Source organism: Thalia democratica, chromosome 4 (genome assembly GCF_965202585.1).
Source record: "Thalia democratica chromosome 4, ktThaDemo2.hap1.1, whole genome shotgun sequence".
NCBI classification, from domain to species: Eukaryota; Metazoa; Chordata; class Thaliacea; order Salpida; family Salpidae; genus Thalia; species Thalia democratica.
In genome coordinates, this window is record NC_139168.1 from 22,783,570 (window position 1) to 22,855,658 (window position 72,089).

Genomic DNA, 72,089 nt, shown 5'->3' on the forward strand with positions numbered 1-72,089 from the left:
TTTAAGTTGCTACTTGACCTATTCGAAAAAGTAAAAATGTTTCAAAATGTTGATAGTAAAGACCAAATAGTTATACCGCGCATCAAAATTTTTTTGAACAAATTATAGCAGCATGCAAAAGTATAGACTAAGGTTGTTGGCATTAAACTTGAAAAATATCAAATTTTTTTCTTTATTTTATTATAACAAAATGACTCTGGTATAAAGTTTTTCTCCAGAGTCAGTTTTTTATAGATGCGTTTTATTAATTATTATAACGTAATGATAACTTTATAAATTAAGAAATACTTCCCATAAAAACATTACATTTAGGATACCTAAATCATTAGTCTTATAGTTTCCATTTAATGCATATTTATATTTAGCTGTTGTAATTTTAAAGAGTGCTAAGACCAAGAAAAAACATCTATAGATATCTCTTAAGACTTCAAACAGAGTTAGTAAAACTTAATATGACCTCAATAATAATATAACTAACTCATGATGTATTTGTAGTTTAAGATTTTTTTATTAAAAATAATATAGTTAATTCATCGAAAAATAATAAAAAACGTATCGTTTTCTTATTTTTTCGTAAATAACATGTTAAACTAAGTTCTAGTACCTATATGATTAAGTTAGCTTAATATAATAATGTCTTTATAATCTAGGTTTATAATAGTTTTAAACTTTTGAAATTAAAGCCTTATTGTTATTACAGCAAGTTTCCTTTCTAGTTGTAATCTTAATATACAAGAACTTTCTCCTTGATGTGAAAATGAAGCTAGGGCCGGACGAGTTGCATGGCTAAATTGTGATTAATTTAATAGCTTGCTATTGTTCACTTTAGTATAAATAAAAATATATGAATTATAAATTTTTATAGATGTAAATTTATTCATAAAATAAAAGGAAGTATTGAAATAAACCCATTATATGAAAATTTCTAAGGTGATAAAATATACAAAATTATGTGAAATTAAGAAAAACCAATAAGTTTACAAAAACACTATTTCCGTAGGATATTTATTGCAACTATATTGCATCAAGTTTTAATCGGTAAATATTTTAAACACAACCTAGAAAACTAATAAATATGTGAAATAATTGATTGTGCAGAAAAATTTTTTTAATGTCATTTAACATAAACCATTTTAATTTAAAAAATCTTTTTGTTTGTTTTTTGGTCTGCTTATTTTTTCATGCAATGAAAAAGTATATTATAGTAAATAAAAAGTTTTTGTGATTTTTTTATTTTAATTTTTGATTTTGTACTATCCATAAAGACTAGACACTAAATTTTAAGTTTTTAGGAAAGTTTATTACAGTAAATCAAATATTTCAACGTTTTATAATATTTTATATTTAGGATTACTCTTTTTTGTTTTAATTTTAAATTTAATTTTAAATTTAACTTTTAAATTTGTTTTAATTGATATTTTAGTTTTAAAAAACAAAAATTTTTTTTTTTTCTAATTTTTTTAAATTAAATATAATTATTGAAATTTTAAACTGAATAAAAATCGTAAAATATTAGTATTAAGTTTTTGTTATTTCACTTATAAGCTCTTTTTAACATTACTTTAACTTTTAGACAGCATAAAACTACGTACTGACACATGGTAATGTGAATTTAAAATTTTTTAATAATTTAGAGTTTAAAACTATTTACTATGAAAACGAAATAAAGCACTTATTTTTAAATAATAATATAAAAGACACTAATTTACAGGTTTTTGTTAAAGTTTATTAAAAAAAAAGAATATAAATAATAAACACATGCATATTATAGAAATATAAAAACACTATATGCCAATCTCAATTTAAAACAAAACTTTAAATTTGTAACTAACGTATTTTACAACATTATAAACTTCTTGACTTGTGATAAAAAAAGTTCTGTATCACACTTTTACTACTAAAAATGTTTTTATACTGTTGTTAAAGTGATACGTAACAGGCTTTTTTTTATATACTAGTACAACCTGTCATAAACCTTTAGTCCGAAGTACTCAATTAAAAATCTTTTGTAACCAAACATATTTAATTAGCTTTATCAAATAAATTTTAACATTGTAAAACTAAAAATATTATAATTATTTATTAGAACTGAGGTACTTTTAAACAAGAAAATCCTGAAATGTTTCCTGTTACATCAAATGATTCTTGTGACCATTTATTGCTATTAACATCGTACAAGAGAACATGGTTGGAACTAGTAGGAAACACAGCTATTTTGTTATTAATTGAAATGACTTGAAAAGATGTTGATAAACACTCTATAAAGCATTCTGGAGGTGTTTTGAGTAAAACAAATTTGTTACTAACAAAATCATACACTTCACAAGAGTCATCAAAAATAAATAGTTTGTTTTTTATTGCAACTGATTCGTGACAAAATTTTTCTTCAATCATGTTAGGCATATATGTCCATTTATTAGCTACATGATCATATGCCTCAACACTGTTTAATAATCTATCATTACATCCACCAGTAACTACTATTTTTCCTTGAAAAACTTCACATGATGAATTATACCTTTCTTCGTTCATTTCACCAATTTCTGTCCAACTACAATCTACTGGATTAAACTTAAAACAAGATTTTACAGCCCTTCGAAAATATCCTCCCAAAACATAAATATTACCCATAAAAGAACATACACAATATTCATTACGTTTATCAGGCATATCAGCTACAATCTCCCAAGAACTATCAATAGTTGAATACTTTTCAATAGATGTTATACAATTATTCAGATTATTACTACCACAAAATATAAAAATGTCATCTTTTACGGACGTTATTTCTGACCATTCTCTGCCTTGTTTAAGTTGCGGTAAGTTTTTAACACTAGTGAAATCGTTTGATTTAATACTATACACATCGCGAACAACAATATTTTCTTTCTCGCCTTGACATACTATGATATTAAACTTATCCTGATAACAATACCTACCAGTGACGTCGCGTGGTATTTTTTTTAGGTGGTGCAGAATTTAAAAAAAAATCAATTATTTTAATAAAAATATATTTTTACTGTCAAGTTTGAAAACAACTGAACTTTTGCTACACCTGAAGATAAGCTTTGCTTTTAAGGGCATAGGGGGGATAAAACATTTCTTTTACAATTTGATCTTATTATATGTAGTTTTTACTAAGCTACAAGATGCTTTTTACAGATTTTAAAAATTCAGTACATGTTTTAAGATATAGCCGGTCAAAGTCAAAGGCAACAAAAGGTTCATAATGGGAGGCACAAACTAAAACAGTGTTTAAAAAAATGTTTTAACCCCCCCCCCCCCCCCTCCTCCCCTTTATGCCCTTAACATCTACTTTAGAATTATTTTACTGAAATTACTTTATACAGTTTTAATTTAACTCCAAGTCATCTTTTATCAATATTAAAAATTCATAAAAATTTTTGAGATATGGTAATTCACAGTCAGAGGTACAAATGAATCCTTATTTTTATAATATAAACTTTAACAACAAATAAATCAAATCACTTAAATCATATCTTTTTTTTATAAGTTGGCCTCAAAATCTTTAGATGTTTCTTTTATAAAACAAAAAGAAATTGCTAAATTAGATATTTAAAACACCAAAAAAAAAGTTATAACAAAAGTTAATTTTTTTGTATATATAAAAATATGTATTGATACTTAAAAATTTAAAACTTCTCTTCAACAAAAGTATAAAATTTTATAAAAATTAGGATGAAAAAGTTTAATTAAAAATTGTTTTAAAAATGATGGAGAATATAGGTTTTCAGTAAAATTGTATTTTTTGCTGTTTTGGTTTGCTCCTTGTATAATAAATCATTGTACTCTCTGGCTTTGACTGGTTGTAACTAAAAGTTTAATTGGAAATTTCAAGTTTATTAAAGAGTAACTATTAGCTTTCTGAAAAAGTTAAAATAAGAACAACATGTAAAAAAGTGCCTATACACCCTCCCCCCTTACCCCTCACTAATTTGCACATTTTTTTTACAAACATTAAAATTTTTATAAACTTTTTTTCTAATTTTAATGTTTTTTGTTGGAGTTTTAAAATTCAATAGTTTTTTAAGGGTATCTTTTCTTTACATAATTTTAATTTGTTTTTCATTTTGATGACAGTATTTTTGTCAGGAGCTCAACTCTTTTAAGTTTAGTTGTGAGGCTGTTGAACTTTTCATGAATTTTAAAGATAACTTATAAATATGTAACCATGATAGAAGTAAAAATTTGGTTAGTTAGTTTTCATGTGGCCATAGGAGTAAAACACTTATTTTTTAATTTTAAATAAGCTTGTTATTTTCAGAGTAAAAATTAAAACTGCTTTAGTCAGCCTGAATATTTTTCTAATTTGGTCTGTTTTAATTTATCTTGGGTCATCTTGAATTTTTAACATTTCTAAGTTATCCTGATTATGAGGCAAGGCAACCATGTTTCAACAATTTTATCTAAATTTTTTGCTTTGTTTATGAAAAAATTAAACCAAAAGTCATATAAAGTAGAGGTAGACTAAATTTTCCTAAAATGTTAAACTACTCTAAGTAATCAAAGTTTCTAAATTAAGGCTATTTACTTTATTTAAATATGTGATTGTTTAAATAATACTATTTTTTATTTAATATAAATCTAAAATATTTTTCTGTAAGAGTGAACTAGAAGTTTATAATAAACTTCTAAATTCTTTTTTTCAGAACTTAAATTTTATTATTTATTTTATTAACTTTATGATAACAATAATCAGTTATAGTTAAGTTTATGTATGCAGATTAAAATAAAAAATCAAATTTTTAAGACTTTGGTGATTTAGAGTTTTTATCTTTTTTTCAAAATATGCAATTTATGACAAATCTTTTAATAGAGGTGATCTGTTAAATTTAAAAAATCATGTGGGTACATAAACTCAAGTTTAATCCTTTGCAGTAGCTTAGCTTTGTTTTTATTTTATGTGTACAATAGCTTGTAGATGATACTTAAGCAGTCCTGTTTTAGGGAATTTTCAACTTAGCTTACTTACCGCAAGATATTGATTTTGCGGTAATTCTTGAAGAAATTTTGCTTTTTTTAATTCATTTGCGGCAGTCAGCTAAGAGTTTGCGGCAGTGAAGTGGGCAAAATAGTCGTTTTCAAAACTGAAGTTTTAAAAGAGATTTCGTTCAAAAAAATAACGAAAACGTTATAGATACTTTTTTTTTCTTACAAAATTTCAAGGTGGTGCAGTTGCGGCAGTGCAACACCCCACGCGACGCCCCTGATACCTACTAACATCTTTCAAGTTTCTCGTGTGAAAGCCTTTACTTTTTTTATCAATTATTTTATTTATGAAAGCAAGATTGTCTATGAAACACGAAATATTTCCTGAAATAGACTTAAGAGCAGGAACTGATAATAACGATAGGCGAATCTTCAAAAAAAGATCTTTTGCGTAAATATTGCGTTGTTTGTCATTTTCTAGCCAGGAGACTACTGCGTTAAAAACTTCCATTTCTCAATCAATGTTTAATTGATTACTTGATATTATTATTAAAATACATTTTAAGACTAACTGTGAAAATGTTGAATCATCAACGATAATTTGGAAACAGCGTTCAATAAGTAGCAAAGATTGTTTTGAGACAAATAAATAATTCATCAACCGTGAAAAATTAAAAAGTACAGCAGCATTATTTATTTTAATTCTTTCCTCGATAAAGTTTTCAAATTCTTTTTCGAACTCATCACTCAGCAAAATTTTGTTTTTTTTTTAAGATGATATAATAGTTTCAGTATTTGTTTTCGTGTATCCTGCATAATAAATATAAATTTAACAACATTTTTAAACAAGAACTATTATAAATATATTACCAGGATTTCCAAACTTAGTTGATATCGACCTTAGGGTCGATTATTAATATCTTTGAGCGTTAATTAGTAAGAAGTTTATAAGTTTGACTTCTTTAATTTTTAAAAGAAAATTGATAATCATATAGTTGAGGGGTGGTGAGTTATATGCATTTAGAAAATAAGTTTAAGAAACCCTGTATTAGACATTGTTTAATTATAAAAAAACACGGAAAATGAATTTTTATATTAACAGTTATAAACACTTAATTTTAAATTTTATAACTTTGATACTAGAACATAATAATAAAAACAAAAAAAATATTTAAGTTAATTTAATTCACATCGTTTGATAGACAATACGCGTGTCTGATTCTGAATTAAAAAAAATAACATACTGCAGTTTAAGTGAGAATATTTGAATTTAAATAAATACATAATTTTAATTGAGTACAATAATCAAGCTATAACGGAACTGTTACAAAGTTAGCTTTGAATTCTGTGAACAAAAACATTTTTTTACACAATAAACAAACTAAACTCTGTATATGTCTATTTTTTGTAAGTAAAAATAAAGCAAAGAGCCATGCAAACAAGCCAGAACTGGTACAAACAAACTTGAATAATAAAATTAGGTAAGTAAACTTAAAATTAAAAGTGTATAAATAAATACTTAAACAGTTTAAACACATTTCAAAAGGCTAAAAAAAAGGAATATAATATCCATTAATAAACTAAGGGTTAGACTTAAGAAATTATAAGAACCTTACCTGGAATAGTTTTCTTCTTTGTTGGAAGCAAGCGTTTTTCCTTGATTAAATTCAAAGTTTTTTTTCTGCTTAGCTCTACAAAATCAAACACTGGAGTGTTTCTACATGACAATTTACTGTTGCTCTGTACCGGATAAGTAGTTTCATCTTTTCTTTTCCGTTTATTAGTGCTACAACAAAGTGTCGTATTTATTGAAACGTTTGTGTTCTCTAATACAAGTTTATTCATATTTTGTATAACTATATCTGCAAATTTATTTGAATTCTTAAATTTATTTATAAAAGTATTATCGTATATAACAGTATAAAAAAAAGGTAAATAATGTTTAAAATAACTTGATCCAAAAACTAATCTGACTTTAAGTAAAGATTTCAAAACTTTTACAAAAACAATGAAGACTAAGTCAGCCTTAGCTTAGAAAAATTAAAATAGTCCTAATTTTCTGTTAGTACTATTTTTTGACAAGGTAACACTGTTTGACACTTAAAGTTTAAATCAATATTAACTGGTTTATAGAAAAAGTAGTTGTAGACTGTTGTTCTAAAGTAAAACAAAATACCTTATTGTAAAAACCATGGATTTATTTAATGGTTAACAATCTTAAAAAGCAGGCTTGATGGTTTTAAATTAAGTCGTGTACAAAGCCATTGTTCTAGTAAATAGAAGTAAAAGATACAAAACATTATTTCAAAAAAATCGATGAAATATTTTGCAACTAATATTTAATAGATTTAACTTCTACAAGATTTACTATTCTTTTTAACAAAAATGGTACCACAATAATAATAATAAGAGTTAATATTTAAAGAAAACATTAATGTGTTGAGATACTTTTAATAGTTTGTAAAAGTGAAATAGTTTAATTAAACACATTTGAGAAAAAATATTCAATTTGACATTTAGCACAGATAAATAACATATAAAAAAATTAAAAAAAACAAGCCTGAAATCTAAATCATGTCTAAAAAGACCAGAAATTTTTCAAAAAATTCTAACTATCCATAATTTCAAAAAAATCTCAAAAACATTTAAACTAGTCAGAGTAGTCTTAAGTATTTTATTTACATTATAACGGTATAACTAACCACACAAAATGTTCAAAAATGTTTGTTGAATCATTTAGCTTGAGTACAATAAAATGATATGGACAAAATTATTTTGTATTTAAAAACAATTACTAATTAAGAAATAGAGTAATTTTTGTGATTTACAGAATAATAAAGTTTTAGATTTAGTTTAAAAATTTTACCTTTTAGGTAAGCTAATAATAATTTGTAAACACAGTAATTGGAAAAACAAAAATTATTTTAACAAGAATATCCAATAGTAACATAATTATAAAAAAAAACTAATCAAGTCAAAACAAAAAACTATTGAAAATCAAAAGAACTTAGAATTTAAAACAGAAAACATATTTTTTTTGATAAAAAATATAAGTTTAGAAAAAATAGTATAAAATTAAAAAAATAAATTATCCAACTAAACTGACTTAGATAAAAAACTTGTAGCATATTCTTTTAAATAGTCTAAAAGTATGTAAACAAGCTTTAATATGTGCCATTACAGTACAAATAGAAAATAAGCATATTTGAAGGGTTGCCACAGTTTTAGGCGAAAAGCCAGCATTGGTTATCAGAAACTAACCAGAGTTACATAAAGCTAAATTGAGTATGCCTTGTTAAAAAAAAACATTAGTATCAGGAAAAACTGAAAAATAGATGCTGTTAATGAAGCTTACACTTATAAAATACACAAAAAATATAAATGTATTTTCAAAATAACAATTAAAAAATATATAAAGTCATGAAAAGTACCATAAAATTTAAGAAAAGTATTTAAACTAGTCTGAGAGTTGCTAAAAAATCAAGCTTTTTTAAAAAGTGTAAACTAGCCTGAGTTGGTCAGAGTTTTTAAAAATTTTCAAAACATCCTTAATAGTTTAAGAATGGAAAAAAAATGTTAAGTTTTATACATTTATGTTTTAATAGTTATTTAAATCTACCAGTTACATTCAAATTAAAGAAAAAGAAAAGTTTATTAACTTAACACAAATTGAGTTCGTATTTTTATTTTAAATTGACCTTTAAATATTTTACTTTGCATTAAAAAAATTATAGATTATAAGTATCATACTGAAAAAGTGAGTAAAATTTAAAATTAAACATATAATGTGTAAAACAAAAAAGTTTATCAAAAAAATTATGACAGAATTTTAAGTTATATTAATTCTAATACCTGCACACTTTTCAGCTTAATTTCTATGTTTAAATATGTTTTAGTCCCATGGTAAAGTCATTTTAATTCTAAGGTATTTATTTTTTTTTTGTATTTAGTTACTTATTTTTAGTTAAATAAAATAAGTTCTAAGTTTAACTGTAAAATGAGTTAAAAAAAACTAAAATTTTAATTAAAGAATATACATTACTGGTAGCATTTATATATATATATATAAATATATATAAATTTGAGAAAATAAAGCAAATAGGTTTTTAGTAAATTTTTACTTAGTACTTTGAGTTTTAGACGATCTAAATTTTTAGTTAGACTTCAGTCTTGGTTTAAAAACAGAGAAAAGAGATGTCAAATTATTAATAAGGTATAGTTTTTAGATCAAAAGTAAAATTAAAGATAATATTATGTTACTAAGTAAGAAAGAATCTGCTCTTTTATTAACTAATATATCTGAATTAAAAGTTTTAAAAACTAGCAACACTTCTTTCAGAATACACTTATGTTTCCTACAACTATACAAATGCTGCTAATTTAAAAAATAACATTGCTTTTATTAGCAGCACTTAATTAAAAAAAAACACATTGACTTGACTCATTCAACGACTTGCTGTACTGATACAGATATATTTCTTTTTTAAGTTTTGTCTGTTCAACCGCGACATTTACGCAAATGTTCAATTTTTAAAACAACTTAATTGGTAACTGATGTTAAAGAAATAACCGAAACTTTAATTGCAAAATAAAATTCTTGAAAGAACAAATTCATTATTTCTCGTCTAGTAGTTGGGATCTCTTTTTTGTTTTCTTAAAACCAAAACATATAGTAATTCTATTTTGATAAAGACTATATTTTAATTGCATTAGATTGAAAACTGTAATTAGTTATAACAAAGGATATCAGTTTTATTGTTTAAGACATCTTGTTTTTTTTGTTTACTATCCAGTTAAGCTTTAATACATACATTATTTTCTTTTTAATTTATACTTTAAAACTTTAATATTAATTTAAACTAACTTTGCTAACTTGAATATATAATTAATTTAACATATACTAGTAAAAAATAATAACACAAGTTAAAACTAATTGCACATTTAAAACTTTAAAATTTATAATTTAAATATTGTTTATAACTCAGCTATCCAAAAGTCGGAATGAAACAGAAATTGTAAATCTTTAATAATAAACTAAAACGAAGAGAAAACAAGCTTCTTAAAACTCTCTTATTTTCTTGCTGTTGACATCGAAACAATTTTTATAACCAAAATGAGAGAATACTAGACTTTTTTTAATTCTAGTAAGGCAAATTTTGTATTTTCTTGAAGTTTAATGAACAAGTAAGAGCATTAAGGAAATCTTAAAATGAATGATTGGCTCAAATTATATTTAGAAAAATATTCTTGGTTAACTTAAGTAGCCTTAAAGTTAGCCTTAAAAATTTTTAGAAAAGTAGTTTAAAATGTATATTTAAGATACAAACTGCTATCTCGATAAGATCAACTTTAAAATTAAGCTAGTAGCCTTAATAATGTTAATAAATTAAACTTTTTTTAAAGTTTTGGGAAACATGAACTTTAATAAATTTCATTCAAATTAATGCAGAAAATAATACTGATTTTTGTTTCCATTAAATCATATAAATTAAAAACTAACAACACTTAAAACCTGTTATTCAATAAAGCACTATGAAATACTTGAATAACTTCAAAATTGAATCCTATAATATTCAAAAACTTAATAGCTGTTTTTTTAAAACTATTGTAAGCTAAAGATAAAAAAGTTACTTTAGTATAACTAAAACTCAATAAATTTTTAAGAAAAAAATTAGTTTAATTTATTAAAGATTATCAAGAAATATGAAGAGAGGTAAAAAATTAATTTAAATATCAAAAACAAAAAAAAAAAAAGATTAAACTAATGAAGTTTCACTGACTAAGTTTTAAAAAAATTTTTGACTAGTATTACAAATATGTATATATATATTATTAAAAAAATTGAGCATTTTTCAGAAAAGTTTATTTTTCAACTTACATTTTGTCATTTGAATGTGTAACAAATACTAAAATAAACATGTGATTTTTTTTTGCAAAATGAGAATTGTGAAATAAAAAAACGTTTGTTCGTCTACCTACATAACAAACAAATGAAAAAAAAAACGATTAAAAAAAAACACTAATCTTTTCATACTTCAACAACTTTATAAGTTAAGACTGCATAGTATTTCAGTGATTATAACTTCTTAAAAAGATAAAAAACATTTTATTGATTCAAAGCCTTTAAGACTCTTACAGTTTGAAAATTTTGTACAGTACTAATTAAACTTTGAACTGAAAAATAAGAAACAAATATTTAATAAATTTTAATGCTATCTTGACAAATAACATAAACTATTTTTATTTAGAAAACAAATCTATTAATCCTCAATAACATTCGATTTTTTTTAGATCCAAAATTCGCTTTGTTTTGTTGTTAAACAGTTAAAAAAATATTAAACTAATACTTTCTGTATTATTTTAGACTGTAATGCTTTAAATTGTTTTCATATTTAAACTGTTAGTGTAGATTATAAGTAGTTATAAGTTCTTTATATTTATTATTACATTGCTTAATTTTTAAATTTAAACTACTTTTTAAAAATAAAATACATAATAAGTATAAGAGTAATAAAACTTTAAATTCCTACTAAAATATTTAAATCTTTGTGAAGTCTAAAGTTTTATAGTTAATACAAATATAAACTATAAAATGGTTGTTTTCAGTCATTTTATGTAAGGTAGCATACATTTTATTTGTTTTATAATACAGTACTTTTTATACTTAGTTGTTTACAAAACACTTAAGCAAAAAAAAAAAGTTTTTACTAATTTTTTGGCTAGAGAATTTATTTTTAAAGTAAAAGTATAAATAAGTAATTAAATATAGTTTTAAATAATAAATAAAATTTTAAATAATTTTATACATAATGCAACTATATTGTCAACATCTTTTCATATATTTTAAAAAAATAACTATGAAATATACCAAATAGGTTTTGGTTTTAAATTTACTGATCTTAATTTATTTGTTTTAACTTTATCTCAAGAAGTTTATTCTTTTGAATCTAGAAAACATTGTTAATAACTATATAAATGAATAAGTTTAGATAAACAGTGTTAGTTTTTGATTTTAAACATTTAGTTGTATAAATTAATACATGTGCAAAAAATAGAGAGCAACTACTTTTTGAAATGGATTTAGAATATTTTACTAACATATACTTTTTTAATCAATTAATAATTAATCTTAAATTCTACTTTAAGTTCATTTTTATGTGATAATTTAGACACATTTATGAAGTTTTAGTTTAAATCATGACAGTTAACAAATCAGAAACATCAACATAATAGTTTTTTAAAGGGAACAAATGTGTTTATCTATAATGGAGCTCAAATTTAACAAAAAGACAACTTAAATACTTTTTATTTCAATTTACAACCTCTATTTTTGAATTACTAAGTTGAACCATCTTAAAAAATATATTTATAATATATTTTCTTATATTTCACTGTAAAATAAAAAGTTTACATAGTTATAGTTTTGAAAAATTATTTTTGACTTCAGAGTGGCTACATATTAAAACTAACTAAGAACTAATAAGCTCTGGTTACGAGAAAATTATTAAAGTTTATGAACACTGAATACGTAGACAAAAATTGTATATATACTTGAAAATCATAAAGAAAATTCATTACTAAGAATTTCATTCAGTAGAACAGTTGAAGTAGAAAAAAACTTTCTTTATCCACTGATCAAGTTAGGTAAATATTTTTTTTATATAACTTAGAAAAAGTAAAGTTTGAATTTCAACTGTTCTAGAGTTAACTCAATTAATTATATTTTTGTTTTAAAATTATTTAATTATAAAAAAAATATTATTGTTTTAATAAGCTAAAATCAAAACTATTTTAAGAAGAAGCTGAAAAATTTGTAGGAGTAATTTACAATATAATTAACCTTTCTAATAAGTTTAACACTCTGTTAACTCTAAGAAAAAAATATTTAATGATAATGATACCACTTTGTATAAGAAATTAAATTCTTCAAGTGGTTTTTTTTCTCCATGTGTGGAATTCGAACTTAGTTATATTTTTTTATACAGTTTTTATTTAGTGAGTTGAATATTTTCATAGTTGTAAAAAATCCTGAATTCTGGAAAAACCTGGAACTTGACAATTAAGCCTAGAAAAACCTTGAATTTGAAAAGTTTTGAAAAACCTGAAATGTTGAACAACAGTCACTAAAAGTCTTTTAAAAAACTAAAAGTTTAAGTAACTTTTACATTTTAAGTATGAAAATTTATATTTGACACAAAAAATCTATCATGTAATTTTTTTTTTGTAATCATCAAAAATATTTTCATAAAACACACATTTAAAATAAATTTATCAAGAAGAGTGAATATTTTATCAAAAAAAAAAAACTAAATTTAAAATTTAACTAAAACAACCAGAAAATAAAATCTTTATAACTAAACAAAAAACCTTAAAACTACAAAATTTTAAGCCTTTTTTTTATGTAAAACAGTAAAATAAAGATTAAAAAAATTGAAAAAATTAATAAAAAAAAAACACCTTTTTTTTTTGTTTTTTAACAAAATATGTTTTGTAATCAATAAACTATATTATGCTAAAAAACAAATGAAAATAGGTGGAATTTTTTTAATAATTTTTTTTTTATTTTCTTTCCTTATCTTTATTTTATTATTATACATAAAAAAATTGCTGAAAATTTAGTAGTTATAAGTTTTTATTTAGATATGAAGATTTTTTTTTTCCATGTTATTATAGTTAAATTTAAAACTGAATTAAATCAGCTAGTTCAATTACAATCTTAAAAAATTTTTATTAAACAAAACAAGACAAGAAAACTTGTACTATAAAATTCAATAAAAAATCAGAAAACCTAAAATAAAATTTTAAAGAGTAGTAGCCACCTTAAAATAAATTAGGAAGTTTTTAATAGACTTTGTATTTAAAATAAAACTTCATAAATAATTCAAGCTATTTCAAAATTTTAAGATGCATTTCAGACCAAGGGCTTTAATATTCACAATAAAAGTAATTGTAATAAACTTATTTACGGAGGAATAAAAGGCTTTAATGATAATTAGTAATTTGCAAATTTATACTTAACTTGAAAACAAAAAATAGTTGTAATTAAATAGTTTAATTTAAATTTTGAATGTTGCCACACTTGTCAAATCCTGTACAATACTAATAAAAAAATTCAATGAACCCATTTTGAGCTGTTTTAGTTTCCTATTTAAACTAAATTAAAAAACTAGTTCTTCTAGAATTATATTAATGTTATTTATTGGGCATGACTATAATATTTTAGGTTAGTAATTTATTGCTGATTGCAAAGTAAGTATTTTAAAACGCAAGCTTATTTTAGTTAAATTATACTGTTAGTAAGAAATTTCCATAAGTTTCTATAATAAAATAAGACAAGTAAGCTTGAACTTCAAAGCTTGGAGGAAATTTTAAAATACTAGTTGCTAGCTTGAAACCAGTTTAAAGTATTTCTTAAAAGCTTCTCATTTGAACTGTTACTTATTTACAAGTTAAAGTTATATTTAAGTAATTAAATAAATTTTTACCAAGGGCTTAGTAGATTTAGAAATTAACAACTAGAATGCTTTAAAAAAAAAATATTTTGTTTTTTTTTTAGAAAAAACGTCTGAAGTTGCAATTACTCAAGTGGTAATTTATTATTTATTTTGTACTGATTCAAAAACAAAAATTTCAAGTTGCAATAAACGAACTAAAACTTAATTTTGATTTTGCCACAGACTTATAAATCTGCACAAGACTGCCAAAAAAGTTTAATTAAAATATTTCTGCTTTAAAGCTGTCTTAGTTAGTTATTTTTATTTGTATCTAAAATAATACACTTTTTAAATAAATATTTTATTTAATGTTATCTAATTTTTCATAACTATAAAAATTTTAAAGTTGGTAATTTTTTGCTGATTAAAAAAATAAAGAATTTAAAACGCAGGCTTGTTTTTGGTTTCTGCCTCTAATTTTGAAATAGTTTTTGGTGTTTAAATACTTTTAAATGAGTAATAGGAATACTTGTCATAATTATAATTTAACTAATTGAAGCTATTTACTCAAGAGTTACTTTAAATCCGGGTTTCAAAAGCTTTTTTTCAAACAAACCTTTTAAAGAAATAAGAAAAACTATTGCAAAGTTTCAAATTAAGGCCTCATGGCCCCCCTTTGGCCTCTTTGCTACTCGTGTCGTGGCCTACAAAACTTCTGTAATGGCTCCCAAAGTGGCCACTTGGCCCACTTTGGATCAAAAGCTTGTAGCTCAGTATTCTTCTAATCAAAATAAAAAAAATTGAAAAAAAATCAATCTTTGGCCACTCAGGGTGTTACTTCATTTAATATAGCAGCTTTTATTAATATATAGTTTGCTAATTACTAATCATGCTCTTAAATAAAGTAACAAAGGAAAAACATCTCAGATTTACATATAACTTAAATTATTAAAACTCGAATTCCGACAATTCAAATTCTTTAAAAAATATTTAAAAAACTATATTTCAAAAAGTAGTATAAATTTGAAAAAAAAAATGTGTATGTAGATCTTATAAATATCTACAAGCCACTTTAAATTTTTTTAAAAATCTTAAATATTTTTCAAGATATTTTAAAATTACCAAAAATAACTATAATATTTACTTTAATAAAGTCATATCTAAAAAAATATTAATTTTTTCGCGAAAAGAAAAAAATTGCCTGTATATATTAATATGATTTACATATGAATTTTTTTTAGATAAATATACATCACTTATTTATTCTTAGTCGTTTCAATTTTTTATTAAGAATTTGAATTTTCCGAATTTGAATTGTCCAAATTTGAATAGTCGTGCACCCTTGTAACAGATATATATATTTGTTAAAAAGTTAGTTATTATCATTTATATATAACTCTTAGTTGTTACATTGAAAATTCTTTTTTGTATAATCTTAAGAAAATAAGTTTCTATTTTTAACTAAAATATTAAGTTTTTTTTTTACAATATATACTGATTGCTTAAAAAAAACTCATTATAAAAGTTATATAGTTTACATCATACACAACCTGTAAATATAATAAATAGTGAAATACGATACAATTATTGACATAAATATAGTATTAACATCACTTTGACAAACTTAAACTAAACTGTATCACTTGAAATTAATAACATGGTGTTAATTTAATCGAAAATACATTGAAAGCACAATCAATTAGTAGTACAAGTGAAACTTTAAGAAGTTTCAAAATATATTTTGTTAAATAACGTACCTATTACTTATCCTTAATAGCATCTTGTGAATAGTTTGTTATATTTTTTAAGACTTAGTTTAATATAACAAACTGAGCTGAAAAGCTTTAAATGTATTAAGTTTCTACTATTATTTTCTAAACAACCCTTTATCTTAAACTATAGTTTCCTTAGGGAAATATTTAAAGTATTTTATTTGATACACTATTTTTTAAATGATTAGAATTTCAATATAAATGCCAATTTTCAGAACATATTATACAAAAACAAAATGTCCAGAACATATCCAGAACAAATTTGCTGTCCTGATCATCCAGAAGCCGCTCTGATTGAAGATTATCGAGCTGGAGATATGGTATTTCCGTTTTTATTATTGTTTTTAAATTTATTGTCTTACTTTTATATACTATATCAAATATAGGTACTCTTTTTTATGTTACATAAAAAGTTAATGTTACAGGTGTCTTATTTTTATACAGCATGTTTTTATGGTATTCAAAAAAGTGGTTTTTATAAGTGTGTCTTTTTATTAATATTTTTTTATAATATGTATATCGTGTATTTTACAGGTTTGTCCTGAATGCGGTCTCGTTGTTGGCGACAGGACTGTTGACGTGGGTGTTGAGTGGAGAACGTTTTCCAAGGACGGTAAAAACGCTACCAAAAACAAGGTGGTATCAATTATTTGATTTATTTGGTGTTTGCCCGTTATGTTTTAGTTATAGAATTAGATATTTTAATTTAAAAATATATAACTATACGTTTCCAATATTTTTAAATCTTCAACATATTTGATTTTATTGAAACTAATTGTCAAAATTACATTGACATAAGTTAAGTTATAAAATATTTGAAATATGTAAGTTAACAGCAACTGGCTACATATACTTTTTGTTATTTAGTTGCGTTCACATAGCTCGTCAGTGATTAAAAACCACAAATCTTTGCAAAATTATGTTTTAAATCATACATGGGCTGTTAATTATTAGTTAAGCTGTCTTTAACTTGTAAGCTACTCATTTACTAGCTAATTTTATTACAGGACATGTCCCGTGTTGGAGATAGGGGAAATCCCCTTCTGGGAGGAAGCGATCTCTCCACAGTCATTGAAGTAACTCCTGGAGAGCCCGGTGCTTCAGGTTTTATTTTGTATTATAAATTTTCAAGAAGGTAGTAGTTATTTTTTTTTTTTGCTTATTTTAGTTTAACAGCTATTATAGTTGATTGTGCATTTTTATGGTATGTTTATATATAAAATGTTTTGCATGTTTGCAAGACTTTTTGAACTGCATTAAAAATGATCGTAAAATAAAACAAACTAAATAAATTGTATGTTAGTCAACTAAAATCTTTCTGTATAATAAAAATTTTGTTTAAAAGAGCCTCACCTAACATTGCGAATTTTAAAAGCTGTTGTTTAAACAAGAAACACTGACTAGTTTTAGTTTTTATAATGGTAATAAATCAAACTTATAAGTAAGTTATCATGTATTAATTATAATAAGCTGTAAATACTGCAGTCAGTTGAATTATACAACTTTACAAGTTAAGTGAAAATTTGAAATACCAGAAAACTACTTATAGCTTATACTATAATTCATTGTAAATGAATAATATTTTCTTTAAATATAATTTTTTATCCTCAAAAGATTGTTGTATATCTAAGTATCACTTTATTTTCTACAGGATTTTCTAAGAACAACAGAAGAACAGTGTCTAGTACTGACAGAGTGCTCATAAATGCGTTCAGAGAAATAGCGTCCATGTGCGACAGAATCAGTATTACTACTGAGATCAAGGTAGTTTGGCAATTTTTTTACATTTTTTTCAGGCCATTTGATAAATATAGATGTGGTAGAACATGGTTTGTGCAAATCTAACTTAACTTTGAGAAGGATATTACTACTGAGATCAAGGTTCAACACAACTTTTAGGTTTTATAATTCTTGTTTATTAGCAAAAATGCGATGTTAGCAAGAATTATGCATGTTAACACAGAATTGATTTTAAACTTTAAACTAGATTACACCGCATGTTTTTCAAAAGGAAGTAGGTCACTAAATAATGTTTGGTATAAAAAAGGCAAAATAATTTCAAAACTGTAATACACGCACTTCAATATTCATAGTAAGGGCAAACTTAAAACAGTATAATTCTAAACAAGCAGCTAGTGATACAAAATGAGAACAATGATACATGTGTGCTACAATGACAAATATTATTAATCTAGCAAGGGTTTACCAAACTTTTTTTCAAATGGCCCCATTTAATAAACTAAAATAAGCTATAGTTCCCTCCAACAGCAGTTTTCAAAAACTTCCAATAAAAATGCCTGAAAATTTAGCCCCCTGTAATTCTCTTTTTTTTTTCAAATTATCTAGCATAAATTTAAAAACGTTTAAGACTTTTTTTTTCGCTGGCTATAACCAAATTTAAAACTATGACCATATGGCCCCTTTGTGTCTTTTTGGCTGCTCATTGCCCCTAAATTTCTGTAATGGCCCATTTTAGAGAAACGGGTCAAATGTGCACAAAGGATCATTTTGCACGCCAGTAAAAAAATATAAAACACATTAAATAAAAACAAGAAAAAAAAAACTAATTTAAAGGTTACCGACTGAGGGTAAGGGCTAAGAGTAACAAGGATAGTCAAAATAATGATTAAAAATATAACTAATAATAAATATAATAAAACAAACGAGACACATAAAAAAATAAAATTTATTGACCATGGGTAAGGGATAGGGATAACAGAGATATAAAAAAAAAATTATACAAACAAAAAAAAATAATTTAATCCTTAAAAAAATGTCTTCGTGCAAAAGAGACCCTTTGTGCACATTTGACTTCTACTCCGCTTTCGGAAACCCTGATCTAAGCAAACTGTTACAATATAAAAGTGAAAATAATGTTATAGGATGCAGCAAACAAGCTGTTCAAGGAAGTTCACGAGTCAAAAACAATGAGAGGAAAGAGGAATGACTCCATAGCTGCTGCTTGCCTGTACATCGCATGCAGGCAGAAGAATGCACCACGCACTATCAAAGAGGTGATGCGTTAAATATTTAGTTTTGTTATTAAGCTTGCTGATGTATTGTAGTTTTGGATAAACCACACATTTATAAAAAGGTAATCTGTTGAATGTTTATTTAAATTTTTATAATATAAAAAATATGATAGTGCGTTGCAAAGTATTTCAGAGAAATCACTATTTGTTATATAAACTTAATGTATAAATCTGTGTTTGTAAAAAAAGTAATTCTAACAGTATAGCTATGAACACTAAATATACTTTAGTGGATTTTACCTTCTATTTGTCAGTTTTAAGGTGGTAATACAAAACTAGTTTTTATAATCTTTGTATTTGCTTTTTTACAGTACACAAAAACAAACAATCCGCTTTTAGTGCTATTAATTACAACTAATAAATTTTTAATGTTTAACGAACTAACAGATAGTAGCAATATCTCGGGTATCTAAGTAGGAAATCAGTAAAATGTTCAAACAGATTTGTCGGAACATAAAAACCCAAGTTACTTCTACAAATACCTTCGATTATGCAGTGAGTAAACTTATTTAATTAAGAAATAAAGTAATTATTCAAATTTAAACAGTACTGATCTAAAAACTTTATAACTTGAACTCCATTTATAAACAAAAAAATTTTAGAACGATTATTATATGAAAAAAATATTTTTTTTGTTAAGAACTACATTTGTGGCATAATGGGCAAATTTTAATTTCGAATGTTTTTTTTAAGTTTTTTATCATTCTGTCTGCAAGCAAATGTTATTAGAAACATTTATTCAGGACCGTTTCTGTGGCAAACTGGGATTGCCGTTTAAACTGAGGCATGTTGTGAAGACGGTGGCTGGTAACGCGACTGAAAAGAACTTGGTTCGTAACCGCACCCCTCTGTCGGTTCTTGCTGCTGCTATTTTCCTTGTGGCTCAAGCATCAGGACACAATAAGTCTCAACAAGGTTTGTAATTGTTAAGCTGGTTTCCATAAAACATATTGACTTAATTTTTCATCAGGCATGTTATATTGGCTTCATATTTTTTATGAAAACTAAGTTAGTTTGAAAGTGGTATTTAATACAGCTAGTACATTAGTATTTATGTAATAAAAAATTACAAAACCCATTGATTTAGTTATTCTTTACTTAATTGAAACTGTTCTTGTTTTAAAACTTTTATTGAAGAAACAGAGGCTTAAAATTTAATATTATAACTAAATTAGAATTGCCCTTTTTTACAGACTTTGATAATTAGTATTAGTCGTTTTAAGAATCTATTTTCTTCAAGTAAACTTTAAAAGTTTGAATGTTTTCTTAAGCCAATTTTATAAACTTACAAGCTTTAATAAAAACAAGGTTGTCTCTTATTACTGTCATTTTAGCTACTTAAGCATAGTTTGTTTATTCGTTTACAAAATTGTGATTTATTCAGGGTAGCCAATTTATCTGGAATCCTAGTAAAACCTGGAATTTGATAATGAAGCTATAAAAATTTTGAACTACCAGGAATTTAAAATATTTGGAAATAATACCTGAAAGAGCCTGGAATGTTCAACTAATGTTACTAAAAAAAGGGATAACTAAAAATTTTGAATTTTTTTTATGTTAAGTAATGAAATTTCAATACGACACAAAAAACCTATCATGTAAACAAAGTTTTAGATTTATATTAGCGTTACAGCATCTTTAAAGAAAATTTTTCATGTTTTTTTACTGTTTAACAATTATTTTTTACTTTAAACTTAGTTTAGATTTGAAATAGACCAAAAACAAGTACTTTAAAAAACCCGGAGAAAATTTGCTAAAAACCGGTAGTCGACCTCTTTATTTTTAATTCAACTGCAACATAAACTACTATATAAACTATAAGGACATTTAAAATAAAATTACTGAAATTTATATAACTTTAACCTTCTGATAGTCATTCCATCAAGTAATGGTCTTCAACTTTTAAAAGCTATGAACAATAGACCATAAAAAATATATATTATTCTGAAAGATCAGCATTTTTTGTTTTGAGTTTTATATCAATATTTAACGAGTTAATAACTGTAAATTTATATTATAAACATTTTTAATTTAAAGGGATAAAATAAACGTCTTTAAAAAAAAATTCAACATCCTTATATTATCATAGAACACCATGAACACCACTGCTTTAAGCAACTAGTTAACTGAGACTATTTAGGTTTAGCCTATAAGCTTGTAGTACTTTGTTTAATTATTTAGGACCAACATTAAGTAGATCATTAACCCCATTACCATTAATTTCAATTTTTTATCACTTATATATATAGTTTGTATATTTTATGCAGATGTTGGTGATATTGCCGGAGTTGCCGAATCTACAATCCGAGCAACCTACAGAGAAATCGTAGGACACATAAAGCAGCTGTTTCCTGCAGACTTTGCATTTGTTACTTCAATTGGAAAATTGATGCTGTTGTAAACGAATGAAAAATATCTCGTTTCTTTTACTTTGTAGTGCAATAACAAATTGAAGTGTAGTTTAATATGTATACTTAAATAAATTTGAACTACTTTACAAGTACTACGATAAAAACTTTATTTGAATAAACGTCTAAAGTCGTGTTATTCACGTTTTAATAAACGAAGTCGTAAAGTTTTATGTGTAATATGTTTCTTATTCTAATATTAAACCAAACGCAGTGAATAAACTAATTGTAGATATACAAAACTTGTAAAACCTTAAATAAAAAAATATCTAAGCAAATTGTAGTTTAATATTCTATTGATTTTATATGAATTTCTGAGTATAATTCAAACACTATGTTGGTATTTGAGATAAAAAGTAAATGGTTGCAGTTTAAAATCTTTTATTAACCCTTTATGTATGTGTCATCTACTTATGACTTTATTTTTGAATATAAAGATACTGCTCGATCAGTAAAACCAAGTAAAACTAAAGAATTTTTTGTTTTTTGCTTAGTGGACAGATCTAGCAATTGGATGTATTCAATGATCAGGTCATTACACTTCAGATTTGATGAGTTCAATTCAAGATTTTTTTTTACGATCGAAATATTTAAAAAACAATTTTAATTAACTTTGATTTAAAAAATGTTTGACGCTCAGAAGATAATGGATCCAAATTTTTCTAATAGTTATGAAAAAATAATTAAGCTATAATAAAACTTTAAAATTTAGAATGTTTAATAATAAAAAAAAATGCTATTTGACCTAATTGAAAAAGTAAATTCTATTTAAAACATTGATTTTAAAGATCAAATAGTTATACCTCGAGTCAAGTTCTTTTTAACAAATTATAGCAGAATGCAAAAGTATAGACTAAGGTTGTTTACATTAAACTCTAAAAATATTTCTTATTTCTTTTTATGGTTATAACAAAATGATTCAAGTATAAAGTGTTCTCTCCAGAGTCAGTTTTTAAGAGATGCGTTTTATTAAATACTTTTAGGTAATGATAACTTTACAAATTAAGAAACACTACCCATAAAAAACATCGCATTTGGGATACTTAAATCATTAGTCTTACAGTTTCTATTTCATGAAAGCTGTTGTGGACGTAATGTTAAATAGTGCTAAGACCAAGACAAAACATCTATAGATATCTCTTTAAGATTTCAAAAAGAGTTGGTAAAACTTTGTATGGCTTCATTAAAAACTTAACTAACTTATGATGTATTTGTAGTATGAGACTCTTTAACTAAAAGTAATAGAGTTAATTCATCGAAAAATAATTTGAAACGTATAGTTTTGCTTAATTTTTCGTAAATTTTATGTTAAACTAAGTTCTAGTACCTATATGATTAAGTTAGCTTAATGAAATAATGTTTTTATCATCTAGGTTTATTATAGTTTTAAACTTTTGAAATTAAATTAAAGCCTTACTGTTATTACAGCAAGTTTCCTTTCTAGTTGTAATCTTAATATACAAGAATTTTCTCCTTGATGCGAAAATGAAGCTAGGGCCGGACAAGTTGCATGATTTGTGATTAATTTAATAGCTTGTTATTGTTCACTTTAGTATAAATGAAAATATATGAATTATAAATTTTTAGAGATATGAGTTGAGATAAATATGCACGGTTCACCAACAGATGTAAATTAATTCATAAAATAAAAGGAAGTATTGAAATGAGCCCATTATATAAAAATTTCTAAGGTGATAAAATAAACAAAATTATGAGAAATTAAGAAAAACCAATAAGTTTACAAAAATACTATTTCTGTAGATTTATTGTTAATATATTGCATTAAATTCTAATTGGTAAATATTTTAAACACAACCTAGAAAACTAATTAATATGTGAAAAAATTTGATTGTGCAGAAATTTTTTTTTAATGTCATTTAACAGAAACCATTTTAGTTAAAAAAAACTTTTTGTTTGTTTTTTGATCTGCTTATTTTTTCATGCAATGGTAAAGTATATTATAGTAAAATAAAAAAAAATTGTGATTTTTTAATTTGATTTTTGATTTCGTACTATCCATAAAGACTAGACACTAAATTTTAAGTTTTTAGGAAAGTTTATTACAGTAAATCAAGTATTTCAACGTTTTATAATATTTTATATTTAGGATTACTCTTTTTTTGTTTTAATTTTAAATTTAACTTTTAAATTTGTTTTAATTGATATTTTAGTTTTAAAAAAGAAAAATATTTTTTTTCTAATTTTTTTTTAAATTAAAAATAATTAATGAAATTTAAAACAGAATAAAAATCGTAAAATTTTAGTTTTAAGTTATTGTTATTTCACTTATAAGCTCTTTTTAACATTACTTGTATACTTTTAGACAGCATAAACCTACGTACTGACACATGGTAATGTGAATTTAATTTTTTTTTTTAATTTATAGTTTAAAACTATTTACTATGAAAACGAAATAAAGCACTTATTTTTAAATAATAACAAAAAAGACACTAATTTACAGGTTTTACTTAAATTTTATTAAAAAAAGAATATAAATAATAAACACATGCATATTATAGAAATTTAAAAAAAAATATATGCCACACTCAATTTAAAGCAAAACTTTAAATTTATAAGTAACGTATTTTACAACATTATAAACTTCTTGACTTGTGATAAAAAAAGTTCTGTATCAAACTTTTACTACTAAAAATGTTTTTATACTGTTGTTAAAGTGATACGTAACAGGCTTTTTTTTATATACTAATACAACCTGTCATAAACCTTTAGTCCGAAGTACTTAATTAAAAATCTTTGTAACCAAACATATTTAATTAACTTTATCAAAAAAGTTTTAACATTGTTTAGCTAAAAATGATATAATTATTTATTAGAACTGAGGTACTTTTAAACAAGAAAATCCTGAAATGTTTCCTGTTACTTCAAATGATTCTTGCGAACATTTATTGCTATTAACATCGTACAAGAGAACAAGGTTGGAACTAGTAGGAAACACAGCTATTTTGTTATTAATTGAAATGACTTTAAAAGATGTTGATAAACACTCTATAAAGCATTCTGGAGGTGTTTTGAGTAAAACAAATTTGTTACTAACAAAATCATACACTTCACAAGAGTCATCAAAAATAAATAGTTTGTTTTTTATTGCAACTGATTCGTGACAAAATTTTTCTTCAATCATGTTAGGCATATATGTCCATTTATTAGCTACATGATCATATGCCTCAACACTGTTTAGTAATCTATCATTACATCCACCAGTAACTACTATTTTTCCTTGAAAAACTTCACATGATGAATTATACCTTTCTTCGTTCATTTCACCGATTTCTGTCCAACTACAATCTACTGGTTTAAACTTAAAACAAGATTTTACAACCCTTCGAAAATATCTTCCCAAAACATAAATATTACCCATAAAAGAACATACACAATATTCATTACGTTTATCAGGCATATCAGCTACAATCTCACAAGAACTATCAATAGTTGAATACTTTTCAATAGATGTTATACAATTATTAAGATTATTACTACCACAAAATATAAAAATGTCATCTTTTACGGACATTATTTCTGACCATTCTCTGCCTTGTTTAAGTTGTGGTAAGTTTTTAACACTAGTGAAATCGTTTGATTTAATACTGTACACATCACGAACAACAACATTTTCTTTCCCACCTCCACATACTATGATATTAAATTTATTCTGATTACAATACCTACTAACATCTTTCAGATTTCTCGTGTGAAAGCCTTTACTTTTTTTATCAATTATTTTATTTATGAAAGCAAGATTGTCTATGAAACACGAAATTTTTCCTGAAATAGACTTAAGAGCAGGAACTGATAATAACGATAGGCAAATCTTCAAAAAAAGATCTTTTGCGTAAATGTTGCGTTTTTCGTCATTTTCTAGCCAGGAGACTACTGCGTTAAAAACTTCCATTTCTGAATCAATGTTTAATCGACTACTTGATATTATATTTAAAATACATTTTAAGTCTAACTGTGAAAATGATGAATCATCAACGATAATTTGGAAACAGCGCTCAATAAATAACAAAGATTGTTTTGAGACAAATAAATAATTCATCAACCATGAAAAATTAAAAAGTACAGCAGCATAATTTATTTTAATTCTTTCCTCGATAAAATTTTCGAATTCTTTTTCGAACTCATCACTCAGCAAAATTTTGTTTTTTTTTAAAGATGATATAATAGTTTCAGTATTTGTTTTCGTGTATTCTGCATAATAAATATAAATTTAACAACATTTTTAAACAAGAACTATTGAAAATATACTACCAGGATTTCCAAACTTATAGGTTACAAAAAGAATATAATATCCATTAATACACTAAGGGTTAGACTTAAAAAATTATAAGAACCTTACCTGGAATAGTTTTCTTCTTTGTTGGAAGCAATCGTTTTTCCTTGATTAAATTCAAAGTTTTTTTTCTACTTAGCTCTACAAAATCAAAAACTGGAGTGTTTCTACATGACAATTCACTGTTGCTCTGTACCGGGTAAGTAGTTTCATCTTTTCTTTTCCGTTTATTAGTGCTACAACAAAGTTTCGTATTTATTGAAACGTTTGTGTTCTCTAATACAAGTTTATTCATATTTTGTATAACTATATCTGCAAATTTATTTAAGCTCTTAAATTTATTTATAAAAGTGTTATCGTATGTAACTGTATGAAAAAACGTAAATGATGTTTAAAATAACTTAATCCAAAAACTAGTCTGACTTTAAGTAAAGATTTCAAAACTTTTACAAAAACAATGAAGACTAAGTCAGCCTTAGCTTAGAAAAATTAAAATAGTCTTAATTTTCTGTTTAGTACGATTTTTTGACAAGGTAACACAGTTTGACACTTAAAGTTTAAATCAATATTAACTCGTTTTTAGAAAAAGTAGTTGAAGACTGGTGTTCTAAAGTAAAACAAAATACCTTATTGTAAAAACCATGGATTTATTTAATGGTTAACAATCTTAAAAGGCAGGATTGATGGTTTTAAATTAAATGGGGTACAAAGCTCTTGTTCTAGTAAATAGAAGTAAAAGGTACAAAATATTATTTCATAAAAATCGATGAAATATTTTGCAACTAATGTTTAATAGATTTCACTTCTAAAAGATTTAATATTCTTTTTAACAAAAACGGTTTCACAATAATAATAATGCTAAAAGTTAAAATTTAAAGATAACATTAATGTGTTGAAATACTTTTAATAGTTTGTAAAATTGAAATAGTTTAATTAAACACATTTGAGAAATAACACTCAATTTGACATTTAGCACAGACAAATAACATATAAAAAAATAAAAAAACCAGTCTGAAATCTAAATCATGTCTATAAAAACCAGAAATTCTTCGAAAAGTTGTAACTAGCTATAATTTCAAAAAAAATCTCAAAAACATTCAAACTAGTCAGAGAAGTCTTAAGTATTTTATTTACATTATAACGGTATAACTAACCGCACAAAATGTTCATGAATATTAATAGTTTGTTGAATCATTTAGCTTGAGTAAAATAAAATGATATAGACAAAATTATTTTGTATTTAAAAACAATTACTAATTAAGAAATATACAGGGTTGCCACTCGTTTTTTCCAAATTTTTTCCAGGTTTTCCAAATTTCTTCCAGGTTTTTAAAAGTACACATTTTTGGGTCTATTTTTAGTTTTAAATTTATTTCTATATAAAAAAATGTATAAATACTATTAAAACATTTAAAACATACTGTAAAGTTACTTTAAATGTGTTTTTAAATGAAAAATTTTTGATGATGACAAAAAAATCTTATTTATATGATAGATTTTTGTCTCAAATCGAAATTTTACTACTGAAAATGTTTAAATTAATAAAAAATTCCGGGTTTTTTTCGAAATTTCTCAAATTCTAAGTTTTTCCAGGTTATTTTTGCCTAAATTGTGAAATTCCAGGTTTTTCTAGGATTCCAGGTTAAGTGGCAACCCTGAATAGAGTAATTTTTGTGATTTACAGAATAATTAAGTTTTAGACTTAATTTAAAAATCTTACCTTTTAGTTAAGTTAATAATAATTTGTAAACACAGTAAATGGAAAAATAAAAAGTGTTTTAACAAGAACATCTAATAGTAACATAATTATTAAAAAAACTAATCAAGTCAAAACAAAAAACTATTAAAAATTAAAAGAACTTAGAATTTAAAACAGTAAACATACTTTTTTTGATAAAAAATATAAGTTTAGAAAAAATAGTATAAAATTAAAAAATAAATTATCCAACTAAACTGACTTAGACAAAAAACTTTAATTAAACCTTAGGTAGCCTGATATTCTTTTAAATAGTTTAAAAGTATGTAAACAAGCTTTAATATGTACCATTACAGTACAATTAGAAAATAAGCATATTTGAAGGGTTGCCACAGTTTTAGGCGAAAATCCAGCATTGGTTATCAGAAACTAACCAGAGTTACATAAAGCTAAATTGTGTATGCCTTGTTTAAAAAAACATTAGTATTAGGAAAAACTGAAAAATAAATCCTGTTAATGAAGCTTAAACTTATAAAATACACAAAAAGTATAAATGTCTTTTTAAAATAACAATTAAAAAATATACAAAGTCATGAAAAGTACCATAAAATTTAAGGAAAGTGTTTAAACTAGTCTGAGAGTTGCTAAAAAATCAAGCTTTTTTCAAGTGTAAACTAGCCTGAGTTGATCAGAATTTTTGAAACTTTTTAAAATATCCTGAATAGTTTAAAAATGGAAAAAAAAAGTTAAGTTTAATAATTTATGTTTTAATAGTTATTTAAATCTACCAGTTATATTCAAATTAAAGAAAAAGAAAAGTTTATTAACCTAAACACAAATTGAGTTCGTAATTTTTTTAAAAATTGACCTTTAAATATTTTACATTTAAAAAAATTATAGTTTATAAGTATCATACTTAAAAGGTAAGTAAAATTTAAAATCAAACATATATTGTGTATAAACAAAAAGTTTATTAAAAAATTTATGACAGAATTTCAAGTTATATAAATTCTGTTACCTGCACACTTTTTAGCTTAATTTCTATGTTTAAATATGTTTTAGTCCCATGGTAAAGTCATTTAAATTCTAAGCTATTTAATTTTTTTTTTATGTTTAGATACTTAATTTTAGTTAAATAAAATAAAATAAAAAATGAATTAAAAAAATTATAATTTAAATTAAAGCAAGTACATAACTGATAGCATTTATATATATATATATATATATATATATATATATGAGAGAATAAAGCAAATAGGTTTTTAGTAAACTTTTACTTAGTACTTAGAGTTTTAGACGATCTAAATTTTTAATTAGAATTCAGTCAAAAAAAAAAGAGAAAAGAGATGTCAAATTATTAATATGGTATAGTTTTTAGATCACAAAATAAATTAAAGTTAATATTATGTTACTAAGTAAGAAGGAAACTGCTCTTTTTTTAACTAACATATCTGAATTGAAAGTTTTAAAAACTAGCAACACTTCTTTCAGAATACACTTTTGTTTTCTACAACTATGCAAATGCTACTAATTTAAAAAAATAACATTTGTTTTATTAGCAGCACTTAATTAAAAATACATATTGGCTTGACTCATCTTTATTCAACTACTTGCTGTACTAATACAGATATATTTCTTTTTTAAGTTTTATATGTTCAACCGTGACATTTACGCAAATGTCAAATTTTTAAAACAACTTAATTGGTAACTGATGTTAAAGTTTAAAAGCATACATATTAAATTTTAAACTTAAAAGTATGTATATCTTTTGAAAACAATTTTTTTTTACTTAAAACTAATCAGAATTATTCATATTACTACAATATTTAAGAAAAAAGTACATAATAATAAATTAGTTGTCAAAAAACAATATGTGAAATTAATTGTGATATGTATAAAGTTTAAGCTTAAATATTTTAATTTACTTTTGCTAAAAAAAAGGGAACTAATTTTGTTATAAACATAAAAAGTGTTTAATGTTATTTTAAACAAAAGTTTTAAAAGTCTTCGTAGTCAATTAGTGAGTATTTTTTTTATTTTACTCTTTTAAAAAGAATTTATTTATCTTGAGTTGAGATCATAATTTTTTAAAGGCTATATGAGTAAGGATTGAACTGTTAAAAAAAACATTTTTTATACTGAACAATAAAATAGAAATTTATCATATAAAAGTAAATTTTACGCTTTAAAAGAAGGAATTATAAAAAATGATTTGCATGGTTGTACCATTCTTTAAAACTTGAAAAAATAATCACTCCACTTTTATTAGAAATTGTACACTAAAAGTTTGTTTTTCACTTTCTAACTTTTATTCCCTGATACAAAAAAATGCTTTCAAATGACTATATTGCCAACTTTTAGAAATACTACTTAATAATAGCTTTCAAATATATTTTTACCCATGAAACATACTACGGATACTCTGATAAATTTAAAGTAAGGTAGTATAAATACTTAAGTCTAACTTTTTAGTAAACTTTGTAAGTAATCGACTAAAATTTTTATGTTACTTTTAAAAACAGGAAGATAATTTTTTTTACTTTAAAATGCATATTTTAAGCAGTTTTAGCAAAGTTTCCAAAAATATTTTTTACAATCGTACCATTCTTAGAAGTTTTAAAACATAATCACTACCCTTTATTAAATTTTTTTCCTTTAATAGTTAGTTATTTTATAACTTTTTAACTTCTTACTATATATTGTTACTTGATATTTTAACCCTTGAAGTGGCAGTATTGTCTAGTTTTTGAAAAACAATTTATAATAGTATTCGGCTATATAGTTTGCTATTAAAAGTACTAAGAAGATTTTGTTATATTTATAGTAAGATCATTATTAATGCTTAAATTTTACTTATGGAAAACCGATAAAAGACTAAAGATAAAAGATAAAAAATAAAAGACAGATAAAATTTATTAGTAATTGACTGAAAAACTTTTAAATTAAAAAAAAAAAAGATTAATATACAACTTAGGTTATAAAATTTTTCAATTGCTTTACAAAAAGGCAGTCAATAAATTTACACTTAAAATAAGAAAATATCTAGATTAATTATAATTATTCTATTAGTAAACACTAGTAACAAAAAATTTACATTATACCAGTCGAATTTATATTTACTTACTTAAAAGTATTATTTTTTCTTTTTCTTGTCAATTAAAAAAAGTTAAAATAGCGTATTAATGAAACAAAAACTACTCTTAAAAGAGTATTTGTTAAGTAAATAATCTTTTAAACTATAGCTAAATTAATAGTTGATCATTGTCTGAGTAAGAAATTAAATGATATAGATAAAACGTACTTTACCAATACATCATGAATTTGAATTTTTTTAAGTCGTAAGTTTTACTTATTTAAAAGACTTACATGTAAACACTTATTTAATCAAATAAATGCTTTGATAACAAAATTTAATGGCAGTTAAGCTTATCTAGCTTAATCATAAATAAATCCATAGATAAAATATTTCAATAATGGTATTTTATATTATCACTCAGTTTAAATATGGAACAAGCTTCCAAATGAAGTAGTTTTATGCAAAAAAAAAAAACTATTTCGATTAAATAAAAAAAAAGTAGTTTATATAATATATTTGTTAGTAAAATTGGTAAGTAGTTTATTTTGTTGTTTTCTTAATAACTGTTGATTTAATTTGTTAGATTTGGTTTAATTCATATTTAGCAGCGTCTTTTCTTTATAAATGATGAGTCCCTTTTAAATGGATTCAATAAATATTTATCTGGCCTGTCTTTTGTTATTGCGCTTGGGGCTATATTGATTATGCCTTCGCAAAGTAATTTAAATTAATTAAGTTTTAAAAAAATCTTAAACATATGTGCATAACCTAATTCTGATTTTTATCATTGGTGTATTGGGTTGGTGTTTTTTAATGAAGAAAATGAGTCTTGAGTTTGTTCGATGTTTTGTATTTTGAAATTCTAATGTGTTCTATTTGACTTAGATAAAATAGATCATATTTTGATGTAGAAGTTAGTTAAGTATTAACTGCTGAATTTCGCAACCGAACCACTGAAATCATTGACTTGAGCGTTTTAGTATTTTTTCTTTAAATGTGGAGAAAATGTTTTGTGTTGGTTAAAAGCTGGAAATGGATGCTAAATGGAAAACTTTGTAGTTTTTTAACATTTGTTGGATCTAACAGATCATTGAAAAAGTTCATTGTGATATTGCTTCTATAGAGGTGAAAAGACAAGGTTCACAAAAACTTTGTATATCAAAGCCTAAACAAGTTAAAAAGTCAAACTTCATGTGCTAATTTTTTTTGCTTTTTATGTTAATATATATATTTGAAATTTAACTACATTATGTTTTTTTTGTAATAAACAATATAAACTTTTTTCTTTTTTATTTTTTTGTTTCTCCGTTATTTTTCTTTCAAAAAAAGCATTGGCAAAAATTTGCAGAGCAGATGCTTGGACTATCCTTTGGACAAGCTCAGGTTTAACAAATGGTTGATCATGCTAATTCGATCTTCTGAGCACAAGCTTCTGTAGACTGAGACCGGTCTCGTTCTATTTGGGATATTATGATATATGAGATATTGTCGTTTCATATACAATAATGTAATACTTTATAGCCAAGACTTTTCAATAAATTAAATTTTATTATTATTTAAAAAAATTACAATTCAAAAAAATAATATCTAAGAATTATGTATGTTATTAAAGAAATCATAGTTAAATTTATGATAACTGTTTACAAAATAAATTCTAGGTATGGATAATGTAGACATTTTTATAGTGTTAATTTCAGGACAGATTTAAGCAAGGTTGTCACACACTCTAGATACTAAAAAGGTTTTATCTTTTCCAAATATCTCACGACTTTACAACCACCCAGGCTTGTTTGAAATTTTAATTCAAAATAAGGATGACTCAGGCCAGTTTGGTTGTATAATAAAAAACATATTTAAATAAAGATTTTTTGTTAACATCAAGCTAGTTTTTTTTAGAACTTAAAAACGTTTTAGGTCTTGCAAGTTTTTGAAAAAAGTTGAATTCAAATTTTTTTGTACTACCATAATAAAAAAAAAGACGGAATGCTTGAATATCTTATTGGCGATTTTTTCATAGGAATTTGGCAACTTTAATATTTAGATAGTATTTTTTAAGAATGAATATCCTCAATACTCATGGTGTTTTACTGATATTTTAAATAGTGAATATTGAAATAACAAGATATAAAACCGCGATGTCATACAATGCAATCAGTGGTAGAACTGACAGCAATAACTATTAATCAGGCTTGCCATAAACTCACGAAACTTGAGACAATTTTAAAATTTTATAATTCTCAGGGTGACCTAGGAAATCTAAGGATAGCTTAAAGTTTTGAAAAATAATCAGGATAGCTCAGAACAATTTGAAACTCATAATATCTCAGGTTGAGCTAGATCAGTTCTGTTTTTTTAAAGAAACTCAGTATAGTTTTAACAATTTTTAAAAGATTTAGTTTATTTTTTCTTTAAATTTTGTAAGAGATTCATGTATCAATATTCAACATTTTGTTACTTTATAACCTAATTGTTCTAAATTTTGCTTTTTTATTGTCAAGTTTTGAATATAGTATAGCTTAGGTTTCTAAATAAGTTGTTCTGAACAATTAGTTTATTCTTTATTGTATATTTTAAAGTGTTAAGATAACTTTTGTAAGCACTACGACTATTTTACCTGTATACTTTACAAATACATTTATTAGTACAATACTACTTAGGTATTGTGTTATCTTTTTTCAATCCATTCTTCCCCGTCAGAATAAGCTTTAACAAACCAACAGAAAAGAATAAAAAATTTACAAGTTAAGATAAATGTTTTAATTTATCAAATAATAATAGGTAGTTTTCTCGAGAATTTATAATTAAATATGTTCTTCAATAAAGTAATCAAGGTTGCTAAAAAAAAATTCTGAAATTAATCAATTTAGCCTAAGTAAACCTGGAATTAAAAAAAAAACTGGAATTTTGAACAAAATCACTAAAAAACCTAAAGTTTTGAATAAAAAATAACTAAAAATAAACATTCTTACATATTAGATAGTAAAATTTTAAGTTGACACAAAAAAATTACCAAAAAATATTTTCTTACACAAAAACTAATAAGAGTACTATTACTTTTTGTATAAACTTAAATCAGTAAATAATATGATATTTAAAATTATTTTTGTTTTTTAAGCTAAAGATTTATTTTAACGCGATAGAATATAATTTCCTTTGAATAAAAAAATTACCTACTTACCTAAAATTACCTACTTACCTAAATTTAAATGTAAAATTTTTAGTGTGTAATTATGGACAGCAGGGGCGTCGCGTGGGGTGTTGCACTGCCGCAACTGCACCACCTTGAAATTTTGTATGAAAAAAAATAAGTATCTATAACGTTTTCGTTATTTTTTAAACGAAATCTCTTTTAAAACTCTAATTTTGAAAACGACCATTTTGCCCACTTCACTGCTGCAAACTCTTAGCTGACTGCCGCAAATGAACTCAAAAAAGCAAAATTTCTTCAAGAATTACCGCAAAATCAATATCTTGCGGTAAGTAAGTTAAGTTGAAAATTCCCTAAAACAGGACTTGCTTAAGTATCATCTACAAGCTATTGTCAACATAAAGTAAAAACAAAGCTAAGCTTCTGCAAAGTGCAAAGGATTAAACTTAAGTTTATGTACCCCCATGATTTTTTAAATTTAAAAGATCGCTTCTATTAAAAAGAAACAATAAAAGAACAAAACTTGTCATAAATTACATATTTTGAAAAAAATAGACAAAAAACCTAAATCACCAAAGTCTTTAAAATTTGTTTTTTTATTTAAATTTGCATACATAAACTTAACTATAACTGATTATTGTTATCATAAAGTTAATAAGATATTTAATTAAGTTATATTTAAATATAAAATTTGAGTGCTGAAAATAAATGTTAAAAAGTTTATTATAAACTTCTAGTTTACTCTTACAGAAAAATAATGTAGATTTATATTAAATAAAAATTAGTATTATTGATACAGTCACATATTTAAATAAAGTAAATAGTATAACTTAGAAATTTTGATTACTTAGAGTAGTTTAACATTTTAGGAGAGTTTAGTCTACTTTATATGACTTTTGGTTTAATTGTTTTATTAACAAAGAAAAAATTTTAGATAAAATTGCTGAAACATGGTTGCCTTGCCTCATAATCAGGATAACTTAGAAATTTAAAAAAAACTAAAGATGACCCAAGATAAATTAAAACAGACCAAATTAGAAAAATATTCAGGCTGACTAAAGTAGTTTTAGTTTTTTACTCTGAAAATAACAAGCTTATTTATAATTAAAAAATAAGTGTTTTACCCCTATGGCCACATGAAAACTAACTAACCAATTTTTTGAATGCTATAATGGTTACATATTTATAATTTATCTTTAAATTTCCTAAAAAGTCAACAGCCTAACCAACTAAACTTAAAAAAGTTGAGCTACTGAGAAAAATACTGTCATCAAAATGAAAAACAAATTAAATTTAAATAAAGAAAAGATACCCTTAAAGAACTATTGAATTTTAAACCTCCAACAAAAAAACATTAAATTTAGAAAAAAGTTAATAAAAATCTAAATGTTTGTAAAAAAAATTGTGCAAAATTTTGAGGGGTAAGGTGGGGGGGGAAGGGTGTATAGGCTCTTTTTTTATGTTGTTCTTATTTTAACGTTTTCAGAAAGCTAATATTTACTTTTAATAAACTTGAAATTTCCAATTAAACTTTTAGATACAACTGGTCAAAGCCAGAGAGTACAATGATTTATTATACAAGGAGCAAACCAAAACACCAAAAAAATACAATTTTACTGAAAACCTATATAATCCATAATTTTTAAAGCAATTTTTATCAAACTTTTTATTCTACTTTTCAGAAAATTTTATACTTTTGTTGAAGAAAAGTTTTAAATTTTTAAGTATCAATATATATTTTTATATATACAAAAAATAATTACTTTTGTTATAACTTTTTTTTCTTAGTGTTTTAAATATCTATTTTAGCAAGTTGTTTTGTTTTATAAAAGAAACATCTAAAGATTTTAAGGCCAACTTATAAAAAAAATATATTATTATAGTGATTTGATTTATTTGTTGTTCGAGTTTATATTATATTAATAAGGATTCTTTTGTACCGTTGACTGTGAATTACCATATCTCAAAAATTAATATGAATTTTTTATATTGATAAAAGATGACTTTTAGTTAAATTAAAACTGTATAAAATAACTTCAGTAAAATAATTCTTAAGTAGATGATAAAATTGTTATAGAAAAAAGTCTATATTTAAAATAAAAAAGAGTTTTAAAGTAGGGGATTTTTTAAAAATTCTGCACCACCTAATAAAAATACCACGCGACGCCACTGATGGACAGCACTACTATTTTCATTATTTTTAAAGTTTTTATATACTTTTTACAACTTTTTACCGAGGATATTTATTTTAGATTTAGCATATAAGTACAGATAAAAAATATAACAATGGACACCCAATTGAGACCAAAGACAACTCGCCAGCCATTAAGCATTAGTAATAAAACCAGAATTGAGGTGTTACCAATGTTTTTAAAATTTATATTTCAAACTAAATGTAGTAATTAAAAACTTTTAAACAGTGTATGCTTTAATTTTAAAAATGATTATCTAGCTATAAAACTTTCACTATATAATTTAATAAAAAACTTATAATCATAATAATAGTAATATATGTTTTTTGAAGTCTTCTAAAGCCAAAGGATTTTAATATAATCTATATTTAACCTACTAAATTTAACTAAATATACACAGCCCTTCAAGTTGTAAACTTTTTAAAGTTTTAAACTTTAAAAATACTTGTTTAACTTGAATAGGTTTTTTGTGCTGATGGAACAAAACTGGTTAAAAATTTTAAGTCCACTGACCAATTATCAGCTGTCCGGACACTTTTGAAGGCTAACAACAAAAAAGGCACAACTTTCACTACACAGTATCCGAAAAACACATTTGATCTGAAAGATTTCAACACTACTTTGAAAGAACTAGGTAAGATTGTTTATGACAAGTAAGATATCACGATATATAGAATAGCTAGTAACTGTTTTGTAATATTAAATTGAAATGTTTAAAATTAACTTTTGGTTATAAAAACTATTTGTGGAACCAAAACAAATTTGTTTTTTCAGAGCAATAGAAATAATAAATATTACATAAAAGTTAATAAAAATTAAAAATTCTAATATAGAAGTAAAGTATTTGACTACATGATAACAAAATAAAAACTTTTAGGTCTAGTACCCGAGGCGAGGCTTCATGTAAAGTTAGATGAAAGCGAAGTTCAAAAATATGTTGCACCTGCTTCATAGTTAGTTTTTTTATTAATTTTTATTAATTTATAAGTTTTATTTCAAATGAATTTTTAAAGTTTTAGACTTGGAAATAAAATACTAAAAATTTTCGTATGAAAACATAGTCCTACTTTTATTAAAGAAAAATTATCAAGCAAAAAAGTAACGCACCACTATTGCCTGTGTAAAACTTATTATATCACATAAACTTGTTTATTATTTTAATGTATTTTTTTAATATGTTTTATTATAATTTTTTTTAGTCACAACGAAGATCCAGGTAAGAAATACAAACCTAAATATCCGCGACCCGCTCCGAAACCTGATCCTTCTTCAGTAAGAGCGAGTGATGAAGTTACACTTCAGGTAATATTTGTAGATAAATGTTTTTTATTAAAGTTAGTATGTAAAACTCTTTACTACAACGGCAAAGTATGTATATATAAAATAGAATATACTTTGCAAATGTTTAAACTGGATGGTTTTTACACTAGAACTTTTCAGAGCATAAATGATCAAGTTTTAGCAGAGTAAGTATTTTGTTTACTACAGATGCAACTCTTTAAAAAAATATTTTTTATTACTTTAAGTTGAATAGTACGAATAAGTAAAGGTACTTTCGAAACTTTCATCAAAAATTTGTACCAAAACTGTAATAAATTTTTATACATTGCATTTTTTCAATAAAAAAGGGTAAATTTAAAAAACTAAACTACAAAATAAAATTTATGTTTTAACTTGAGTAAAAAAGTTATAAAAAATAATATATAAGTTTTAAACCAAAACAGATTATTTGTATTGATGGAACAAAACTAGTCAAGAATTTCAAACTCGATGATCGTTTGTCAGCAGTCCGTGATTATTTAAAGACAAATGAGAAGAAAGGTGATTGTTTAACCAATCAGTATCCGAAAATGAAATATTCTGGAAAGGATTTCGACAGCACCTTGAAAGAATTAGGGGAAATTTTTGCTCACAAATAGTTTATCATTTTTAAATGTCTTTGGCAATATTTAGTAAAATAAGCAGGTTATAGTGTTATAACCTTCAAAAATATGATCTAAATATTTTTTAAATGTTTCAATGTTTTTCTCTAATTCACTAAATTGGTTAAAGTTGTATCAAATTAAATAAATCAAACAACTTTAAGTTAAACTTTTTAACAATAAATTCAATAAAGTTTATACGAAAGAAGTTTGTTTTATAAAATTAGCTCAGACTAATTTTGATCGATTCGAATTAATAATAATCTTGCTTATATAGACAACTAACTTAAAGCTAATCAAAAAAAAAGATATCATGAGTAGAAACTGCTTTATAAGCTAACTAAACAATTGCTTTTAATCAATGATTTTCCTTTTCTGTAATTAAATTTAAACTAAGAATTGAAAATTAAAAAAAATTTAAATAAATTAATACTTTTTAGGTTTGAAAGTGCAGGCAAAACTTCACATGACTATGGGAGAAAAACAAACTCAAAAACATGCTTTGATTTCGGAATACCCGTATGTTTTTACATCTTAATTTTATTTTCATAAAAGCATTTTCTTCAAGTATTTTTTAACATCGTTTTAAAGTTTTAGAGATTTAAAATACCTGTAAGATTTTTTACCGTAATACCGGAATACCCGTAAGTTTTTTTTGATTAACTTTTAAAATATTATTTTTAATGCTTTTTAAACGTGTCATTAAAGATTTTCAAAACTTTGATGAGCAAGTTTTCTCGCGAATGTATTTTAGTAATTATTTTCAATATTGCTGTCATTTAAATAACAAGTTCACTTTTATTATCCAGTGTGAAACTAAATAAAAGTTTTTAATTCACTAAATTACTTAAGATAATTAAAAAACTATTCAATATTTTTTTAAGTCGTGATGCTGATCCAAAAAAGAATAGCAAAGTCAGCGAAGCTGAAAAAACTAGAGTTCAGGTAATACAAGTATATATAATTTTCTAATTGGAAACTATAAGTTTTTTTTATTTGTTGTATGTAAAAACTTATAGATTTTTATTTACTTTAACAACTGTGAGTTAATTACCAAGTACAATATTTTTTTTCAATAATGACTACTTTAGAATGATAACTTTTGTCAGCTTTGTACGAAAAAGGTATATAATTAATTTTTTTTTAAATCTAGTATAAGAACAATCCTGCTTTTTAATTAAATGTAATTTACATATAAAGCTTCAAAAAAGTTAAATGTTTTATTAACATGTAAATAGATTTTTTGCATTGATGGAACGAAGCTAATAAAGAATTTCAAATGTGATAGAAAATTATAGGCTGTATGCGATTATTTGAAGGTTAAGAACAAAGAAGGTGCTTGTTTCAGTGCCCAGTACCCGACAAAAAAGTTCACTGAAAATGACTTTGACAGTACTTTGAAAGAATTAGGTAAAAATGTTGTTAAAATTACGAATACAATATATATGTTAATATGAGAATTAATTTTCACCACTCTAACTACTGCTTAAATATGTTGAAATTCGTAAAGTAGTCTTAAAGTTAAAGTACTAAATTTCTGCATTACTATATTCAAAAACGTTAAAAAGTTTGGATTTTTTTTTTGTTAAGTAATTAATTAAATTAGCCTGTTTATCTTCATGGCTTGCTCAGAGTAGTTTTGATTAATTTGGAAAATATTGAGTAATATTTGTTTTATAGGAACTAAGATGAAAAATGTTTTAAAAGATAAGTAGCAAAGCCACTATTAACTGTTTTAAAAAATAAACCTAACTATGCTTAAATTTAACAATTACTTATTATTAGCTAAAACATCGGAATCTTCAAAATGCACTTAAAAAAAAAAATTGTAATAATTATTATAATTTATAGGTTTGGTTCCTCAGGCAAAGCTTCACGTAACTCTTGACAAAGAAGTAACAACTCAAAAACATGCGGCTGGCTCCTTGTAAGTTCTATTATTTGTTTTATATGAGTATTAGTAAAAAAAATTTCTTCATTTTTCAACATGCTTTTATAGCAGATGCAGGCAAAAATTCATAGGTAGTAAGCTAACTTTTCCGAAAACAAAGTTACTTGCGGACCGAAGATTTTTACCTTTAGATTTATATTTTTACACTTTGATTTACCCTATTTTATAGCTATTAATTGATCCATAGGGCAAAACTTCGAACAGTGTTGGTAATTTAATTTAGTGTATACTTTGTAAATTACAAACTAAATCGGTACATTGATTTTTATTTGTTGTCCAGTGTAAAATGATTAAAAATGATTCATAAGTTTTGTGTTTATTAATAAATTCTTTTATGCATAATATTTTAATTTAGTCGACCAAAAAATCCTCAACCAAAAAAGAAGAATCAAAAGAAAGCTGCCCCTCAGGTATCTCCTAAAAAGAAGGGAGAGAAATTTTATGGTTTTTCACAAATATCAAAAAGTCATAAAATGCTTCAAGACTGATTGGTGCTCACTGTAGAGTGAAAGTTATGTTTTTATTTTTTCAGTTAAAACTACTTAGTAATAAACTTTATTTTAGATTATGAAATATTCATCTTATATATGTATATTTATAGTATGTGTAATTTATCACTATGTACTTGTTATACATAAAATTAACAATAGTTATAAGCATAAATGCTATATATATAAAGTATAGTTAAACAGTTAAAAAAACTAAAACACTCTAAGCAAGGAGTTTAATACTATTATACTGATTCATTAAAAAAGTTAGTTTAAATATTTTTATGTTTTTCAAATGTATGCTAACTTTAGTTGGTTTCATACACAATCAATTTAAAACTATAACTCATATTAATGTTACAAGTAGGCAAAGTTTAAAATAGGCCAATTAGAACTGCCGGAATGTTTTGTTTTTGAATTTCATACTTGAAAAAGAAAACACTTTTGGAGGCTGCTTAAGTTTAAAGACATTTAAATAAAAAAAAATTAATTTTAACGACCAAAAAAATAAAATTCAACGAAGTACAGTAACCTCTCGCTTATTTACGCACATTGTGTCCACAGAAAAAGTGCGTAAAGATATGAGAGATCGTAAAGAAACGAGAGGTACTTAATATACTCACTATAATGGTTGTTTTTTAATATTGATTCTAGTTAAAAGCAGACTGGGCACTTTCTCACTTTTAACTATTTGTTTACTTTATTTATAAATATGAAAACAACAGATAAAACTATACATATATTAAAAAAAAGGATTTGAATTTCTATAAAATAATAATACGAGTAGAAATAATTTTACTATTTTAATAATAAGTAGAAATTATCTTTATCTTTATTTATATGTGACATTTATATTCTATTCTACTTAGCAAATTCAATTAATAATTAAGGATTTCTTTACAATTATAAAATGGTGTTTATTAATATATAGGGCAAGACTGCTGTATTATTTCTTTGTGTTTTAAACTCTCATTATTTCATTGTACTTTCATTATTTAACACAGTCATGTTTATTTCAGAATTTTGATTGAATCTCTTATTGATAACAAAATTTCTGATATACTGAGGTATAACTAAATGTTTATCAATTAGTCAAGGAACGTAAGTTTACAAAGTTTAAAGATATAGAGAGGTGTGTTAGCATTCAAAAACATATTTTAATTTAAATATATACATTAACCTAATTTGTGCAATATTAAAAAAAATTAAAATTTCTATTTTCTGAATATTATAGAATTCTGAAATGCGTAACTAAACGAGAGTGCGTAACGTCACGAGTGCGTAAAGATCCGAGAGGTTACTGTAATTGTTTTATTACTAAAATTAATAAATAATAATTTAAATCGCTACTAAAACTAATATTTAGAGCGCATTATAAATTACAAAAGTAAAGACAAAATTTTATGTTTTACGCAAGCTTTTATCGAGCTGGAAATGCGTCTTGCGTCAAACACTCTTGTTTGTTAACACCTTAATTCAAGTAGAAACAAAATAGGAGTATATAATGTCTTTGACAATATGGTTCGAAAGGAATAACCAGGTACAAAATTAAAGCTAAAAGAGTTGAAGTAAGTTAAAATAAAAAAAATAATTTTTAGTTCAAAAACATTCTGTTTGAGTTTTATAACATTTTACAATTTCGTACGCTGTTTAAAAGATATTTTTTTTATATTTAAAACGCTTAGGAATCAAAAGCTAAGAAACTCTTTTTGAAATATTAGAGGTGACATCTTTTTAACATATTAGTCCTAAATTTATTAAAACAACAAAGATTATATTAGAACTTTTACTACTTTTAATTTGTTGTGATTATGTATTTAATGTAAATGTTAAAATAGCTATCAGTCGATTATTGTTTTTTATATTACTTTAGTTGTTGATTTATTGTTGACATTTAAAAACTAAACGGATTTAGGCATTTTTAGTAATCTAAACAAAAGGGCAAGTATCTGTTTTCTAAACGATAATTGTTTCGACAAGTATCCAGTTTTAATTGAAAAGTATTCAATAGTAATCAATTAAATAATATTTAAATCTAAAATAATTAACTTGTAATTAGCAATTCTATTACTCATTATATAGATTTAATTCTTACTCAAGTATACGAAGTATTCCAATAAAAGAACTACTTTAATTATAAATGCAAGAACTTAGCGTAGTTAAACTATGAGTTCAGAATTAAATTTAAATTTCTAATGTTTATTGAAGGACATATTATAAAAAAGAACAAAAAATTTCAAGAAACATAACAAAAACTTCATAATCAACAAATATTTATAGTCCAAATTTAACTGCGATATAATCAAACAAACGGATTATTGATATCATGTAAGCAATAAAACTACTTTTCCTCCTCAGAGATAAACATATAAAGCGTTGCGTTTGGAACTAAACCTAATAAGTAAAGATAAAATTCTATTGATTTGTTGAATTTTTGAAGAAGTTTGTACTCATTGTTTAAATTTAGCATTTAGTTTCAAAAACAAGTTAGTTTAGTAGCAAAATTAATGTAAATAACATTTTAGTGTATAACTATGATTTTGATTATTAATGGTTCATTAAAATAGTTTATAAAAAAAATTAAAACGATTTATATTTAAAATAAACATGATTAAAAAATTTAACACAGTATGTAGAGTAAACTTGCAACAAGAAACCTTCGATGCTTTTCTGCATACTAAAGTTCCTAAAATTACTAAGAAGCGAAAAAACAAATAAATTACAATTAACAATATAACAAAATGATCAAAACTCGTAAAATTTCAACAAACCGTGTTCCTTCAACGAACGGTGAAAATCTGCGGGTCTGAACACTTTCCTCGGGTACAAAGACCTAAAACCGACGGGTCCCTTTCTTAATTTTGGGGCTTCAGGTTCCGGTTCCTCGGAATCAGAACTTTCTGCGTTTTCAGGTTCGGAGTCAGAGTCACTATCATCAAAGTCCTGGCCTCTTCGATTTTGGCTAAGAAGAAAATAGTAAACTATAAATATCTATATCATACAAATTATATAACCTCTTTAATAGAACCATTAATACTTTAAGAATTGTTATCTATATAATTTTGTTAGGTTCTTTTTTAGCTAGTCTATTTCATTCACCGCAATGTTTTATAATAACTAAAATAAGTATTAGAATAGCTGAATTAATAATAGTAAAATACTTATATACATGTAAATTTAAACTCACTAAAATAGTTTGCTCCTTACCAAAATAAATATTTTTATTAATTTTAATAAATTATGCCTTAAACAAGGTAATTAATTTGTTTTTGGGGTTTTTAATTTACCACATTAACTAATTAATTATGTGTAATTCTTGAAATTATGCAATTTCTTACCGCATTTTCTGCTGCCACTGTCTCATTATCTTTTCTTTTAATGCCTGCATACTGAGGTCCTCAGACTTTCTCATCCTTTTTGGTTGAGAAGGGCCTTGTTCTGCTTGCTGGGGAGCTTCTTCGCGGCTCTTCTTCAAAAATTCTTCCACGGAGTGCAAGTTTTCGCTCGAGGAGAATGTTTTCACGTACCTCCTACCGTTTAAATCGCTGACCTGGAAAAATAATCGGTTCTAGTTGATTTTTTTAAAATTATTGTTGTTTATTGTTTATCGAAATTAGATTTAAAATTTCGCCAGTTAGTTATGTTAATGTCTAATGTAAAAAAAAGGCTAGTGCTACATATTAACATTCTTTATCTTAGAAACAAAAAAATTCCACTACAAATAATAAAATTCAGTTACTATAAAACTTCAAATATATATGTATTAGTTTAATCATAAAAGTGATAGTTAATAAATGGTTTTAAATATATGCTTACTACATTTCTGTACTTGTCAATTAATTAATCTTGAAACATTTATCGGAATTTTATTTAAAGCAGAGTTATACATTAAAGTGTGCAAACATAATTATTTTATACAAGAAATTTTAACATGATTCCAACTCACCGCGATCCTGGTCTGATCCTGTCCCGGCTTCTCCTCCTTCCTAACCGACACGCTCCCCTGCATCTCCTTCTGGATCAGCTTCTTCTGCTCGTCCCTCCTCCTCTTCTCCTTCCTGTCTTCCTCGAACATCTCCAACGCCCTCTCTTTAGCCTCCTTCTCCTGCTGCTTCTTCCGCTTGATGTCGTCGAGAGCTTTCCGATGGTTCTTCTGGCGGAGTTCCGCTTCAGTGCTGATGAGAGTTTTTTTGTAAATTATTTTGTTATTTTTACTTATAGCGCATATAATCTTATCTTTTAGAGTTAGACGGTTACATGACAATTCGAACTCGGGCAATTATAATTCTACAAAAATATTCAAAAGAATGTAAATCAAAATGTAAAATATGTTTGAAAAAAAAAAATTATATTAAAATTTTTAAGCAACTTTTTCTATTTCCCTAAATCTTAACAATTTGTAAGATAATTTAAATTTACTAAAAATAACTACAATTAATTACAGAAAGTATTTAATGTTTAGGAAAAAAAAGGCTTGTAGATGTTTATAGGACCTACATATGTTTTTTTTTTTTTGCTGTTGACAAATATACACAGCTTTTTTAGTTGTGGCCCTTTCAATTTTTTTTAAGTATTTGAATAGTAGTGAACCCCAATTGACGTACAACAGGGCTTCTAATTTAAAAATAGTCCTCAAAATCTGGCCACTTAAGTATTTTAAAGAAATTTAGTTGACTTTTAACCATTAGATTAGATGTTAAAGAAAAAAATCAGTTAAAATGTGTAATTGAAATGGTAGCTGAAACTATGTAAAGTTTTATTGTACTGACTTTAGTTGTAAGTAAAATCTAGAAACACTTGTAAATGAGCCTATACTTAAGAATTTAAAGGCATTTAAAATTGGATTATCATGAAAGTGTTTTAATCTGTCTAACTGCTTTAATTAAGTTTTTTTTTTTGCAATAACAGTGAAATTATTAATCAGACTCAGATAAACTATAACACTCATTTCAATTTAATACGGGTATAAACACTTTAAGTGAACCTATGATATAAATCTTAAGAATAAAAAGCTTAAATAACTTTACCATTCCTGTAGCACTTTTGTTTCAGTATTAGAAGTTGAAAACAACGCTCACTTTAAGTTGTTTCCAACTACGGCCTTCAGACTGGGAGTGGCGCTCATCGTCACGTGGAGCTTCGCCCTGGGAACGAGACGCAGATCCTTCAACGAGGAGTCGAAGTCCTTCCCGGTGAACTTCCTGGTGGGAAACTGGGTGGAGAAGCAGGTTCCCTCCTTGTTGCGCATCTTCAGGTAGACGCGGACTGCAGACAGGGGCTCTGAGGATTTGAAGGTTTTTACGAGCTTAGTTCCATCGAGACAGAATATCTGTGGAGGTTTAAATATTAGAATTTTAATTTGTACTGCAGCAGCATAATGCAAGTAATATGGTGTTTTGACACGCCTAAATGTTATCAGCGTCTAAATGATTCATTAACTTGAAAAATTGTTCTTACTCATAAGTTTTATACCTTTTTTTGAAAAGTTTAACCAACTTGAAAATGTAAATATCTTAGTATTATAGAGTAAGCCAACAGAAAACGCATTAATATTCCCAATGCGATATACGTGTATATGTTAAGCTTCAAAAATAAACCTGAATTCTGGTAGTTTCTTCACTAGTTGAGGAGGGATTTAGTTTTAGTTGCGCGTTGTTCATATTTTTTTTTTCCAAATTTTACCTCAACTTCTGAAAGTATACATCGTACAATCATTGATAACAAAAACTTAATCCAACATAAAAATAGCAGACAATCACTAAATTATGTTTAATATAAAAGTTATATTTATACCCCACGCATAACTTGAAAAGTATAATTAGTTTCACAAATTTAAAATGTTAATAAGATAAATTAAACTGAAGTTAATAGAAATTCCCACAATGTCAATGATTTTATTATATTTTTACCTTGAAATCTAGTATTATAACCTTAAACAGTTGGGCAAAAAAAAAATATTATTTATTTCCATTACAAAAACTTATTTGAATTTTATTTTTCAATAAGCAACTTCAAATACTAATTTGTTACTTCTAGATGTTTAAGCTACAATGATCATATTTAATGTCATATGATGAGATATTGTTCTATTTTTAATTATACCTGTATAATATTCTAATTAGTAGTTGTTAGAAAGTTATTAAATACTTTTTAAGTGCTTGGCAACTACATAAAGTGTTTATATTTTTCATCAATGTTGACACTTGTTGAAGCAAAATCAGACTTGATTTAGCCACAACTAATTTGTTTAATAAAACAACAGGACTTTGTACATAGAAAAAATGTAATTTTTAATTAAAAAACTAAAAATAAATGTTGAATAGGTAAACACATAAATTAATCATGTAAAATTAGCATACATTCGTTTAGGGTTTTAGGTTAAGTTAAAAATGTATTCATATACATAATAAAAACTAAGTTGGTTTACATAAAAATAGAAACTATTAATATAAAAACTTGTAATAATATAGAAAAACTTTAAATATATAAACAAGTATATTTTGATCTGAAATATTTTAAAATCTTTTAAAACTTAAAAGAAAAAAAAACTAAAACTCCTAGTCTGTTGTTTGGAGGCAGTTTAATAATTACTCAACTGGCAAATAATTTTTCAAAAATTAGACAAACTACAAAAATATGGCAACCATGTTTATGAAACTTTCAACTAATCTTATCTTGATTTATATAAATTTATCTTAAGTAAGTTTCACATCTTAAGATGTTAACTTTAATTACATAAGATAATAAAATTTAGCTTTAAAATCCCTAAACTAGACTGAGTATATAAGAATAAATTAAATTAAGTAATAATTGAAAATCCTTCTTTTAGCTATCTTTGAATAATTTGTTAAAAATAGTCTTACTAGTTTTAGCTTTGCTTTGCAAAGAAACAAGCCTATGTCAGCTTAAATTTTAATAAGTTTAAAACAATCCTGAACTTTCTAATTTCGCACAAATCTTTCAAAAATGTTAACTTATGATTTTAAAATACATCAAAATAGAATTACTAATTTTAAAGTACTTGGGAGTTCGATTTAATGCAACCAGATTCTTATAATTTTACTTTGTTATATATATATATATATATATATATATATCTACAATATGTTTTTTGTTTTATTCTTTAAAAATCTTACTTTGTTCTTTATTCGTTCTGAGGAGATGCATAAATCATCGAAACTAAGTAAACGATTTGAAAACTAGTTGTTTTTTTTATATTATAAATAAATATATATATATATTATTGTTATATGTCATATATTATTATATCTATTTATATATCTTAGATTGTTATATACATTGTTATATATTTATTAACATTATAACTCTATAAATTAAAGAAGAAAATATAAAGTTACTTACAGCTTTTTTTATTATTATTGCTGTTATATTGATCTTAAAAATTCACTAAAATGTTTCAAATGCTATTTTCCATGACTGTTACATACCTTTTTAGATTTTGTTTAAGCACTGATGAGGCCTTTGACCAAAACTGAATTTGCAAAATATAATTCATTGAGAAATAAATTCATTATTTCTCCTCTAGTAGTTGAGATCTTTTTTTGTTTTCTTAAAACTAAAACGTATAGTAATTCTACTTTGATAAAGATAGTTATTTTTACTACATTTGATTGAAAAACGTAATTAGTTATAACAAAAGACATCAGTTCTATTGTTTAAGACATCTTTTTTTTTGTTTATTATCCAGTTAAGCTTAAACAAATACATTATTTTCTTTTTAATTTATAGTTTAAAACTTTAATATTAACTTAAACTAACTTTGCTAACTTGAAAATATAATTAATTTAACATATACTAATAAAAAATAATAACACAAGTTAAAACTTAATGCACATTTAAAACTTTAAAATTTATAATTTAAATATTGTTTATAACTCAGCTATCCAAAAGTCGAAATGAAAGAGAAGTTATAAATCTTTAATAATAAACTAAAACTAAGAGAAGATAAGCCTCTTAAAACTCTCTTAATTTTCTTGCTGTTTACATTGAAACAATTTTTATAACCAAAATAAGAGAATACTAGACTTTTTTATAATTCTAGTAAGGCAAACTTTGTATTTTCTTGAAGTTTAATGAGCAAGTAAGAGCATTAAGGAAATCTTTAAAAAAAATGAGTAGCTCAAATTATATTTAAAAAAATATTCTTGGTTAATTTAAGTAGCCTTTAAATTTTTAGAAAAGTAGTTTAAAATGTATAGTTATGATAGAAACTGCTATCTCGATAAGATCAACTTTAAAATATGTATAATATTTGCTAGCACCCTTAATAATGTTAATAAAAAAAACTTTTTTAAAAGTTTTTAGAAACTTGAACTTTAATAAATTTCATTCAAATTAATGCAGAAAATAATATTGATTTTTGTTTTCTTTGAATCATATAAATTAAAAATTTAAAAAATTTAAAACTTGTTATACCACTAATTAGAAAATAAAAAAATATGAAATACTTGAATAACTTTAAAAATGAATCCTATAATATTCAAAAACTTAATAGCTGTTTATTTAAAACTATTGTAAGCTAAAGATAAAAAAAACTTTCTTTAGTATAACTAAAACTTAATAAATTTTTAAGAAAAAGTTTAGTTTAATTTATTAAAGATTATCAAGAAATATGAAGAGAGGTAAAAAATTAATTTAAATATCAAAAACAAAAAAAAAGATTAAACTAATGAAGTTTCACTGACTAAGTTTTAAAAATAAATCTTAGACTAGTATCACATATATGTATATATATATTTAATTAAAAAAATTGAGCGTTTTTCAGAAAAGTTTATTTTTCAACTTACATTTTGTTATTTGAATGTGTAAAAAATACTAAAATAAACATGTGATTTTTTTTTGCAAAATGAGAGTTGTGAAATAAAAAAAAGTTTATTCGTCTACCTACATAACAAACGAAAGAAAAAAAAAACGATTTAAAAAAAAACACTAATCTTTTCATACTTCAGCAACTTTATGAGTTAAGACTGCATAGTATTTCAGTGATTATAACTTCTTAAAAAGATAAACAACATTTTTTTGATTCAAAACCTTTAAGACTCTTACAGTTTGAAAATTTTGTACAGTACTAACTAAACTTTGAACTGAAAAATAATAAACAAATATTTAATAAATTCTAATGCTATCTTGCCAAATAACATAAACTATTTTAATTTAGAAAACAAACCTATTAAGCCTCAATAACATTCGATTTTTTTTTAACTCCAAAATTCGCTTTGTTTTGTTGTTAAACAGTTAAAAAAACATTAAACTAATACTTTCTGTATTATTTTAGACTGTAATGCTTTAAATTGCTTAAATATTTAAATTGTTAGTGTAGATTATAAGTAGTTATAAGTTCTTTATACTTATTATTACATTGCTTAATTTTTACATTTAAATTACTTTTTAAAAATAAAATACATAATAAGTATAAGAGCAATAAAACTTTAAATTCCTACTAAAACATATAAAATCTTTGTGAAGTCTAAAGTTTTATAGTTAATACAAATATAAACTATAAAATGGTTGTTCTCAGTCTTTTTATGTAAGGTAGCATACATTTTATTTGTTTTATAATACAGTACTTTTTATATTTAGTTGTTTACAAAACACTTAAGCAAAAAAGTAAGTTTTTACTAACTTTTTTGCTAGAGAATTTATTTTTAAAGTAAAAGCATAAATAAGTAATTAAATATAGTTTTAAGTAATAAATAAAATTTTAAATAATTTTATACATAATACAACTATATTGTCAACATCTTTTCATATATTTTTCAAAAATAACTATGAAATATACCAAATAGGTTTTGGTTTTAAATTTACTGATCTTAATTTATTTGTTTTAACTTTATCTCAAGAAGTTTATTCTTTTGAATCTAGAAAAAATTGTTGATAACTATATAAATGAATAAGTTTAGATAAACAGTGTTTGTTTTTGATTTTAAACATTTAGTTGTATAAATTAATACATGTGCAAAAAATATGAAGCAACTACTTTTTGAAATGGATTTAAAATATTTTACTAACATATACTTTTTTAAACAGTTACTAATTAATCTTAAATTCTACTTTAAGTTCATATTTTATGTGATAATTTAGACACATTTATGAAGTTTTAGTTTAAATCATGACAGTTAACAAATCAGAAACATCAGAATAATAGTTTTTTGAAGGGAACAAATGTGTTTATCTATAATGGAGCTCAAATTTAACAAAGAGACAACTTAAATACTTTTCATTGCACTTTACAACCTCCATTTTTGAATTACTAAGCTAAACCATCAATCTTAAAAAAAAAATATTTATAATCTATTTTTTTATAGTTCACTGTAAAATTAAAAGTTTACATAGTTTTAGTTTTGAAAAATTATTTTTGAATTCTAGAGTGGCTAAATATTAAAACTAACTAAGAACTAATAAGCTCTGGTTACGAGAAAATTATTAAAGTTTATGAACACTGAATACGTAGAAAAAAATTGTATATATCCTTGAAAATCATAAAATAAATTCATTACTAAGAATTTCATTCAGTAGAACAGTTCAAGTAGAAAAAACTTTCTGTATCCACTGGTCAAGTTTGGTAAAAAAAAATTTTTATAACTTAGATAAAGAAAAGTTTAAAATCAACTGTTCTAGAGTTAACTCAATTAATCATATTTTTGTTTTAAAAGTAATTAATTATAAAGAAAATATTATTGTGTTAATAGCCTTAAATCAAAACTGTTTTAAGAAGCTGAAAAATTTGTAGGAGTAATTTTCAATATAATTAATATTCTAATGAGTTTAACACCCTGTTAACTCTAAGAAAAAATATTTAATGATAATGATACTGCTTTGTATAACTAAGTAATTTCTACTCCATGTGTGGAATTCGAACTAAGTTATCTTTTTTTTATATAGTTTTCATTTAATAAGTTAAATATTTTCATAGTTGTAAAAAAACCTGGAAATTGACAATTTATGCTAAAAAACCTGGTATTTTAGAAGTTTTGAAAAACTTGAAATGGTGAACAACAGTCACTAAAACCCTTTGAAAAAACTAGAAGTTTAAATAATTTTTACATTTAAAGTATGAAAATTTAGATTTGACACAAAAAATCTATCATGTAAAAATATTTTTGTCATCATCAAAAATTTTTTCATAAAAAACACATTTAAAATAATTTTACAGTAGTTTTTATTGTTGTTGTAGTACTTAACACAGTTAATAACCTTAAACTAAAAATTGATCAAAAATCTTGTACTTTAAATTTTTTTTTTAATTTAGAAAATCTAGAAGAAGTTTCTTAAAAACCAATTTTAAATCTGTATCTTATACCAAAAAAGATATAGTATATTATTCCTTTATTTCTATTTAGTCATTTTCAAACATACTTTATTTTAAATGATGATAGTTTTTTTGGTCTAAATTAAAAAAAAAACAATGTATATTAAGACTTAATAAATAAATTACTGTTGTCCCAAAAATACTAAAATATCTAAATTTACTAGATAAAATGAGTGAATATTTTATCAAAAAAAAAGAAATTAAAAATTTGACTAAAGTAATCTGAAAAAAAAAAGATCTTTATAACTAAACAAAAAACTTAAAACTACTAAATTTTCAGCAATTTTTCTTATTTCAAACAATAAAATAAAGATTTAAAAAAAATTTCAAGAAATTTTTATCTAAAAAACCACTTTTTTTTTTTTAAATAAAATTTGTATTGTAATCAATAAACTATATTATGTTAAAAAACAAAAAAAAAAATTTTTTTTTTTAATAAAAGTTTAATTTTTCAATTTTCTATCCTTATCTTTATTTTATTGTTTTAAATAAAAAAAATTCTGAAAATTTAGTAGTTTTAAGATTTTTGATTAGATATGAAGATCATTTTTTTCATTTATTTTAGTTAAATTTAAAACTGGATTAAACTCATTGTTAAATTACAATCTTAAAATTTTTTTATTTAACAAAACAAGACAAGACAACTTGTACTCTAAAATTTAATAGAAAAATCAGAAAACCGGGAGTGAAATGTAGTAACCACCTTTAAATAAATTAAAAAGTATTTCTTAATAGCTTTTGTATTTAAAAAAAAACTTCAAAAATAATTGAAGCTATTTCAAAATTTTAGGATGCCTTTCAGATCAAGGGCTCTAATATTCACAATAAAAGTATTTGTAATAAACTTATTTTCGGAGGAATAAAAGGCTTTAATGATAATTAGTAGTTTTCAAATTTGTACTTAATTTAAAAAAGCAAAAGAAAAATTGTAAATAAATAGTTTAAATTAAATTTTGAATGTTGCCACACTTGTCAAATCCTGTAAGATGCTAATAAAATAATTTAATGAATCCATTTCGAGCTGTTTTATTTCCTTTTTTAAACTAAATTAAAAAACTAGTTCTTCTAGAATTATATTAATGTTATTTATTGGGCATGACTATCATCTTTTAGGTTATTAATTTATTGCTAATTGCAAAGTAGATATTTTAAAACGCAAGCTTATTTTAGTTAAATTATACTGTTAGTAAGAAATTTCTACAAATATCTATAATAAAATAAGATAAGCTTAAACTTCAAAGCTTGGAGGAAATTTTAAAATACTAGTTGCTACCTTAAAACCAGTTTAAAGTATTTCTTAAAAGCTTTTCATTTGAACTGTTTCTAATTTACAAGTTAAAGCTATATTCAAGTATTTAAATAAATTTTTACCAAGGGCTTTGTAGATTTAAAAATTAACAACTAGAATGCTTTAAAATATATATTTTGGTTTTTTTATAGAAAAAACGTCTCAAGTTGCAATTACTCAAGTGGTAATTTATTGTTTATTTTGTGCTGATTCAAAAACAAAATACAAAAATTTTAAGTTGCAATAAACGAACTAAAACTTAATTTTAATATTGCCACAGACTTAAAAATCTGCACAAGACTGCCAAAAAATTTAATTAAAATATTTCTTTTCTAAAGCTGTCTTAAATAATTATTTTTATATGTATCTAAAATAATACATTATTCAAATAAATATTTTATCCAATATTATCTAGTTTTGCACAACTATAAAAAATTTCAAGTTAGTGATTTATTGCTGATTAAAACAATTAAGAATTTAAAACGCAGGCTTGTTTTTGGGTTCTTCCTCTATCTTTGAAATAGTTTTTGGTGTTTAAATACTTTTAAATGAGGCAGGCATACTTGCCATAATAATTCTACTAATTGAAGCTGTTTACTCTAGCAGTACTTTAAATCAGGGATAACAGAGATTTTTTTTCAAAAGCCTCCTTCAAAGAATAAAGAAAAGCTAGGACCAAGTTTCAAATTATGACCTCATGGCCCCCTTTTGCTGCTCGTGGCCTACAAAACTTCTGTAATGGCCCTCAAAGTAACCACTTGGCCCAGTTTCAGAAACCCTGCTTTAGATCAAAAGTTTGTAGCTCAGTATTCTTCTAATCAAAATAAGAACAAATTGAAAAAAAAATTCTTTGACAACTCAAGGTGTTACTTTATTCAATGTAGCAGCTTTTATCAATGTATAGTTTGCTAATTACTAATCATGCTCTTAAATAAAGTAACAAAGGAAAAAAAAATGTTAGAGTTACATATAACTTAAATTAATAAAATTCGTTTACACAAATCAAAAAGCTTGTAAAATTAAAAACACTTTCTTATTCAATTTTAATTGAGAGACCATACAAGAATTTAAACTAAATTCAAAACAGAAATTTTTATTGTTGTTAGAAAAAACAATGTTATCCAAAAGTATAAGTACTTTCTTATTTTTTAATTTTAAAATATACTTATTTTGCTTCTTTCATACATTAGTTTTGTCATTATGATAGTGGTAGAAATAATATTCTTTAAAATATAATCAAAAAAAAATTTAATTTTTTTTGTAATTATGTAACATGGTTACATGACAATTCAAATTCAGAAAATTCAAATTCTTTAAAAAATATTTAAAAGACTATATCTCAAAAAATAACATTAATTTTAAAAATAAAAAAAATGTGTATGTAGATCTTATTAATATCTACAAGCCACTTTTATCTTTTTTTTCTAAATCTTAAATATTTTTCAAGATATTTTAAAATTACTAAAAATAACTATAATTTTTACTTTAATAAAGCCATTATTCAAAATATATTAAATTTTTTGCGAAAAAAAAAAAAAAATGCCTGTATATATTATATGATTTACATATGCATTTTTTTAGTCAAATAAACATAACTTTTTTATTTTATTCGTTTCAATTTTTTATTAAGAATTTGAACTGTCCGAATTTGAATAGTCGTGCACCCTTGTAACATATATATATATTTGTTAAAAAGTTAGTTATTATTATTTATATATAGCTCTTAGTTGTTACATTAAAATTTTTTTTTGTATAATCTTAAGAAAATAAGTTTCTACTTTTAAGTAAAATATTAAGTTATTTTTTTACAGTTTAAACTAAATGCTTTAAAAAAAACTCATTACAAAAGTTATATAGTTTACATTATACACAACCTGTAAATATAATAAATAGTGAAATACGATACAATGATTGACATAAATATAGTATTAACATCACTTTGACAAACTTAAACCAAACTGTATCACCTTAAATTGATAACATGGTATTAATTTTATCGAAAATACATTGAAAGCACAAACAATTAGTAGTACAAGTAAAAAATATTTTAATACTTTAAGAAGTTTTGAAATATATTTTGTTAACTAACGTACCTATTACTTATCCTTAATATCATCTTATGAATAGTTTGTTATATTTTTTAAGACTTAGTTTAATATAACAAAAGGAGCTAAACAGCTTTAAATGTATTATGTTTCTACTATTATTTTTAAATAACCCTTTATCTTAAACTATAGTTTACTTAGGAAGTACTTAAAGTTTTTTATTTGATATACTATTTTTTAAATGATTTGAATGTCAATCTAAATGCCTATTCTTAGAAAATTTTATACAAAAACAAAATGTCTCATTTAAAACAAATTTGCTGTCCTGATCATCCGGAAGCCGCTCTGATTGAAGATTATCGAGCTGGAGATATGGTATTTACTTTTTTTATTATTGTTTTTAATCTGTCTTACTTTTATATACTATATCAAATATAGGTACTTTTTTTATGTTACATAAAAAAGTTATTGTTACAGGTGTCTTATTTTTATATAGCATGTTTTTATGGTATTCAATAAAGTGGTTTTTATAACTGTGTCTTTTTATTAATATTTTTTTGGTATTTATATCGTGTATATTACAGGTTTGTCCTGAATGCGGTCTCGTTGTTGGCGACAGGACTGTTGACGTGGGTGTTGAGTGGAGAACGTTTTCCAAGGACGGTAAAAACGCTACCAAAAACAAGGTGATATTAACTTTTTGATATATTTGGTATTTGCCCGTTATGTTTTAGTTTTAGAATTAGATATTTTTTATTTAAAAATATATTACTATACGCTTCCAATATTTTTAAATTTTTAAACATTTTTGATTTTTTTGAAAACAATTTTCAAAATTACATTGACATAAGTTAAGTTAAAAAATCATACAAATTGGGCTGTTAATTATTAGTTAAGCTGTCTTTAACTTCTAAACTACTCATTTACTAGCCAATTCTATTACAGGACATGTCCCGTGTTGGAGATAGGGGAAATCCCCTTCTGGGAGGAAGTGATCTCTCCACAGTCATTGAAGTAACTCCTGGAGAGCCCGGTGCTTCAGGTTTTATTTTGTATTATAAATTTTTAAGAAGGTAGTAGTTTGTTAATTTTTTTTTTTGCTTATTTTAGTTTAACAGCTATTATAGTTAATTGTGCGTTTTTATAGTATGTTTATATATAAACTCTTTTGCATGTTTGCAAGACTTTTTGAAAAATGATCGTAAAATAAAACAAATTAAATATATTGTATGTTAGTCAACTAAAATCTTTCTGTATAGTAAAGATTCTGCTTGTAAGAGCTTCACCTAATATTGCGATTTTTAAAAGCTGTTGTTTAAACAAGGAACATAGACTAGTTTTAGTTTTTATAATGGTAATAAATCAAACTTATAAGCAAGTTATCATGTAATAATTATTATAAGCTTTAAATACTGTGGTTAGATGAATTGTACAATTTTACAAGTTAAGTGAAAATTTGAAAAACTACTTATAGCTAATACTATAATTCATTGTAAATTATTGATATTTTCTTTAGATATAAAATTTTTACCCTTAAAGGCTATTGTATATTTAACCATCACTTTATTTTCTACAGGATTTTCTAAGAACAACAGAAGAACAGTGTCTAGTACTGACAGAGTGCTCATAAATGCATTCAGAGAAATAGCGTCCATGTGCGACAGAATCAGTATTACTACTGAGATCAAGGTAGTTTGGCAATTTTTTTACATTAATTTCAGGCCATTTGATAAATATAAATGTTTTAGAACATGGCTTGTGAAAATTTAACTCAACTTTAATTTGCAAAAGTATATAACTGCAGAGATCAAGGTTCAACACAACTTATAAGTTTTAATTATCAGTTTATTAGCAAAAATGCGATGTTAGCAAGATTTATGCATGTTAACACAGACTTGGTTTTAACACTTTAAACTAGATTACACCGTCAAAGGCAAGTAGGTACCTAAATTATGTTTGGTATAAAAAAGGCAAAATAATTTCAAAACTGTAATACACGCACTTCAATATTCATAGTAAGGGCAAACTTAAAACAGTATAATTCTAAACAAGCAGCTAGTGATACAAAATAAGAACAATGATACATGTGTGCTACAATGACAAATATTATTAATCTAGCAAGGGTTTACCAAACTTTTTTTCAAATGGCCCCATTTAATAAAATAAAATAAGCTATAGTTCCCTCCAACAGCAGTTTTAAAAAACTTCCAATAAAAATGCCTAAAAATTTAACCCCCTGTAATTCTCTTTTTTTTCAAATTACCTAGCATAAATTTAAAAACGTTTAAGACTTTTTTTTTTGCTGGCTATAACCAAATTTAAAACTATGACCATATGGCCCCTTTGTGTCTTTTTGGCTGCTCATTGCCCCTAAATTTCTGTAATGGCCCATTTTAGAGAAACGGGTCAAATGTGCACAAAGGATCATTTTGCACGCCAGTAAAAAAATATAAAACAAATTAAATAAAAACAAGAAAAAAAAATAGTTTAATGGTTACCGACTGAGGGTAAGGGCTAAGAGTAACAAGGATAGTTTAATAATGATTTAAAATATAACTAATAATAAATATAATAAAACAAACGAGACACATAAAAAAAATTATTGACCATGGGTAAGGGTTAGGGATAACAGAGATATAAAAAAAAAATTGTACAAACAAAAAAAAATAATTTAATCCTTAAAAAAATGTCTGCGTGCAAAAGAGACCCTTTGTGCACATTTGACTTCTACCCCGCTTTCGGAAACCCTTATCTAAGCAAACTGTTGCAATATAAAAGTGAAAATAATGTTATAGGAAGCAGCAAACAAGCTGTTCAAGGAAGTTCACGAGTCAAAAACAATGAGAGGAAAGAGGAATGACTCCATAGCTGCTGCTTGCCTGTACATTGCATGCAGGCAGAAGAATGCACCACGCACTATCAAAGAGGTGATGCATTAAATATTTAATTTTGTTATTAAGCTTGCTGATGTATTGTGGTTTAGGATAAACCACACATTTATAAAAAAATAATCTGTTGAATGTTTAACAAAAATTTTTATAATATACTAAATATGATATTGTGTTGCATAGTATTTTAGAGAAATCACTATTTATTATAGAAACTTTATGTATAAATCTATGTTTGTTCAAAATGTATTTCTAACAGTTTAGCGATGAATACTAAATATACTTTAGTAGATTTTACCTTCTATTTGTCAGTTTTAAAGTGGTAATACAAAACTAGTTTGTATAAACTTTGTATTGCTGTTTCACATTACACAAAGACAAACAAACCGCTTTAGTGCTATTAATTACAACTAATAAAATTATCATGTTTAACACGAACTAACAGATAGTAGCAATATCTCGAGTATCCAAGAAGGAAATCAGTAAAATGTTCAAACAGATTTGTCGGAACATAAAAACCCAAGTTAATTCTACAAATACCTTCGATTATGCAGTGAGTAAACATATTTAATTAACTAAATAAAGTAATTATTAAGATTTAAACAGTACTGATCTAAAAACCTTATAACTAAAACTAAATTTTTAACAAAAAAATTTTAGAACCGTTATTAAATGTAAAAAAAAAAATATTTTTTGTAAAGAACTACATTTGTGGCATAATGGGCAAATTAAATTTCGAATGTTTTTTTTTAGTTTTTTATCGTTCTGTCTGCAAGCAAATATTATTAGAAACATTTATTCAGGACCGTTTCTGTGGCAAACTGGGATTGCCGTTTAAACTGAGGCATGTTGTGAAGACGGTAGCTGGTAACGCGACTGAAAAGAACTTGGTTCGTAACCGCACCCCTCTGTCGGTTCTTGCTGCTGCTATTTTCCTTGTGGCTCAAGCATCAGGACACAATAAGTCTCAAAAAGGTTTGTAAATTATAATTTTGTTTAATAAGTTTATTTTGTATTTAATTCAGCTAATTTAAAAGTTTTTATTATTAAGCTGGTTTCTATAAAAAATGTTGACTTAATTTTTCATCAGGCATGTCATATTGGCTTCGTATTTTTTATTGTTAGTAAGTTATTTTGAAAGTGCTTTTTAGTACAGCTAGTACATAAATACTTATGTACAAAATAAACTAACAAAACCTATACTTATTCTTTACTTGAATGAAACTTTTCTTGTTTTAAAACTTTCTTTAAAAATAGAGGCTTAAAATTTAATATTAAAAATAAGTTAGAATTGCCCTTTTATGGAGACTTTGAAAATTAGTATTAGTAGCTATAAGAATGTATTTTCTTCAAGTAAACTTTAAAAGTTTAAATGTTTTCTTAAGCCAATTTTATAAACTTACAAGCTTTAATAAAAACAAGATTGTCTCTTACTACTGTCATTTTAGCTACTTAAGCATAGTTTGTTTATTAGTTTACAAAATTGTGATTTATTCAGGGTAGCCAATTTATCTGAAATCCTAGTAAAACCTGGAATTTGATAATGTAGGCTATAAAAATGTTGAAGTACCAGGAACTTGAAATATTGGAAATAAAACCTGAAAGAGCCTGGAAATTTCAACTAATATTACTAAAAAAAAGGAAAACTTGAAATTTTGAACTTTTTTTATGTTAAGTAATGAAATTTCAATACGACACAAAAAACCTATCATGTAAACTAAGTTTTAGATTCAAATTAGCGTTACAGCATCTTTAAAGCATATTTTCAATGTTTTTTTACTGTTTAACAATTATTTTTTACTTTAAACTTAGTTTAGATATGAAATAGACCAAAAACAAGTACTTTAAAAAACCCGGAGAAAAATTTCTAAAAACCGGTAGTCGACCTCTTTATTTTTAATTCAACTGCAACATAAACTACTATATAAACTATAAGGACATTTAATATAAAATTACTGAAATTTAAAATAACTTTAACCTTCTGATAGTCATTCCATCAAATAATGGTCTTCAACTTTTAAAAGCTATTAACAATAGACCATAAAAAATATATATTATTTTTAAAAATCAACATTTTTTTTTGAGTTTTTTATCAATATTTAACAAGTTAATAACTGTAAATTTATTTTATAAACATTTTTAATTTAAATGGATAAAATAAACGTCTTTAAAAAAAAATGTTATCATCCTTATGTTATCATAGAACACCATGAAAACCACTGCTTTAAGCAACTAGTTAACTGAGACTATTTAGGTTTAGCTTATAAGCTTGTAGTACTTTTATTTATTTAGGAGCAACATTAAGTAGATCATTAACCCCATTACCATTAATTTTCAATTTTTATCACTTATATATATTATTTATATATTTAATGCAGAAGTTGGGGATATTGCCGGAGTTGCCGAATCTACAATCCGAGCAACCTACAGAGAAATTGTAGGACACATAAAGCAGCTGTTTCCTGCAGACTTTGCATTTGTTACTTCAATTGGAAAACTGATGCTGTTGTAAACGAATGAAAAATATCTCGTTTCTTTTACTTTGTAGTGCAATAACAAGTTGAAGTGCAGTTTAATATGTATACTTTTGATGTCTTCATTTTATTTTTAGCAAATTTGGACTACTCTACAAGTACTACGATTAAAACTTTATTTGAATTAACGTCTAAAGTCGTGATATTCACGTTTTAATAAACAAAGTCGTAAAGTTTTATGTTTAATATGTTTCTAATTCTAATATTAAACCAAACGCAGTGTATAATTTAATTGTAGTTACACAAAACCTGTAAAACCTTAAAAATGAAAAATATTTAAGCAAATTGTAGTTTAATATTCTATTGATTTTATATGAATTTCTGAGTATAATTTAAACACTACGTTGGTATTTGAGATAAAAAGTAAATGGTTCTAATTAAAAATCTATTATTAACCCTTTATGTATGTGTTATCTACCTTAGACTTTTTTTAGTTTAAAAAGATACTGCTCGATCAGTAAAACCAAGTAAAACCAAGATTTTTTTTTGCTTAGTGGACAGATCTAGGAATTGGATGTACTCAATGCTTAGGTCATTATACTTTTGAGTTTAATATGAAGATTTTTTTCAAAGTTTCAAAATTAAAAAAAAAATGTTCAAATAATTTTAATTAAAAAAAATTTTGACGCTTAAAAGATAATGGATTCAAAACTTTCAAAAAATTTTTGAAAAAATAGTTAAGCATAAGGAAACTTAAAGCTAATTAAAACTGAGTTTTTAAACTAATTAACAAGTTTTACAAAACAAATGAGTTTTGTGCTGACCTAGTACCTCCTTTGCTAAGTAAACTGAATAAAACAAAAATACTATGAAAAAGTATTTATGTGGAATATGGTGTATCCTAAAAAACGTTTTATTAAGTTAAATAGTATTAATTAAACTACCATTATGACATTGTATAATTTAAAAATAACTTAAAGAAATTCTTTAAAAAAATGTCAGTTTGTACCTAAAAGTTTTGTGGAAGTTTAAACACACATACTGCAAGTGATTAGTTTTTCTTTAAAAACTTTGAATCAAAAAATAATATCAAATGAGAAACTTTGAAGCTTAATTTTTAAAAAGTCAATTTAAGTGTTATTAGAAATTACCCTTTTTTTCAAGTAGTTGTACCTTTCTGTGGAAAAGAAATCTAAGAAAAAGAAACTCAACAAATACTCTACTTAAATTATGATTAAAACAATTTAGTTTGTATATCTGTGTTTTTATTTGTACTTTTAGGGCAGTAGTTCCTAAAACCTTAAAATTTTTTGTTGAATTCACTATAAACTTCTGCATTACAGTTATGAGACTGTTAAATTTTAAGTTAAATATGTTTTTGTTTAAAACAGCGGTTATTGTTGCTACTATAGTAACTTGCATTTGTAGGTATAAAAAGCTAACTTAAAAAAAATAAATAGTGTATTATAAGTTGTAACAGATGATATAAAGCAGTCAAAAATATTTAACTTGTGTCTAAAATAATTAAAATATTAAAAAACAATTTTTCAAAATTAGTATGTAAACCAGGGTTTCTCAAGCTTTTTTACAAATGGATTTTTTACATTTCTAAATGAATTTAAACTGTCGGAATTTTAAATATTGTGAACCAAGACAATAAACATACGTTATTACATTTTATATTTACGAAAGCATTATAAACACTTTTTATTGTTAAGCGAGCCATGAAAGAGATAACTTTACTAAGTATTTAAAAAATACTTTAGATTAACTTATTTAAATTTGTAAACTTAAAGCTTAAATAAACTAAACAAAAAACATTTATAATAAAAAACAACTCAAAGTAACTTTAATTTTTGGAACAAATGTGTATAATAAGTTATTGGCTGTTGTGTAGATCAGGCCTGCTACTGAAAATTGTTTTTCTTAAAGCTTTAGTCAAAAAAAAATACAAAATCAGTCATGCGTAAAAACACAAAACATATAATATTTTTCTGTTAATGTTTTAATCATAGAAACAAAACTAAACCGTACAAAAACAATAAAACAACAATATGTTCTCATAATAATTTCTACCAGGGTTACCTAGTAGTGGTAGAAAATGTTCTGAAAACTAAAAATGATTGTTTTAACTTAAAATGTTGTGCTCAACTAATTATGCTTTGAGATGAACATATGATACTGACACACATACTTTCCTGTTTACAATGTGTACTAATAGTTTTACACCATATCGAAAATAAACTTCAATAAAAATAAAATTTTGAAACTGTAATACTTTTGTACAGTGTTGTCAAAACACTTAATATATAAAATATTTAAGTACAAAAAAAAATTTCATTCTATATTTTTATTAAAAACTTATTGTTGAGCAGTGTTTGCCAATTTAATTAAGCATTTATTGCAACTATCCTGCTTCGTAATAATACTAGTTGTATCAAAAGTAGAAATAGTTTTTTAAAACCTTTTATATTCTTATTAATTAAAAAAAAAATTAATTGAATCAGTATAAACGATTTTAAAGATTACTTACTTTTTATAATAAAATTTTATAATCAAAAATTTAAAAACAATTTGGATAAAATTTTCAAAAAAGTTATTTTATCCATTAAGTAAACTAAGAACAAACTTGAGCTGGTTAGAATAAAAACCAATTTTTTTAACTATTGACTGTTACTTATACATTTTGTAATTATTGTAAACTTTTGTTAAAATTTGTTAGCAAACAAAATTACTCAACCATTTGGTAAGTTTCATATTTTGCTAAATTAGTTTTTACGTTGCTAAGTTTAAACTGGTAACTATTTAAAACTTGTAAAACTTGAAAGAAAAAGTTAGAAAGGGTTGAAAAAACTTAAATTTTGTCTAAATAATTATACATACTTAATCTTACATAAAAATTTTATTAAAGTACCTGTCTGAGTATGTGTAAACTTAACCTTAAAGACTTAAACACAAAAACAAAATTAAAAAAAAAAGTCCTGATAATTTATGTAACTTTAGAATTTAAAGAAAAAACTAAGTAAAAGTCTTAGATAAAAGTTAAAGTTAATAATTCCTTTTTTTTGTTGACTTAAACACTAAGCAAACAAAAAAAATTAACAATTTTTATTTTATTTTTATAAGTAAACACTTTTTTTTGAAATTCAGCTTATTTAGTTTTTTTTTATACCATAGTGTTTCAAACTGCAAGCACAGCCTTAGCTTATAAACTTTTATTGACTAGGAAATTGTAAAAAAACTTTTTTAATACTGTTTAAGTCGTACAATTATGACAAAAGTTAAATTGTTAAAAAGTTTATTACTTAACAATTGTTTCACGCTAGTGCGATGATCACAAGTAAAAGTAAACAAACTAATAAGTTGCAACGGACAAACATTTTATATAGTTTTAGATAAGTAATTAGTTGATTAGGTGATTAGTTAACTAATTGAATTTTAGTAATATTCAGCAAGATAAATTATAATTAACGTAAATACAATCACAACAAAAATCTTAAGCTTGAGCTGTTTAAGTCGTAGTTGTTAGAAAAATAAATCATCTTTATAACTAAAAAATGAAATCTGTTGTCTGTTTAGAGAAAGTTAACTTCATAACTATTAAAAGTCAACTATGAATACGAAAAACATAATTCTGTTTTAAGTTTTTTAAAATCAATACTAGTATAAAAATAATAAAAAATAATAATTTGCTAGTTTTTTTTATTCATCACAAAATATGTTAAAAATTGTTCTTTTTTTAATTAGCACAAATAATCTTTCCTGCAATTCGGACAAGTTGTGTTCTGTTCGAACCACTTTCCGATGCACTCATCACAAAACACGTGACCACAATCGAGCTCGATAACTTTTCCGCCAACTTCAACAGTTTTCCCGCCAACTTCATCAACTTTACCGCCAACTTCAACAACTTTCCAGCCAACTTCAACAACTTTCCAGCCAATAAACGTCATGCAAATTGTACAGTGATCCTCCTTATTATGTGCATTGAAGCGTTTAAACATTTCGAACCTCTCTTCACTGAGACCTCTACTCATAGAAAGATCATCAAAAGATGAGTTGGTATAATTTCGCACGCTTATAGCGCTGTAGGCTTGAATGTTCGACCAACCGGAACCGTAGTCGCGCGTCGTGTTTCTACTATACCGGAATGGGCTGCGATTGTAAGAGCTTATGCTATAAGTGTAAAAATGTCTTGGCAAAATATCGTCATTCATGTTTGAATAGAATGTTATATCAGTGGTAATTTCAGTGATTCCGTCTATGGCGGTGTAAAAATTTCGCTCGTTGTTTCGGTCACTTGTTTCAATTTCAGACGTTGTTTCAAGTTCAATTACATTAGTTGTCCCAGGTTCAATTAAAGAAGATGTGTCAGGTTCAATTAAAGACGGTGTTTTTAATTCAATATCAGAAGGTGTTTCGACTGCAATTTCAGATGTTGTTCTTAGTTCAATTTCAGAAGAAGTCTCAAGTTCAAATACAGAAGTTGTCTCAGGTTCAATTAAAGACGGTTTTTCAAGCTTTTCACGTTTGACTCCCGCCGCAAGCGTTTTAGTGAATATTAGACCCATTTTTAAAGTTAAAGTTCTGCAACATTTGAACTTTAATTAAAAAACTGACTGCCTTGATAATTTATTATATATTGTATAGTTAAGTTAGGTAGTACTTCTAATTTTAAATGTTTAGTTAAAAAGTTGTTTTATTGTATGTAGTTAACATTGTTTCTAAAAAAAAAACATTAATACTATTTAGAAAATAATACAATGAAATAAAGTAACCATTGTTATAATTTTATTCATTATATTAAATATTTTTAGATACCTATAACAATTATTATAAGAACTATAAAATTTTCCACCAAAAATTATTTTGAAAAATATTTTAATGTTTATTAGAGTAAAAAGCAAAAAGTAAACTTGTTATAATTACATAACTTGTTTATACAGGTAGGTGTCAAGTTTGCATCAGCGGACAAAGTTGCACGAGGGAACTAAATTGGACGAAGATACTTTTGCACGAAAAAAAATTTCGCACGAGTGGACAAAATTGCACAAAGACATTTTTCCACGAAGGGTCACTTTTGCACAAAATTTTTTTTTAACGAGCAGACAATTTTGCATTGTGAAGTTTTTTGCACGGGTTGAAGTTTTTATTTACTTTTAATTTTATATGTTTTTATTGATTTTATTTTTTTGCTCTATTTTACTAAAACTGTTACCCTTTACCCTAGTTCAGTAGCTTATCAACTATTTTTTATGTTGTTTTTTTTGTTTATTTCTTATTTTACTTTCACTGTTAAACCTAATTCTTACCGTCGGTCAGTAGTTTTTTTTTATCAACTATTTTTTATATATTCATTTATATTGTTTTTTAATATTAACATTTTCGATTAGTTTCTTTTTTATTTTTACTATTACTGTTACCCTTCACCCTTACCCTTGGTCAGTAACTTTTTATTATTATTTTTTTAGTTTATTATTTTGTTTTTGTATATATTCTTTTTTTTATACCCTCGTGCAAAACTAACTTTCTTCGTGCAATTTTGCTCCCTCGTGAAAATTTGTTTTCGTGCAAAAGTATTTCCGAGCAAAATTGAGCCTTTGTGTAATTTAGTCTTCGAGCAATTTTGACCTGTTCCTTTTTTTTACAGTTTCAACAAATTAAAAAAAAAACATGTATTTAAAACAAAATTTATTCAATGCTTTGTGTTGCTGTAATTTATCTATCTCAACAAAGTTTTATCAAAAAAACATTAATTAATTTCTCAGTATGTAATAGCACTTGGTAAATATAAAAAAGTTAAAAAAAATAGCTTAGTGCGGTTTTAAAAAAATGCTAAATATATGTATAGTATATACTGTATATATATTTAAAATATATATATATGTATATATAGTTGATGTATGTTAAAATTAACTTGTTTGTACTTTATATACTTTTTATTACACACTCTTTACTTTACTCTTCATTTTAAACATTATACTTGATGAAAGTCTTAAAAACTATGTTATACTTTTCTGACTAAACTGTAAAACGTAATGTTATTTTATGAAGCTACAGTTCTACCTATACCAGTAAACAAAAACAGAATTTCCGATATTTTATGTTATGATATTATTTTAACGACATAAAGGCATTACGTAATAGATCATAAGTAAAAAGTTTTTAAAGACTTTTTTTATATAGTTTTCTAAAGAATTAATAAAGTATTAAAAAGTTTAAATTTTATATACTTTATCCTATAATTATTAAAGAAGTATAATACTATTTAGCTTAAAATAAAAAAAAAAATGAAATTTTTTAGTTATGAATAAATAAGTTTAAAAAAAATGTTTTAAATACTTTTATATAATTTATTTGATAAAAAGATTTTATCTGGTTACAAATTGTTCTACACCGTTTTACTTTTTTAACTTTAATAACTCTTTTAGTATTTATTTTTAAAGTGTTTCAAATACATAATTCATAATTAGAATTTAAGTTTTGTATAAGTATTTTTCGTTTATACTTATGTAAACTAGTATAGTTTTAATTTGTTTGTTTTGTGATTTTTATTATAAACCTGTTGACTACTAGTAGTAATTTTAAGGTATATTTCGTAGCACAAAGTACTAGGTACAAAGCTTATCGGCCTTTAAATAACAGAAAGTTAGTTATTATATGTTTGCATTTGTTCATGCTACAAAAGTGATAAATCAGAAAAAAAAAAATATCAGTATTAGAGCTTGTAAGGACGTAGTCCTTTATTTGAATTTCATTACAATAAATAATAATATTTTTTCTTTTGAATTAGTCATTTTAACCGACTTTTAAAAATATATGACACATTTCCGCCTTGGAAAGTTTTTCCATATGTTGTTTATTAAATTGTTCGAAGTTTCCGCGGAAAAGAAATTATTTGCCGAGAGAAAAGCCAATTCTCTCAAATCAGTTCTGTATATAAGCACTTAATTCGCTGAATGCGGGCGCTCTTTTTACAACATGAAGTTGCCAAAGACAATATTCTTGCAACTCGCCATAAATTGAAGAAACTAATACTATGTTTCGTTCAGCTAAGTTCTTGTGCCATTAAAAGTTTACAGAGTCTTTCATCAATTATTTTATAAAATTTATTTACTTGGTGTCCATTGAACAGTGCATCAGATCATCGCATATTAGACCTTGTTAGTGTGGTTTTCTATAGTTTTTGTATAGTTTATGTATATAAAGTAGTGTTTCCAAAAACTTTTTTATTTGTAGTTAATTCAAAGAGTTATTTATATTTATTGCTAAAACTAAACAAACTTATATGATTAAGTTTTTATTATTGTTTCTAGAAGACTTTAGGTTATAAACAGTTCACATCTAAACTAATAAATTCAGTAGTAACTAACTTATAACCGTTAATTTGTAGCATATAATAACTTGATACCTAAGTTAGTATTATTACGTAACTGTTCTCTTACTCGGTAGTACAGTGCAAATATCATAATATTCAACTTTTCCCAATCTTACCCTAAACATGTCTCATAACAATGGAATAGTTGCTGATGGGTTGTATTTTATATAAATTCATAACTTGTAAACAGTCATAGTATATTAATAAAGAAAGACTTATTTTAAAAGTTTTACCAACAAAAAATTACTGATAAAAAAAAAACTTTATAATATTATTAAGTTTATGATTACAGTTGTGTAAATTATAACATTTAATCATTTAAAAAACAGTATAAAAACTTGTTCTGCTCTTATGCAAAAGCTATAGTTTAAGTAATTAGTCATAAAAAGTTTACTTTTATAAACTGGAAATCTGTGAGAAAAGCACTATACTATAACTTTTTAACAGTAAGCTAAGCATTCATTGATGTTCAAAGAAAGTCAAACTTAGCTCTTGAGCGACACCAAACGATTAAAATATATTTTATGTCAAATTTTACTTAAAAATGACATAAGGGCAAAAATAGCTATAACATTCTGGTAATTGTGGGTCCACAAGAGAGGTAACTTTACTAAATACTGTTAATAAATTTATTTAAATTTGTAAATTAAAAGTTAAGAATAAAACTAACATAAATATTTATTATCAGAACAACTCATAGTAACTTTAATTTTAGGAAGAGGTATGAATGATAAGTTCTAATAATAAAAATATAACATAATATAACATATAATATTTTATCTGTTATAAGGTTTTGATCATAGAAACAAAACTAAACCATAACTACATTTTAAAATTTTTATAAAACTCATAACCATTTCTACTAAGGTTGCCCAAACTTTAGTAGTGGTAGAAAATATTCTGAGTACTAAAAGTTTTAGTTTTAACTTAAAATATCGTGCACAACTAATTATGTTTTTAAATGCACATATAAATCTGACACCTTACCTTTCTTGTTTACAAGGTGTACTAATAATTTTGCATCATAATGACAATAAATTTGCACTAGTGATGAGATTTTAAAACTGTAATACTTTTGTACAGTATTGACAAAACTTGTAACATAGAAAACAACTAAGCACAAAAAAAATTCTATGTGTTATTTTAACTAAAAACTCATATTTAAACTTTATTTGGCAATTTATTTAAGCAATGATTGCAACTATTCTGCATTATATTGATACTAGTTGTATCAAAAGCAGACAAAGCTATTTGAAACCTTACATATGCTTACTAAAATTTTTTAATCTCATTGAATCGGATTAAAATTACAGTAACCTCTCGCTTATTTACGCACATTGTGTCCACAGAAAAAGTGCGTAAAGATATGAGAGATCGTAAAGATACGAGAGGTACCAAATATACTTACTATAATGGCTGCTTTTTGATAATGCTTCTAGTTAAAAGCGTACTTGGACTTTTCCACTTTAAACAATTTGTTTATTTTATTTATAAATATGAAAACAAAAGATAAAACTATACAAATATTAAAAACAAAACGATTTTAAGTTTATATAAAATAATAATACTTGTAGAAAAGTTTTACAAACCTTAATAATAAGTAGATTTTATCTCTTTCTTTATTTTTATGAGACGTATTTGATACTTAACATTTATATTATATTCTACTTAGCAAACTCAATTTATAATTAAGCATTTGTTTACAATTAAGAAATGGTGTGGTGTCTATATTAAAATTTGTTTCTATACAAAAACATGCATTTGGTGCTGTAATGGATTTCTTCTTTTAAACAAAAATATATATAAAATATAAGAAAAATGTTTGAGTAACTGGTGCTGGTGAGCATTACAAAGAATTGAAGGTGCAAAGCAAGTGTTATAGAAGATGAACTTAAACTAAAAAAAAAGCGTCAAATGATAATTAGTGATATTTTACTAAAAAAACAATTGACATTTGTGTTATGTGTAAGCTCTATATTTATTAAGTATCACTGCTACTTTTTGCTAGGAAGTTTTATTAGATTTCCTTTTTAGATGTTTGTTTATATAAAGGACAAGAGTGCTGTATTATTTATTTGTGTTTTAAAGTTTCATTATTTCATTATACTTTGATTATTTAACACAGTCATATTTCTTTTAAAACTTTAACTTGATCTCTTGTTGTTAACAAAATATCTGATATACTAATAATTATATGTTTTCCAATTAGTCTAGGAACATAAGTTTACAAAGTCTAAAGATATAGAGAGGTGTTTTAGCATTAAAAAAGATATTTTTAATTAAAATATACAATAAACCTAATTTGTGCAATATTTAAAAAAAATAATAAATATATTTTTAAATTTTTAGAATTCTAAAATGCGTAACTAAACGAGAGTGCGTAACGTCGCGACTGCGTAAAGATGCGAGAGGTTACTGTATATAAACATTACTGTTTTTTTAAATATTGTAAATTTTCAAATATTATTTATTTTTTATACTAATACTATACAGCTGTAAAACTATCTTTGATAAGAATTTAAGAAAGTTATTTTAGTAATTGAGTAAACTAATGAAAAACTAGAGTTGGTTGAATTAAAAACAAAGTATTTTAACTGTCGACTGTTGTTTATACATTTAGTAAGCATTGCAAAGTATTGTTAAAATTAGTTAGCAAACAAAATTACTCAACCATTTAGTAAGTTTTTTCTGTTGCTAAACTTAATTTTACGGTGCTAAGTTTAAACTGGTAACTATTTAAAACTTGTAAGCTTGAAAGAAATAGCTAGAAAGGGTTAAAAACTAAAATTTTGTCTAGTTAATCATACATATTTAATCTTACATATTTTTTTTAAATACATGTTTGAATACGGGTAAACTTAGCATACAGGCTGAAACACTAAAAAAAAGAAAATTAAGTCGTGTGTAATACTTATGTAACTTTGATATTTAAAGAAAAAGCTAAGTAAAAGTTAAAGTTAGTAGTATCTTTTCTCTGTTTATATAAAAACTAGGCTAATAAAAAACTAACACTCCTTATTTTATTTTTTTTAATTAAATTTTTTTTTTGAAGCTCAGCTTATTTAATACCTTCTTATTCCACAGTGTTTTAAATATCAAGTACAGCCTTAGTTTAAAAAAATGTTTTCGATAAAAAAACTGTAAAACAATTAAATATTATTCAAAACATAGTTGTAAGAAAAATAAGTTAACTTTAAGAAAAAAAAAAACGAAAACTGTTGTTTTATAAGAGAAAAACTAGCTTTACAACTAGTAAAAATCAACTATAATATGATAAGTACCTTTCTTTTCAAAGCTTTAAGAATGAAAACAGGTAAATAATAAATTTAAAAAAAAGCTTTTTATTTTTTTTATCCAACACAAAAAGATATTTAAAATTTATTCTTTTTTTACTTAACACAAGTAATTTTTCCTGCAATTCGGACAAGTTGTGTTCTGTTCGAACCACTTTCCGATGCACTCATCACAAAACACGTGACCGCAATCGAGCTCGATAACTTTCCCGCCAACTTCATCAATTTTCCCGCCAACTTCATCAATTTTCCCGCCAACCGATGTCGTGCAAATTGTACAGTGATGCTCCGTTTTATGTGCATTGAAGCGTTTAAACATTCCGACCCTCCCCTCACTGAGACCTCTACTCAATTGAAGATCATCAAAAGAAGAGTCGGTAAAACTTCGCACGCTTACAGCGCTGTAGGCTTGAATGTTCGACCAACCGGAACCGTAGTTGCGCCTCGTATTTCTTTTATACCGGAAAGGAATGCGATTGTAAGAGCTTCTGTTATAAGTGTGAAAATTTCCGGGTCTGCGCAAACTTTCCACTCTTGGGAAAATTTTGTTATTCAAGTGTAAACCAGATGTGCTATCCGTGTTGCTCTCGGTGTTTCTGTATTCTGCGGTGTGGAAGTTTCGCTCGCTTGTACGGTCATTTGTTTCAATTTCCGGCGTTGTTTCAAGTTCAATTTCAGACGCTGTTTCAAGTTTTTCCCGTTTTCCTTCCGTCGCTTGCTTTTTAGTGGATAATTGACCCATTTTTAAAAATTTTAAGTTTTGCAAATTTTGAATCTTAACTAAAAAATTAACTGCTTTGATTATTAAACTGTTATAAAGTGTATAGTTAAGTTGGGTTGTTATTTTCAAATTTTTAATTAAAAAGTTGTTTGCTGTGTGTAATTTACATTGTTTAAAAACATATAAAACATCAATTATTTACTAAACAAAAATTATAATTTAAATTTAGGATTGTTTTAAATTAAGTTATTATGTTAGTTATTTTCGGCTACCTATAAGATTACAAATTTTGCTACCATAAAGCAAATTATTA

General features: G+C 24.5%; 1 protein-coding gene and 1 pseudogene across 1 annotated transcript; both read left to right on the forward strand.

The window, feature by feature from the left end:
- Window positions 1-15,104: 15,104 nt before the first annotated feature.
- LOC145833135 (transcription initiation factor IIB-like) lies at window positions 15,105-21,589 on the forward strand (annotated as a pseudogene).
- A 32,927-nt stretch (window positions 21,590-54,516) lies between these two features.
- LOC145833136 (transcription initiation factor IIB-like) lies at window positions 54,517-60,422 on the forward strand. Its single transcript, XM_082940337.1, has 9 exons — window positions 54,517-54,522; window positions 55,299-55,397; window positions 55,607-55,708; window positions 55,968-56,064; window positions 56,599-56,711; window positions 57,818-57,949; window positions 58,356-58,463; window positions 58,714-58,885; window positions 60,289-60,422. The coding sequence occupies exons 1-9, from the start codon at window positions 54,517-54,519 to the stop codon at window positions 60,420-60,422; spliced, it is 963 nt and encodes a 320-aa protein (XP_082796463.1).
- Window positions 60,423-72,089: the final 11,667 nt, after the last annotated feature.

Excerpts from the sequence above, each read along its gene's own strand:
- LOC145833136 (XM_082940337.1), top strand. Across the intron at positions 55,398-55,606 it reads ATTATCGAGCTGGAGATATG|GTTTGTCCTGAATGCGGTCT; the intron begins GTATTTACTTTT and ends TGTATATTACAG. Across the intron at positions 57,950-58,355 it reads CACCACGCACTATCAAAGAG|ATAGTAGCAATATCTCGAGT; the intron begins GTGATGCATTAA and ends ACGAACTAACAG.